Consider the following 72,089-nt stretch of genomic DNA (forward strand, 5'->3'; position numbering starts at 1 on the left):
TTAGGCATTTTTGTACCAAAATGAGCCTTCCCCTACCATGATAACTACGATATACAGGAAATATTCCTTTCAAAAGTGAACTCAATTCTCACAGGTAACAATGTGTCAGATGCTGCAGCTTCTAGCAGAAATGGATTTCTTTGGAGGGATACATGTGTTTCTTCCCCTCAGATAAAGAGGCCCATTTGAGGAAAATCACCCTTTCTCCACCTTGAAAATTAGGATTTCCAGTAAGTATTCCTTTCAAAACTAAGTCAATTCTCACACGGAAACAATGGTCTAGACACTTCTCTCTTTCTACACTGACCATTTTCTTTCGAGAGACAAATGTGTTCCCACTTTCAGGTCAATAGGCTTATTTGGAAGAAAGTGAACATCTCTCCACCTTGAAAGTTCTGATTTTCAGGAAATATTCCTTTCCAAAAGTAACTCATTTACAGAATGAAGCAATGTTGTTAATGTTTTGACTTCTGACACAGATGGCTTTCTGTGGAGAGATAAATGTGTTTCTTCACCTCAGCAAAATACGCATACTTGGGACAAAATGAGCCTTTCTTCTTCTTGAAAATGAGGATTTCCAGAAGTATTGCATTCAAAAATTCATTCAATTCTCACAGGCAAACAACAGGCGGGATTGTGAAGCATTTAACATAGATCTCTTTCTTTGGGAGATACATGCGTTTCTCAAACCACGCTGAATACGCCTCCCTGGAGTAAACAGAACCTATCTCCGCATTGAAACACTTAAGATGTAGGAAGTATGCTTTTAAAAATTAACTCAATTTTCACAGGGAAAGAATGTGCAGGAAACACCTGTTTCTATCACAGTTTTCCTTTCCACACAAACGGTTTTTGACATCTCATGTGATTTGGCCCATTTGGAACAAAATGATCCTTTCTCTGCCTTCTAAGTTCTCATTTCCATTAAATTTTCCTTTGAAATCTATGTCAATTCACACAGGGAAATAAAGTGGTAGATCTACCATAGATGGTTTTCTTTGGAAAGGTACATGTGTTTCTTCAACTCAGCTGTATAGACCTATTTGGAACAAAATGAGCCCTTCTTCATCTTGAAAAGGATGCTTTGCAGGAAATACTCCTTTCACGAGCTAAATCAATTCTCACAAGGAACAGTGTTCTAGATGATGCTGATTCTAACCTACATGATTTCATTGGAGAGATGCATGTGTTTCTTCAACATAGCTGAAATGGCCTATTTGGACAAAATGAGGCTTCCTACACTTTGAAAATCTGTTCTTCAGAAGTTATTCATTTCCATAACTAATTCAAATTTCACAGGGGATCAATGTGCTTGATGCTACAGTTTCTAACATAGATGGTTGTCATTAGAGTTAGTCATGTGTTTCTTCAACTCAGCTGTATAGGCCTATTTTCAGCAATCAGGGCATATCTCCACATTGAAATCTCTCAGTTGCAGGTACATTCCTTTCCAAGACTAAGTCTTCTCACAAGGAAGCAATAGGCTAGTTGTTCCTCTTTCTAAAACATATTGTGATGTTTCAAGAGGAACACGTGTTTAGACCATTCAGGTGAATAGGCCAATTTGAAACAAAGAAACATATGTCCCAATTCAAAGTGCTAATGTGGAGGACAAGTTCCTTTAAAAACTAACTCAGTTCTCACAGGGAAACAATGTGCTAGATGCACTTTCTTCTAACACAGATGGTTTTCTTTCAAGAAATATGTGTGTTTCTTCAACCTAGGCATGTTTGGAGCAAGCCAACTTCAATCCATGTTGGAAATTCTGATTTGCAGGAAATACTCCTTTCTAAAACAAACTAAATTGTCAGAGGGAAACAGTGTGATAGAAATTACAGCTTCCAACGTAGATGGTACTTTTTCAAGATACACATGTGCTTCTTCATCTCAGTTAAAAAGGCCTGTTTGAAGCAAACAGAGACTATCTCCACAGTGAAACTCAAAAGTTGCCAGTAGTAGTCCTTTCAAAAACTAAGTCAATTCTTGCAGGGAAACAATGTGGTAATTGCTGCAGGTTGAAGCATAGACGGTATTGTGAGGAGAGATACATGTCTGTCTTCAATTGAGCCGAATCGTCCTCTTTGGACAAAATGAGCCTTTCTCTAGCTTGAAAATTCTGATTTGCTAAACGTGTTGCTTTCAAAAACTAACTCAATACTCAGAAGGAAACAATGTGGTAGATTTGATGCTGCTAACGTAGACCATTTTCCTTGGAGAGATACATGAGTTTCTCAAACTCATCTGAATAGGCTTATTGGAGGAAATAGAGCCAATCTCCACCTTGAAACACCTAGGTTGCAGTCAGCGTTCTTTTCAAACACTAACTCACTTCTCATAGGAAACAATGTGCTAGATTCTCCTTCTTCTAACACAGATGATTTTCTTTTGAGAGAAAAATGTGCTTCTTCAACTCAGCTGAATAGGCTTAGTCCAACAAAAGGAGGCTTTTCCAGCCTGAAAATTCTCCTTTAAAGACGTATTCCACTCAAAAACTACCTCTAATCTCACAGGGAATCAAGGTTAAAGGCAGGTGAGATTGTAACACGGATTGTTTTCTTTCCAGAGAAACATGTGTTTCAACATCTCAGTGGAATAGGCCTATTTAGAATGAAATGAAGCTTGGTGCACCTTGGATGTTCTGATTTGCAGGAATATTCCTTTCCAAACTAACTGATTTCTCCCAGGGAAGCAATATGTACATGCTTCAGCTTCTACCAGAAATGGTTTTCTTTGGAAGTATCCATTCGTTACTTCCCCTCAGATCAATAGGCCTATTTTGAACAAAAGCAGCCTTTCTCCACCTTCAAATCTAGGATTTGCAGGAGGTATTCCTTTCAAACGTAACTCGGTTCTCACAGGGAATCAATGTTCTAGATGCTCAGGCTTCTTACACATATAGTTCTCTTGCGAGATATACATGTTGTTTCTTCCACTCAGCTAAATAGTCCTATTTGGAGTAAAGTGAGCTTTTGTACACCTCAAATCTATGATTGGCTGGAAGTACTCCTTTCAAATATTCACTCGATTCTCACAGGGAAACAATGTGCCGGATGATCCTGCTTCAAACACAGATGGTTTTCTCTCGCGAGATCCATGTGTTTTTTCAATGCAGCTCAATAGGGCTATTAGGAACAAAGTAGCCTTTTCCACCCTGAAATTCTGATTTGCAAAAGTTCTCCAATGAAAACTAACTCAAATCTCACAGGTAAATAATGTTCTATGCGATGGACTGTCTAACACAGAGAGTTTCTTGTGAGAGAAACATGTGTTTCAACATATCAGTTGAAAACGCCTATTTGGCACAGAATGAACCTTTGTTGACCTTGCAAGTTCTGAATTGCAGGAAGTACTCCTTTCAAAAGCTCTCTCAATTGTGACAGAGAAACCATGTGGTAGCTGCTGCACTTTGTAACATAGATGGTTTTCTTGGGAAAGATGCATGTGTCTTCAACTCAGCTGAAAAGACCTATTTCGAGCAAACAGAGCTTATCGCCCCTTTGAAACTCTAAGGTTTCCTGTAGTAGTCATTTCAAAACCACACTCAGTTCTCACAGGGAAACAATGTTCTAGATATTCCAGCCTCATACCGAGATGGTTTTTTTTGAGAGGTACATGTGTTTCTTCAACTTAGCTGAATAGGCCAATTTGGAACACAAAGAGGCTATCTCCAGGTTGATCCCCTAAGTTGCAGGTATATTCCTTTCAAAAAGTAACACTATTCTCACAGGAAACAATGTGATAGATGCTCTTGTTTCTAACACACATAGCTTTCTTTTGAGATTTACATTTGTTTCTTCAACTGTTCTAAACTGTCCTATGTGGAACAAAATGAAGCTTTCTACACCTCGAAAATGCTGATTTGCAGCAGTCTTCCTTTCAAAAACTCACTGAAATTCTCACAGTAAAACAATGTGCTTGATGCTCCTGCTTCTAACACTGCTGGTTTTCTTTTGAGAGGTACATGTGTTTTTTCAACTCAGGCGAATAGGCCTATTCAGAACAAAATGATCTTCATCCACCCCGACAATTCTGATTTGCAGGAGCATTCCATTCAAAAAGTAATTCAAGTATCACTGGTAAACAACGTTCTACATGCTTGAGCTTTGGACCCAGCTTGTTCTCTTTTGGACATACAGGCCTTTCTTCATCTTAGGTGAATAGGCCTTTGGGAAACAAAATGAACCTTTGTTCACGTTGGAATTTCTGATTTGCAGGAAGTATTCTTCCCAAAACGAACTCAATTCTCACAGGAAAACAATATGGTAGATGCTGCAGCTTCTACCATAAATGGGTTTCTTCGGAGGGATACTTGTGTTTCTTCCCCAATGATGAACGGCCCCATTTGGAACAAAATGAGCCTTTCTCCACTTTGAAACATCTTAAGTCGCAGGAAGTATTCCTTTCAATAACTAACTCAGTTCTCACAGGGAAACAATGCCCTAGATGCTCCTGGTTCTAAGAAAGATTTTTTTTGAGAGACACATGTTTCTATAGAACTTAGCTGAATGGGCCTACTTGGACACACTCAGCCTAATAATACCCTGAAAATTCAGATTGTGAGGAAGTCTTCCTTTCAAAAACTAAGCCAATTGTCACAGGGAAACAATGTGCTAGCAACTGTAGCTTCAAGCTTAGATGGTGTTATTTGGAGAAATAAATGTGTTTCTTCAAATCAGCTGATTAGGCATTTTTGTACCAAAATGAGCCTTCCCCTACCATGATAACTACGATATACAGGAAATATTCCTTTCAAAAGTGAACTCAATTCTCACAGGTAACAATGTGTCAGATGCTGCAGCTTCTAGCAGAAATGGATTTCTTTGGAGGGATACATGTGTTTCTTCCCCTCAGATAAAGAGGCCCATTTGAGGAAAATCACCCTTTCTCCACCTTGAAAATTAGGATTTGCAGTAAGTATTCCTTTCAAAACTAAGTCAATTCTCACACGGAAACAATGGTCTAGACACTTCTCTCTTTCTACACTGACCATTTTCTTTCGAGAGACAAATGTGTTCCCACTTTCAGGTCAATAGGCTTATTTGGAAGAAAGTGAACATCTCTCCACCTTGAAAGTTCTGATTTTCAGGAAATATTCCTTTCCAAAAGTAACTCATTTACAGAATGAAACAATGTTGTTAATGTTTTGACTTCTGACACAGATGGCTTTCTGTGGAGAGATAAATGTGTTTCTTCACCTCAGCAAAATACGCATACTTGGGACAAAATGAGCCTTTCTTCTTCTTGAAAATGAGGATTTCCAGAAGTATTGCATTCAAAAATTCATTCAATTCTCACAGGCAAACAACAGGCGGGATTGTGAAGCATTTAACATAGATCTCTTTCTTTGGGAGATACATGCGTTTCTCAAACCACGCTGAATACGCCTCCCTGGAGTAAACAGAACCTATCTCCGCATTGAAACACTTAAGATGTAGGAAGTATGCTTTTAAAAATTAACTCAATTTTCACAGGGAAAGAATGTGCAGGAAACACCTGTTTCTATCACAGTTTTCCTTTCCACACAAACGGTTTTTGACATCTCATGTGATTTGGCCCATTTGGAACAAAATGATCCTTTCTCTGCCTTCTAAGTTCTCATTTCCATTAAATGTTCCTTTGAAATCTATGTCAATTCACACAGGGAAATAAAGTGGTAGATCTACCATAGATGGTTTTCTTTGGAAAGGTACATGTGTTTCTTCAACTCAGCTGTATAGACCTATTTGGAACAAAATGAGCCTTTCTTCATCTTGAAAAGGATGCTTTGCAGGAAATACTCCTTTCACGAGCTAAATCAATTCTCACAAGGAACAGTGTTCTAGATGATGCTGATTCTAACCTACATGATTTCGTTGGAGAGATGCATGTGTTTCTTCAACATAGCTGAAATGGCCTATTTGGACAAAATGAGGCTTCCTACACTTTGAAAATCTGTTCTTCAGAAGTTATTCATTTCCATAACTAATTCAAATTTCACAGGGGATCAATGTGCTTGATGCTACAGTTTCTAACATAGATGGTTGTCATTAGAGTTAGTCATGTGTTTCTTCAACTCAGCTGTATAGGCCTATTTTCAGCAATCAGGGCATATCTCCACATTGAAATCTCTCAGTTGCAGGTACATTCCTTTCCAAGACTAAGTCTTCTCACAAGGAAGCAATAGGCTAGTTGTTCCTCTTTCTAAAACATATTGTGATGTTTCAAGAGGAACACGTGTTTAGACCATTCAGGTGAATAGGCCAATTTGAAACAAAGAAACATATGTCCCAATTCAAAGTGCTAATGTGGAGGACGAGTTCCTTTAAAAACTAACTCAGTTCTCACAGGGAAACAATGTGCTAGATGCACTTTCTTCTAACACAGATGGTTTTCTTTCAAGAAATATGTGTGTTTCTTCAACCTAGGCATGTTTGGAGCAAGCCAACTTCAATCCATGTTGGAAATTCTGATTTGCAGGGAATACTCCTTTCTAAAACAAACTAAATTGTCAGAGGGAAACAGTGTGATAGAAATTACAGCTTCCAACGTAGATGGTACTTTTTCAAGATACACATGTGCTTCTTCATCTCAGCTAAAAAGGCCTGTTTGAAGCAAACAGAGACTATCTCCACAGTGAAACTCAAAAGTTGCCAGTAGTAGTCCTTTCAAAAACTAAGTCAATTCTTGCAGGGAAACAATGTGGTAATTGCTGCAGGTTGAAGCATAGACGGTATTGTGAGGAGAGATACATGTCTGCCTTCAATTGAGCCGAATCGTCCTCTTTGGACAAAATGAGCCTTTCTCTAGCTTGAAAATTCTGATTTGCTAAACGTGTTGCTTTCAAAAACTAACTCAATACTCAGAAGGAAACAATGTGGTAGATTTGATGCTGCTAACGTAGACCATTTTCCTTGGAGAGATACATGAGTTTCTCAAACTCATCTGAATAGGCTTATTGGAGGAAATAGAGCCAATCTCCACCTTGAAACACCTAGGTGGCAGTCAGCGTTCTTTTCAAACACTAACTCACTTCTCATAGGAAACAATGTGCTAGATTCTCCTTCTTCTAACACAGATGATTTTCTTTTGAGAGAAAAATGTGCTTCTTCAACTCAGCTGAATAGGCTTAGTCCAACAAAAGGAGGCTTTTCCAGCCTGAAAATTCTCCTTTAAAGACGTATTCCACTCAAAAACTACCTCTAATCTCACAGGGAATCAAGGTTAAAGGCAGGTGAGATTGTAACACGGATTGTTTTCTTTCCAGAGAAACATGTGTTTCAACATCTCAGTGGAATAGGCCTATTTAGAATGAAATGAAGCTTGGTGCACCTTGGAAGTTCTGATTTCCAGGAATATTCTTTTCCAAACTAACTGATTTCTCCCAGGGAAGCAATATGTACATGCTTCAGCTTCTACCAGAAATGGTTTTCTTTGGAAGTATCCATTTGTTACTTCCCCTCAGATCAATAGGCCTATTTTGAACAAAAGCAGCCTTTCTCCACCTTCAAATCTAGCATTTGCAGGAGGTATTCCTTTCAAACGTAACTCGGTTCTCACAGGGAATCAATGTTCTAGATGCTCAGGCTTCTTACACATATAGTTCTCTTGCGAGATATACATGTTGTTTCTTCCACTCAGCTAAATAGTCCTATTTGGAGTAAAGTGAGCTGTTGTACACCTCAAATCTATGATTGTCTGGAAGTACTCCTTTCAAATATTCACTCGATTCTCACAGGGAAACAATGTGCTGGATTATCCTGCTTCTAACACAGGTGGTTTTCTCTAGCGAGATCCATGTGTTTTTTCAATGCAGCTCAATAGGGCTATTAGGAACAAAGTAGCCTTTTCCACCCTGAAATTCTGATTTGCAAAAGTTCTCCAATGAAAACTAACTTAAATCTCACAGGTAAATAATGTTCTATGCGATGGACCGTCTAACACAGAGAGTCTCTTGTGAGAGAAACATGTGTTTCAACATTTCAGGTGAAAACGCCTATTTGGCACAGAATGAACCTTTGTTGACCTTGAAAGTTCGGAATTGCAGGAAGTACTCCTTTCAAAAGCTCTCTCAATTGTGACAGAGAAAACATGTAGTAGCTGCTGCACTTTCTAACATAGATGGTTTTCTTGGGAAAGATGCATGTGTCTTCAACTCAGCTGAATAGACCTATTTCGAGCAAACAGAGACTATGGCCCCTTTGAAACTCGAAGGTTTTCTGTAGCTTTCTTTTGAGATTTACATTTCTTTCTTCAACTGTTCTAAACTGTCCTATTTGGAACAAAATGAAGCTTTCTACACCACAACAACGCTGATTTGCAGCAGTCTTCCTTTCAAAAACTCACTGAATTCTCACAGTAAAACAATGTGCTAGATGCTCCTGCTTCTAACACTGCTGGTTTTCTTTTCAGAGGTACATGTGTTTTTTCAACTCAGGCGAATAGGCCTATTCAGAACAAAATGATCTTCATCCACCCCGACAATTCTGATTTGCAGGAGCATTCCATTCAAAAAGTAATTCAAGTATCACTGGTAAACAACATTCTACGTGCTTGAGCTTCGGACCCAGCTTGTTCTCTTTTGGACATACATGCCTTTCTTCATCTTAGTTGAATAGGCCTTTGGGAAACAAAATAAACCTTTGTTCAGGTTGGAATTTCTGATTTGCAGGAAGTATTCTTCCCAAAACGAACTCAATTCTCACAGGAAATCAATATGGTAGATGCTGCAGCTTCTACCATAAATGGGTTTCTTCGGAGGGATACTTGTGTTTCTTCCCCAATGATGAACGGCCCCATTTGGAACAAAATGAGCCTTTCTCCACTTTGAAACATCTTAAGTCGCAGGAAGTATTCCTTTCAATAACTAACTCAGTTCTCACAGGGAAACAATGCTCTAAATGCTCCTGGTTCTAACAAAGATTTTTTTTTGAGAGATACATGTCTGTATACAACTTAGCTGAATGAGCCTACTTTGACACACTCAGCCTAAGAATACCCTGAAAATTCAGATTGTCAGGAAGTCTTCCTTTCAAAAACTAAGCCAATTGTCACAGGGAAACAATGTGCTAGCAACTGTAGTTTCAAGCTTAGATGGTGTTATTTGGAGAAATAAATGTGTTTCTTCAAATCAGCTGATTAGGCATTTTTGTACCAAAATGAGCCTTCCCCTACCATGAGAACCACGATATGCAGGAAATATTCCTTTCAAAAGTGAACTCAATTCTCACAGGTAACAATGTGTCAGATGCTGCAGCTTCTAGCAGAAATGGTTTTCTTTGGAGGGATACATGTGCTTCCTCCCCTCAGATAAAGACGCCCGTTTGAGGAAAATCACCCTTTCTCCACCTTGAAAATTAGGATTTGCAGTAAGTATTCCTTTCAAAACTAAGTCAATTCTCACACGGAAACAATGGTCTAGACACTTCTCTCTTTCTAACTCTGACCATTTTCTTTCGAGAGAGAAATGTGTTCCCACTTTCAGGTCAATACTCTTATTTGGAAGAAAATGAACATCTCTCCACCTTGAAAGTTCTGATTTTCAGGAAATATTCCTTTCCAAAAGTAAGTCATTTACGGAATGAAGCAATGTTGTTAATGTTTTGACTTCTGACACAGATGGCTTTCTGTGGAGAGATAAATGTGTTTCTTCACCTCAGCAAAATACGCATACTTGGGACAAAATGAGCCTTTCTTCTTCTTGAAAATGAGGATTTCCAGAAGTATTGCATTCAAAAACTCATTCAATTCTCACAGGCAAACAACAGGCGGGATTGTGAAGCATTTAACATAGATCTCTTTCTTTGGGAGATACATGCGTTTCTCAAACCACGCTGAATACGCCTCCCTGGAGTAAACAGAACCTATCTCCACATTGAAACACTTAAGATGTAGGAAGTATGCTTTTAAAAATTAACTCAATTTTCACATGGAAAGAATGTGCAGGAAACACCTGTTTCTATCACAGTTTTCCTTTAAACACAAACGGTTTTTGACATCTCATGTGATTTGACCCATTTGGAACAAAATGATCCTTTCTCTGCCTTCTAAGTTCTCATTTCCATTAAATGTTCCTTTGAAATCTATGTCAATTCACACAGGGAAATAAAGTGGTAGATCTACCATAGATGGTTTTCTTTGGAAAGGTACATGTGTTTCTTCAACTCAGCTGTATAGACCTATTTGGAACAAAATGAGCCTTTCTTCATCTTGAAAAGGATGCTTTGCAGGAAATACTCCTTTCACGAGCTAAATCAATTCTCACAAGGAACAGTGTTCTAGATGATGCTGATTCTAACCTACATGATTTCGTTGGAGAGATGCATGTGTTTCTTCAACATAGCTGAAATGGCCTATTTGGACAAAATGAGCTTTCCTACACTTTGAAAATCTGTTATTCAGAAGTTATTCATTTCCATAACTAATTCAAATTTCACAGGGGAACAATGTGCTTGATGCTACAGTTTCTAACATAGGTGGTTGTCATTAGAGTTAGACATGTGTTTCTTCAACTCAGCTGTATAGGCCTATTTGCAGCAATCAGGGCATATCTCCACATTGAAATCTCTCAGTTGCAGGTACATTCCTTTCCAAGACTAAGTCTTCTCACAAGGAAGCAATAGGCTAGTTGTTCCTCTTTCTTAAACATATTGTGATGTTTCAAGAGGAACACGTGTTTAGACAATTCAGGTGAATAGGCCAATTTGAAACAAAGAAACATATGTCCCCCTTCAAAGTGCTAATTTGCAGGACGAGTTCCTTTAAAAACTAACTCAGTTCTCACAGGGAAACAATGTGCTAGATGCACTTTCTTCTAACACAGATGGTTTTCTTTCAAGAAATATGTGTGTTTCTTCAACCTAGGCATGTTTGGAGCAAGCCAACTTCAATCCATGTTGGAAATTCTGATTTGCAGGAAATACTCCTTTCGAAAACAAACTAAATTGTCAGAGGGAAACAGTGTGATAGAAATTACAGCTTCCAACGTAGATGGTACTTTTTCAAGATACACATGTGCTTCTTCATCTCAGCTAAAAAGGCCTGTTTGAAGCAAACAGAGACTATCTCCACAGTGAAACTCAAAAGTTGCCAGTAGTAGTCCTTTCAAAAACTAAGTCAATACTTGCAGGGAAACAATGTGGTAATTGCTGCAGGTTGAAGCATAGATGGTATTGTGAGGAGAGATACATGTCTGTCTTCAATTGAGCCGAATCGTCCTCTTTGGACAAAATGAGCCGTTCTCTAGCTTGAAAATTCTGATTTGCTAAACGTGTTGCTTTCAAAACCTAACTCAATACTCAGAAGGAAACAATGTGGTAGATTTGATGCTGCTAACGTAGACCATTTTCCTTGGAGAGATACATGAGTTTCTCAAACTCATCTGAATAGGCTTATTGGAGGAAATAGAGCCAATCTCCACCTTGAAACACCTAGGTTGCAGTCAGCGTTCTTTTCAAACACTAACTCACTTCTCATAGGAAACAATGTGCTAGATTCTCCTTCTTCTAACACAGTTGATTTTCTTTAGAGAGAAAAATGTGCTTGTTCAACTCAGCTGAATAGGCTTAGTCCAACAAAAAGAGGCTTTTCCAGCCTGAAAATTCTCCTTTGCAGAAGTATTCCACTCAAAAACTACCTCTAATCTCACACGGAATCAAGGTTAAAGGCAGTGGAGATTGTAACATGGATTGTTTTCTTTCCAGAGAAACATGTGTTTCAACATCTCAGTGGAATAGGCCTATTTAGAATGAAATGAAGCTTGGTGCACCTTGGAAGTTCTGATTTGCAGGATTATTCTTTTCCAAACGAACTGAAATCTCCCAGGGAAGCAATATGTACATGCTTCAGCTTCTACCAGAAATGGTTTTCTTTGGAAGTATCCATTTGTTACTTCCCCTCAAATCAATAGGCCTATTTTGAACAAAAGCAGCCTTTCTCCACCTTCAAATCTAGCATTTGCAGGAATTATTCCTTTCAAACGTAACTCGGTTCTCACAGGGAATCAATGTTCTAGATGCTCAGGCTTCTTACACATATAGTTCTCTTGCGAGATATACATGTTGTTTCTTCCACTCAGCTAAATAGTCCTATTTGGAGTAAAGTGAGCTGTTGTACACCTCAAATCTATGATTGTCTGGAAGTACTCCTTTCAAATATTCACTCGATTCTCACAGGAAAACAATGTGCTGGATTATCCTGCTTCTAACACAGGTGGTTTTCTCTAGCGAGATCCATGTGTTTTTTCAATGCAGCTCAATAGGGCTATTAGGAACAAAGTAGCCTTTTCCACCCTGAAATTCTGATTTGCAAAAGTTCTCCAATGAAAACTAACTCAAATCTCACAGGTAAATAATGTTCTATGCGATGGACTGTCTAACACAGAGAGTTTCTTGTGAGAAAAACATGTGTTTCAACATTTCAGGTGAAAACGCCTATTTGGCACAGAATGAACCTTTGTTGACCTTGAAAGTTCTGAATTGCAGGAAGTACTCCTTTCAAAAGCTCTCTCAATTGTGACAGAGAAAACATGTGGTAGCTGCTGCACTTTCTAACATAGATGGTTTTCTTGGGAAAGATGCATGTGTCTTCAACTCAGCTGAAAAGACCTATTTCGAGCAAACAGAGCCTATGGCCCCTTTGAAACTCGAAGGTTTTCTGTAGCTTTCTTTTGAGATTTACATTTATTTCTTCAACTGTTCTAAACTGTCCTATTTGGAACAAAATGAAGCTTTCTACACCTCAACAACGCTGATTTGCAGCAGTCTTCCTTTCAAAAACTCACTGAATTCTCACAGTAAAACAATGTGCTAGATGCTCCTGCTTCTAACACTGCTGGTTTTCTTTTGAGAGGTACATGTGTTTTTTCAACTCAGGCGAATAGGCCTATTCAGAACAAAATGATCTTCATCCACCCGGACAATTCTGATTTGCAGGAGCATTCCATTCAAAAAGTAATTCAAGTATCACTGGTAAACAACGTTCGACGTGATTGAGCTTTGGACCCAGCTTGTTCTCTTTTGGACATACATGCCTTTCTTCATCTTAGGTGAATAGGCCTTTGGGAAACAAAATGAACCTTTGTTCACGTTGGAATTTCTGATTTGCAGGAAGTATTCTTCCCAAAACGATCTCAATTCTCACAGGAAATCAATATGGTAGATGCTGCAGCTTCTACCATAAATGGGTTTCTTCGGAGGGATACTTGTGTTTCTTCCCCAATGATGAACTGCCCCATTTGGAACAAAATGAGCCTTTCTCCACTTTGAAACATCTTAAGTCGCAGGAAGTATTCCTTTCAATAACTAACTCAGTTCTCACAGGGAAACAATGCTCTAGATGCTCCTGGTTCTAACAAAGATTTTTTTTTGAGAGATACATGTCTCTATACAACTTAGCTGAATGAGCCTACTTGGACACACTCAGCCTAAGAATACCCTGAAAATTCAGATTGTGAGGAAGTCTTCCTTTCAAAAACTAAGCCAATTGTCACAGGGAAACAATGTGCTAGCAACTGTAGTTTCAAGCTTAGATGGTGTTATTTGGAGAAATAAATGTGTTTCTTCAAATCAGCTGATTAGGCATTTTTGTACCAAAATGAGCCTTCCCCTACCATGATAACCACAATATGCAGGAAATATTCCTTTCAAAAGTGAACTCAATTCTCACAGGTAACAATGTGTCAGATGCTGCAGCTTCTAGCAGAAATGGTTTTCTTTGGAGGGATACATGTGCTTCCTCCCCTCAGATAAAGAGGCCCATTTGAGGAAAATCACCCTTTCTCCACCTTGAAAATTAGGATTTGCAGTAAGTATTCCTTTCAAAACTAAATCAATTCTCACACGGAAACAATGGTCTAGACACTTCGCTCTTTCTAACACTGACCATTTTCTTTCAAGAGACAAATGTGCTCCCACTTTCAAGTCAATAGGCTTATTTGGAAGAAAATGAACATCTCTCCACCTTGAAAGTTCTGATTTTCAGGAAATATTCCTTTCCGAAAGTAACTCATTTACAGAATGAAGCAATGTTGTTAATGTTTTGACTACTGATATAGATGGCTTTCTGTGGAGAGATAAATGTGTTTCTTCACCTCAGCAAAATATACATACTTGGGAGAAAATGAGCCTTTCTTCTTCTTGAAAATGAGGATTTCCAGAAGTATTGCATTCAAAAACTCATTCAATTCTCACAGGCAAACAACAGGCGGGATTGTGAAGGATTTAACATAGATCTCTTTCTTTGGGAGATACATGCGTTTCTCAAACAAAGCTGAATACGCCTCCCTGGAGTAAACAGAACCTACCTCGACATTGAAACACTTAAGATGTAGGAAGTATGCTTTTAAAAATTAACTCAATTTTCATAGGGAAAGAATGTGTAGGAAACACCTGTTTCTATCACAGTTTTCCTTTCCACACAAACAGTTTTTGACATCTCATGTGATTGACCCATTTGGAACAAAATGATCCTATCTCTGCCTTCTAAGTTCTCATTTCCATTAAATGTTCCTTTGAAATCTATGTCAATTCACACAGGGAAATGAAGTGGTAGATCTACCATAGATGGTTTTCTTTGGAAAGGTACATGTGTTTCTTCAACTCAGCTGTATAGACCTATTTGAAACAAAATGAGCCTATCTTCATCATGAAAAGGATGATTTGCAGGAAATAATCCTTTCACGAACTAAATCAATTCTCACAAGGAAACAGTGTTCTAGATGATGCTGATTCTAACCTACATGATTTCGTTGGAGAGATGCATGTGTTTCTTCAACATAGCTGAAATGGCCAATTTGGACAAAAGGAGGCTTCCTACGCTTTGAAAATCTGTTATTCAGAAGTTATTCATTTCTATAACTAATTCAAATTTCACAGGGGAACAATGAGCTTGACACTACAGTTTCTAACATAGATGGCTGTCATTAGAGTTAGTCATGTGTTTCTTCAACTCAGCTGTTTAGGCCTATTTTCAGCAATCAGGGCATATCTCCACATTGAAATCTCTCAGTTGCAGGTACATTCCTTTCCAAGACTAAGCCTTCTCACAAGGAAGCAATAGGCTAGTTGTTCCTCTTTCTAAAACATATTGTGATGTTTCAAGAGGAACACGTGTTTAGACAATTCAGGTGAATAGGCCAATTTGAAACAAAGAAACATATGGCCCACTTCAAAGTGCTAATTTGCAGGACGAGTTCCTTTAAAAACTAACTCAGTTCTCACAGGGAAACAATGTGCTAGATGCACTTTCTTCTAACACAGATGGTTTTCTTTCAAGAAATAGGTGTGTTTCTTCAACCTAGGCTTGTTTGGAGCAAGTGAACTTCAATCCATGTTGGAAATTCTGATTTGCAGGAAATACTCCTTTCGAAAACAAACTAAATTGTCAGAGGGAAACAGTGTGATAGAAATTACAGCTTCCAACGTAGATGGTACTTTTTCAAGATACACATGTGCTTCTTCATCTCAGCTAAAAAGGCCTGTTTGAAGCAAACAGAGACTATCTCCACAGTGAAACTCAAAAGTTGCCAGTAGTAGTCCTTTCAAAAACTAAGTCAATACTTGCAGGGAAACAATGTGGTAATAGCTGCAGGTTGAAGCATAGATGGTATTGTGAGGAGAGATACATGTCTGTCTTCAATTGAGCCGAATCGTCCTCTTTGGACAAAATGAGCCGTTCTCTAGCTTGAAAATTCTGATTTGCTAAACGTGTTGCTTTCAAAAACTAACTCAATACTCAGAAGGAAACAATGTGGTAGATTTGATGCTGCTAACGTAGACCATTTTCCTTGGAGAGATACATGAGTTTCTCAAACTCATCTGAATAGGCTTATTGGAGGAAATAGAGCCAATCTCCACCTTGAAACACCTAGGTTGCAGGCAGCGTTCTTTTCAAACACTAACTCACTTCTAATAGGAAACAATGTGCTAGATTCTCCTTCTTCTAACACAGATGATTTTCTTTTGAGAGAAAAATGTGCTTCTTCAACTCAGCTGAATAGGCTTAGTCCAACAAAAGGAGGCTTTTCCAGCCTGAAAATTCTCCTTTGCAGAAGTATTCCACTCAAAAACTACATCTAATCTCACAGAGAATCAAGGTTAAAGGCAGTGGAGATTGTAACATGGATTGTTTTCTTTCCAGAGGAACATGTGTTTCAACATCTCAGTGGAATAGGCCTATTTAGAATGAAATGAAGCTTGGTGCACCTTGGAAGTTCTGATTTGCAGGAATATTCTTTTCCAAACGAACTGAATTCTCCCAGGGAAGCAATATGTACATGCTTCAGCTTCTACCAGAAATGGTTTTCTTTGGAAGTATCCATTCGTTACTTCCCCTCAGATCAATAGGCCTATTTTGAACAAAAGCAGCCTTTCTCCACCTTCAAATCTAGCATTTGCAGGAGTTATTCCTTTCAAACGTAACTCGGTTCTCACAGGGAATCAATGTTCTAGATGCTTAGGCTTCTTACACATATAGTTCTCTTGCGAGATATACATGTTGTTTCTTCCACTCAGCTAAATAGTCCTATTTGGAGTAAAGTGAGCTGTTGTACACCTCAAATCTATGATTGTCTGGAAGTACTCCTTTCAAATATTCACTCGATTCTCACAGGGAAACAATGTGCTGGATTATCCTGCTTCTAACACAAGTGGTTTTCTCTAGCGAGATCCATGTGTTTTTTCAATGCAGCTCAATAGGGCTATTAGGAACAAAGTAGCCTTTTCCACCCTGAAATTCTGATTTGCAAAAGTTCTCCAATGAAAATTAACTCAAATCTCACAGGTAAATAATGTTCTATGCGATGGACCGTCTAACACAGAGAGTTTCTTGTGAGAGAAACATGTGTTTCAACATTTCAGGTGAAAACGCCTATTTGGCACAGAAGGAACCTTTGTTGACCTTGAACGTTCGGAATTGCAGGAAGTACTCCTTTCAAAAGCTCTCTCAATTGTGACAGAGAAAACATGTGGTAGCTGCTGCACTTTCTAACATAGATGGTTTTCTTGGGAAAGATGCATGTGTCTTCAACTCAGCTGAAAAGACCTATTTCGAGCAAACAGAGCCTATGGCCCCTTTGAAACTCGAAGGTTTTCTGTAGCTTTCTTTTGAGATTTACATTTCTTTCTTCAACTGTTCTAAACTGTCCTATTTGGAACAAAATGAAGCTATCTACACATCAACAACGCTGATTTGCAGCAGTCTTCCTGTCAAAAACTCACTGAATTCTCACAGTAAAACAATGTGCTAGATGCTCCTGCTTCTAACACTGCTGGTTTTCTTTTGAGAGGTACATGTGTTTTTTCAACTCAGGCGAATAGGCCTATTCAGAACAAAATGATCTTCATCCACCCCGACAATTCTGATTTGCAGGAGCATTCCATTCAAAAAGTAATTCAAGTATCACTGGTAAACAACGTTCTACGTGCTTGAGCTTCGGACCCAGCTTGTTCTCTTTGGACATACAGGCCTTTCTTCATCGTAGGTGAATAGGCCTTTGGGAAACAAAATGAACCTTTGTTCACGTTGGAATTTCTGATTTGCAGGAAGTATTCTTCCCAAAACGAACTCAATTCTCACAGGAAAACAATATGGTAGATGCTGCAGCTTCTACCATAAATGGGTTTCTTCGGAGGGATACTTGTGTTCCTTCCCCAATGATGAACGGCCCCATTTGGAACAAAATGAGCCTTTCTCCACTTTGAAACATCTTAAGTCACAGGAAGTATTCCTTTCAATAACCAACTCAGTTCTCACCGGGAAACAATGCCCTAGATGCTCCTGGTTCTAAAAAAGATTTTTTTTTGAGAGATACATGTTTCTATACAACTTAGCTGAATGGGCCTACTTGGACACACTCAGCCTAATAATACCCTGAAAATTCAGATTGTGAGGAAGTCTTCCTTTCAAAAACTAAGCCAATTGTCACAGGGAAACAATGTGCTAGCAACTGTAGCTTCAAGCTTAGATGATGTTATTTGGAGAAATAAATGTGTTTCTTCAAATCAGCTGATTAGGCATTTTTGTACCAAAATGAGCCTTCCCCTACCATGATAACTACGATATACAGGAAATATTCCTTTAAAAAGTGAACTCAATTCTCACAGGTAACAATGTGTCAGATGCTGCAGCTTCTAGCACAAATGGTTTTCTTTGGAGGGATACATGTGTTTCTTCCCCTCAGATAAAGAGGCCCATTTGAGGAAAATCACCCTTTCTCCACCTTGAAAATTAGGATTTGCAGTAAGTATTCCTTTCAAAACTAAGTCAATTCTCACACGGAAACAATGGTCTAGACACTTCTCTCTATCTACACTGACCATTTTCTTTCGAGAGACAAATGTGTTCCCACTTTCAGGTCAATAGGCTTATTTGGAAGAAAATGAACATCTCTCCACCTTGAAAGTTCTGATTTTCAGGAAATATTCCTTTCCAAAAGTAACTCATTTACAGAATGAAGCAATGTTGTTAATGTTTTGACTTCTGACACAGATGGCTTTCTGTGGAGAGATAAATGTGTTTCTTCACCTCAGCAAAATACGCATACTTGGGACAAAATGAGCCTTTCTTCTTCTTGAAAATGAGGATTTCCAGAAGTATTGCATTCAAAAATTCATTCAATTCTCACAGGCAAACAACAGGCGGGATTGTGAAGCATTTAACATAGATCTCTTTCTTTGGGAGATACATGCGTTTCTCAAACCAACCTGAATACGCCTTCCTGGAGTAAACAGAACCTACCTCCACATTGAAACACTTAAGATGTAGGAAGTATGCTTTTAAAAATTAACTCAATTTTCACAGGGAAAGAATGTGCAGGAAACTCCTGTTTCTATCACAGTTTTCCTTTAAACACAAACGGTTTTTGACATCTCATGTGATTTGGCCCATTTGGAACAAAATGATCCTTTCTCTGCCTACTAAGTTCTCATTTCCATTAAATGTTCCTTTGAAATCTATGTCAATTCACACAGGGAAATAAAGTGGTAGATCTACCATAGATGGTTTTCTTTGGAAAGGTACATGTGTTTCTTCAACTCAGCTGTATAGACCTATTTGGAACAAAATGAGCCTATCTTCATCATGAAAAGGATGATTTGCAGGAAATAATCCTTTCACGAACTAAATCAATTCTCACAAGGAAACAGTGTTCTAGATGATGCTGATTCTAACCTACATGATTTCGTTGGAGAGATGCATGTGTTTCTTCAACATAGCTGAAATGGCCAATTTGGACAAAAGGAGGCTTCCTACACTTTGAAAATCTGTTATTCAGAAGTTATTCATTTCCATAACTAATTCAAATTTCACAGGGGAACAATGAGCTTGACACTACAGTTTCTAACATAGATGGTTGTCACTAGAGTTAGTCATGTGTTTCTTCAACTCAGCTGTTTAGGCCTATTTTCAGCAATCAGGGCATATCTCCACATTGAAATCTCTCAGTTGCAGGTACATTCCTTTCCAAGACTAAGCCTTCTCACAAGGAAGCAATAGGCTAGTTGTTCCTCTTTCTAAAACATATTGTGATGTTTCAAGAGGAACACGTGTTTAGACAATTCAGGTGAATAGGCCAATTTGAAACAAAGAAACATATGGCCCACTTCAAAGTGCTAATTTGCAGGACGAGTTCCTTTAAAAACTAACTCAGTTCTCACAGGGAAACAATGTGCTAGATGCACTTTCTTCTAACACAGATGGTTTTCTTTCAAGAAATAGGTGTGTTTCTTCAACCTAGGCTTGTTTGGAGTAAGTGAACTTCAATCCATGTTGGAAATTCTGATTTGCAGGAAATACTCCTTTCGAAAACAAACTAAATTGTCAGAGGGAAACAGTGTGATAGAAATTACAGCTTCCAACGTAGATGGTACTTTTTCAAGATACACATGTGCTTCTTCATCTCAGCTAAAAAGGCCTGTTTGAAGCAAACAGAGACTATCTCCACAGTGAAACTCAAAAGTTGCCAGTAGTAGTCCTTTCAAAAACTAAGTCAATACTTGCAGGGAAACAATGTGGTAATTGCTGCAGGTTGAAGCATAGATGGTATTGTGAGGAGAGATACATGTCTGTCTTCAATTGAGCCGAATCGTCCTCTTTGGACAAAATGAGCCGTTCTCTAGCTTGAAAATTCTGATTTGCTAAACGTGTTGCTTTCAAAAACTAAGTCAATACTCAGAAGGAAACAATGTGGTAGATTTGATGCTGCTAACGTAGACCATTTTCCTTGGAGAGATACATGAGTTTCTCAAACTCATCTGAATACGCTTATTGGAGGAAATAGAGCCAATCTCCACCTTGAAACACCTAGGTTGCAGGCAGCGTTCTTTTCAAACACTAACTCACTTCTAATAGGAAACAATGTGCTAGATTCTCCTTCTTCTAACACAGATGATTTTCTTTTGAGAGAAAAATGTGCTTCTTCAACTCAGCTGAATAGGCTTAGTCCAACAAAAGGAGGCTTTTCCAGCCTGAAAATTCTCCTTTGCAGAAGTATTCCACTCAAAAACTACCTCTAATCTCACAGAGAATCAAGGTTAAAGGCAGTGGAGATTGTAACATGGATTGTTTTCTTTCCAGAGAAACAAGTGTTTCAACATCTCAGTGGAATAGGCCTATTTAGAATGAAATGAAGCTTGGTGCACCTTGGAAGTTCTGATTTGCAGGAATATTCTTTTCCAAACGAACTGAATTCTCCCAGGGAAGCAATATGTACATGCTTCAGCTTCTACCAGAAATGGTTTTCTTTGGAAGTATCCATTCGTTACTTCCCCTCAGATCAATAGGCCTATTTTGAACAAAAGCAGCCTTCATCCACCTTCAAATCTAGCATTTGCAGGAGTTATTCCTTTCAAACGTAACTCGGTTCTCACAGGGAATCAATGTTCTAGATGCTTAGGCTTCTTACACATATAGTTCTCTTGCGAGATATACATGTTGTTTCTTCCACTCAGCTAAATAGTCCTATTTGGAGTAAAGTGAGCTGTTGTACACCTCAAATCTATGATTGTCTGGAAGTACTCCTTTCAAATATTCACTCGATTCTCACAGGGAAACAATGTGCTGGATTATCCTGCTTCTAACACAAGTGGTTTTCTCTAGCGAGATCCATGTGTTTTTTCAATGCAGCTCAATAGGGCTATTAGGAACAAAGTAGCCTTTTCCACCCTGAAATTCTGATTTGCAAAAGTTCTCCAATGAAAACTAACTCAAATCTCACAGGTAAATAATGTTCTATGCGATGGACCGTCTAACACAGAGAGTTTCTTGTGAGAGAAACATGTGTTTCAACATTTCAGGTGAAAACGCCTATTTGGCACAGAATGAACCTTTGTTGACCTTGAAAGTTCGGAATTGCAGGAAGTACTCCTTTCAAAAGCTCTCTCAATTGTGACAGAGAAAACATGTGGTAGCTGCTGCACTTTCTAACATAGATGGTTTTCTTGGGAAAGATGAATGTGTCTTCAACTCAGCTGAAAAGACCTATTTCGAGCAAACAGAGCCTATGGCCCCTTTGAAACTCGAAGGTTTTCTGTAGCTTTCTTTTGAGATTTACATTTCTTTCTTCAACTGTTCTAAACTGTCCTATTTGGAACAAAATGAAGCTTTCTACACCTCAACAACGCTGATTTGCAGCAGTCTTCCTTTCAAAAACTCACTGAATTCTCACAGTAAAAAATGTGCTAGATGCTCCTGCGTCTAACACTGCTGGTTTTCTTTTGAGAGGTACATGTGTTTTTTCAACTCAGGCGAATAGGCCTATTCAGAACAAAATGATCTTCATCCACCCCGACAATTCTGATTTGCAGGAGAATTCCTTTCAAAAAGTAATTCAAGTATCACTGGTAAACAACGTTCTACGTGCTTGAGCTTCGGACCCAGCTTGTTCTCTTTTGGACATACATGCCTTTCTTCATCTTAGGTGAATAGGCCTTTGGGAAACAAAATGAACCTTTGTTCACGTTGGAATTTCTGATTTGCAGGAAGTATTCTTCCCAAAACGAACTCAATTCTCACAGGAAATCAATATGGTAGATGCTGCAGCTTCTACCATAAATGGGTTTCTTCGGAGGGATACTTGTGTTTCTTCCCCAATGATGAACGGCCCCATTTGGAACAAAATGAGCCTTTCTCCACTTTGAAACATCTTAAGTCGCAGGAAGTATTCCTTTCAATAACTAACTCAGTTCTCACAGGGAAACAATGCTCTAGATGCTCCAGGTTCTAACAAAGATTTTTTTTTGAGAGATACATGTCTCTATACAACTTAGCTGAATGAGTCTACTTGGACACACTCAGCCTAAGAATACCCTGAAAATTCAGATTGTCAGGAAGTCTTCCTTTCAAAAACTAAGCCAATTGTCACAGGGAAACAATGTGCTAGCAACTGTAGTTTCAAGCTTAGATGGTGTTATTTGGAGAAATAAATGTGTTTCTTCAAATCAGCTGATTAGGCATTTTTGTACCAAAATGAGCCTTCCCCTACCATGAGAACCACGATATGCAGGAAATATTCCTTTCAAAAGTGAACTCAATTCTCACAGGTAACAATGTGTCAGATGCTGCAGCTTCTAGCAGAAATGGTTTTCTTTGGAGGGATACATGTGCTTCCTCCCCTCAGATAAAGAGGCCCATTTGAGGAAAATCACCCTTTCTCCACCTTGAAAATTAGGATTTGCAGTAAGTATTCCTTTCAAAACTAAGTCAATTCTCACACGGAAAGAATGGTCTAGACACTTCTCTCTTTCTAACTCTGACCATTTTCTTTCGAGAGAGAAATGTGTTCCCAATTTCAGGTAAATAGGCTTATTTGGAAGAAAATGAACATCTCTCCACCTTGAAAGTTCTGATTTTCAGGAAATATTCCTTTCCAAAAGTAAGTCATTTACGGAATGAAGCAATGTTGTTAATGTTTTGACTTCTGACACAGATGGCTTTCTGTGGAGAGATAAATGTGTTTCTTCACCTCAGCAAAATACGCATACTTGGGACAAAATGAGCCTTTCTTCTTCTTGAAAATGAGGATTTCCAGAAGTATTGCATTCAAAAACTCATTCAATTCTCACAGGCAAACAACAGGCGGGATTGTGAAGCATTTAACATAGATCTCTTTCTTTGGGAGATACATGCGTTTCTCAAACCAACCTGAATACGCCTTCATGGAGTAAACAGAACCTATCTCCACATTGAAACACTTAAGATGTAGGAAGTATGCTTTTAAAAATTAACTCAATTTTCACATGGAAAGAATGTGCAGGAAACTCCTGTTTCTATCACAGTTTTCCTTTAAACACAAACGGTTTTTGACATCTCATGTGATTTGGCCCATTTGGAACAAAATGATCCTTTCTCTGCCTTCTAAGTTCTCATTTCCATTAAATGTTCCTTTGAAATCTATGTCAATTCACACAGGGAAATAAAGTGGTAGATCTACCATAGATGGTTTTCTTTGGAAAGGTACATGTGTTTCTTCAACTCAGCTGTATAGACCTATTTGAAACAAAATGAGCCTATCTTCATCATGAAAAGGAAGATTTGCAGGAAATACTCCTTTCACGAACTAAATTAATTCTCACAAGGAAACAGTGTTCTAGATGATGCTGATTCTAACCTACATGATTTCGTTGGAGAGATGCATGTGTTTCTTCAACATAGCTGAAATGGCCAATTTGGACAAAAGGAGGCTTCCTACACTTTGAAAATCTGTTATTCAGAAGTTATTCATTTCCATAACTAATTCAAATTTCACAGGGGAACAATGAGCTTGACACTACAGTTTCTAACATAGATGGTTGTCATTAGAGTTAGTCATGTGTTTCTTCAACTCAGCTGTTTAGTCCTATTTTCAGCAATCAGGGCATATCTCCACATTGAAATCTCTCAGTTGCAGGTACATTCCTTTCCAAGACTAAGCCTTCTCACAAGGAAGCAATAGGCTAGTTGTTCCTCTTTCTAAAACATATTGTGATGTTTCAAGAGGAACACGTGTTTAGACAATTCAGGTGAATAGGCCAATTTGAAACAAAGAAACATATGGCCCACTTCAAAGTGCTAATTTGCAGGACGAGTTCCTTTAAAAACTTACTCAGTTCTCACAGGGAAACAATGTGCTAGATGCACTTTCTTCTAACACAGATGGTTTTCTTTCAAGAAATATGTGTGTTTCTTCAACCTAGGCTTGTTTGGAGCAAGTGAACTTCAATCCATGTTGGAAATTCTGATTTGCAGGAAATACTCCTTTCTAAAACAAACTAAATTGTCAGAGGGAAACAGTGTGATAGAAATTACAGCTTCCAACGTAGATGGTACTTTTTCAAGATACACATGTGCTTCTTCATCTCAGCTAAAAAGGCCTGTTTGAAGCAAACAGAGACTATCTCCACAGTGAAACTCAAAAGTTGCCAGTAGTAGTCCTTTCAAAAACTAAGTCAATACTTGCAGGGAAACAATGTGGTAATTGCTGCAGGTTGAAGCATAGATGGTATTGTGAGGAGAGATACATGTCTGTCTTCAATTGAGCCGAATCATCCTCTTTGGACAAAATGAGCCGTTCTCTAGCTTGAAAATTCTGATTTGCTAAACGTGTTGCTTTCAAAAACTAACTCAATACACAGAAGGAAACAATGTGGTAGATTTGATGCTGCTAACGTAGACCATTTTCCTTGGAGAGATACATGAGTTTCTCAAACTCATCTGAATAGGCTTATTGGAGGAAATAGAGCCAATCTCCACCTTGAAACACCTAGGTTGCAGGCAGCGTTCTTTTCAAAAACTAACTCACTTCTCATAGGAAACAATGTGCTAGATTCTCCTTCTTCTAACACAGATGATTTTCTTTTGAGAGAAAAATGTGCTTCTTCAACTCAGCTGAATAGGCTTAGTCCAACAAAAGGAGGCTTTTCCAGCCTGAAAATTCTCCTTTGCAGAAGTATTCCACTCAAAAACTACCTCTAATCTCACAGAGAATCAAGGTTAAAGGCAGGGGAGATTATAACACGGATTGTTTTCTTTCCAGAGAAACATGTGTTTCAACATCTCAGTCAAATAGGCCTATTTAGAATGAAATGAAGCTTGGTGCACCTTGGAAGTTCTGATTTGCAGGAATATTCTTTTCCAAACGAACTGAATTCTCCCAGGGAAGCAATATGTACATGCTTCAGCTTCTACCAGAAATGGTTTTCTTTGGAAGTATCCATTCGTTACTTCCCCTCAGATCAATAGGCCTATTTTGAACAAAAGCAGCCTTTCTCCACCTTCAAATCTAGCATTTGCAGGAGGTATTCCTTTCAAACGTAACTCGGTTCTCACAGGGAATCAATGTTCTAGATGCTCAGGCTTCTTACACATATAGTTCTCTTGCGAGATATACATGTTGTTTCTTCCACTCAGCTAAATAGTCCTATTTGGAGTAAAGTGAGCTGTTGTACACCTCAAATCTATGATTGTCTGGAAGTACTCCTTTCAAATATTCACTCGATTCTCACAGGGAAACAATGTGCTGGATTATCCTGCTTCTAACACAGGTGGTTTTCTCTAGCGAGATCCATGTGTTTTTTCAATGCAGCTCAATAGGGCTATTAGGAACAAAGTAGCCTTTTCCACCCTGAAATTCTGATTTGCAAAAGTTCTCCAATGAAAACTAACTCAAATCTCACTGGTAAATAATGTTCTATGCGATGGACCGTCTAACACAGAGAGTTTCTTGTGAGAGAAACATGTGTTTCAACATTTCAGGTGAAAACGCCTATTTGGCACAGAAGGAACCTTTGTTGACCTTGAAAGTTCGGAATTGCAGGAAGTACTCCTTTCAAAAGCTCTCTCAATTGTGACAGAGAAACCATGTGGTAGCTGCTGCACTTTCTAACATAGATGGTTTTCTTGGGGAAGATGCATGTGTCTTCAACTCAGCTGAAAAGACCTATTTCGAGCAAACAGAGCTTATCGCCCCTTTGAAACTCTAAGGTTTCCTGTAGTAGTCATTTCAAAACCACACTCAGTTCTCACAGGGAAACAATGTTCTAGATATTCCAGCCTCATACCGAGATGGTTTTTTTTGAGAGGTACATGTGTTTCTTCAACTTAGCTGAATAGGCCAATTTGGAACAGAAAGAGGCTATCTCCACGTTGATCCCCTAAGTTGCAGGTATATTCCTTTCAAAAAGTAACACTATTCTCACAGCAAACAATGTGATAGATGCTCTTGTTTCTAACACACATACCTTTCTTTTGAGATTTACATTTGTTTCTTCAACTGTTCTAAACTGTCCTATGTGGAACAAAATGAAGCTTTCTACACCTCGAAAACGCTGATTTGCAGCAGTCTTCCTTTCAAAAACTCACTGAATGCTCACAGTAAAACAATGTGCTTGATGCTCCTGCTTCTAACACTGCTGGTTTTCTTTTGAGAGGTACATGTGTTTTTTCAACTCAGGCGAATAGGCCTATTCAGAACAAAAGGATCTTCATCCACCCCGACAATTCTGATTTGCAGGAGCATTCCATTCAAAAAGTAATTCAAGTATCACTGGTAAACAACGTTCTACATGCTTGAGCTTTGGACCCAGCTTGTTCTCTTTTGGACATACAGGCCTTTCTTCATCTTAGGTGAATAGGCCTTTGGGAAACAAAATGAACCTTTGTTCACGTTGGAATTTCTGATTTGCAGGAAGTATTCTTCCCAAAACGAACTCAATTCTCACAGGAAAACAATATGGTAGATGCTGCAGCTTCTACCATAAATGGGTTTCTTCGGAGGGATACTTGTGTTTCTTCCCGAATGATGAACGGCCCCATTTGGAACAAAATGAGCCTTTCTCCACTTTGAAACATCTTAAGTCGCAGGAAGTATTCCTTTCAATAACTAACTCAGTTCTCACAGGGAAACAATGCCCTAGATGCTCCTGGTTCTAAGAAAGATTTTTTTTTAAGAGACACATGTTTCTATAGAACTTAGCTGAATGGGCCTACTTGGACACACTCAGCCTAATAATACCCTGAAAATTCAGATTGTCAGGAAGTCTTCCTTTCAAAAACTAAGCCAATTGTCACAGGGAAACAATGTGCTAGCAACTGTAGCTTCAAGCTTAGATGGTGTTATTTGGAGAAATAAATGTGTTTCTTCAAATCAGCTGATTAGGCATTTTTGTACCAAAATGAGCCTTCCCCTACCATGATAACTACGATATACAGGAAATATTCCTTTCAAAAGTGAACTCAATTCTCACAGGTAACAATGTGTCAGATGCTGCAGCTTCTAGCACAAATGGTTTTCTTTGGAGGGATACATGTGTTTCTTCCCCTCAGATAAAGAGGCCCATTTGAGGAAAATCACCCTTTCTCCACCTTGAAAATTAGGATTTGCAGTAAGTATTCCTTTCAAAACTAAGTCAATTCTCACACGGAAACAATGGTCTAGACACTTCTCTCTTTCTACACTGACCATTTTCTTTCGAGAGACAAATGTGTTCCCACTTTCAGGTCAATAGGCTTATTTGGAAGAAAGTGAACATCTCTCCACCTTGAAAGTTCTGATTTTCAGGAAATATTCCTTTCCAAAAGTAACTCATTTACAGAATGAAGCAATGTTGTTAATGTTTTGACTTCTGACACAGATGGCTTTCTGTGGAGAGATAAATGTGTTTCTTCACCTCAGCAAAATACGCATACTTGGGACAAAATGAGCCTTTCTTCTTCTTGAAAATGAGGATTTCCAGAAGTATTGCATTCAAAAACTCATTCAATTCTCACAGGCAAAGAACAGGCGGGATTGTGAAGCATTTAACATAGATCTCTTTCTTTGGGAGATACATGCGTTTCTCAAACCAACCTGAATACGCCTCCCTGGAGTAAACAGAAACTATCTCCGCATTGAAACTCTTAAGATGTAGGAAGTATGCTTTTAAAAATTAACTCAATTTTCACAGGGAAAGAATGTGCAGGAAACACCTGTTTCTATCACAGTTTTCCTTTCCACACAAACGGTTTTTGACATCTGATGTAATTTGGCCCATTTGGAACAAAATGATCCTTTCTCTGCCTTCTAAGTTCTCATTTCCATTAAATTTTCCTTTGAAATCTATGTCAATTCACACAGGGAAATAAAGTGGTAGATCTACCATAGATGGTTTTCTTTGGAAAGGTACATGTGTTTCTTCAACTCAGCTGTATAGACCTATTTGGAACAAAATGAGCCTATCTTCATCATGAAAAGGATGATTTGCAGGAAATAATCCTTTCACGAACTAAATCAATTCTCACAAGGAAACAGTGTTCTAGATGATGCTGATTCTAACCTACATGATTTCGTTGGAGAGATGCATGTGTTTCTTCAACATAGCTGAAATGGCCAATTTGGACAAAAGGAGGCTTCCTACACTTTGAAAATCTGTTATTCAGAAGTTATTCATTTCCATAACTAATTCAAATTTCACAGGGGAACAATGAGCTTGACACTACAGTTTCTAACATAGATGGTTGTCACTAGAGTTAGTCATGTGTTTCTTCAACTCAGCTGTTTAGGCCTATTTTCAGCAATCAGGGCATATCTCCACATTGAAATCTCTCAGTTGCAGGTACATTCCTTTCCAAGACTAAGCCTTCTCACAAGGAAGCAATAGGCTAGTTGTTCCTCTTTCTAAAACATATTGTGATGTTTCAAGAGGAACACGTGTTTAGACAATTCAGGTGAATAGGCCAATTTGAAACAAAGAAACATATGGCCCACTTCAAAGTGCTAATTTGCAGGACGAGTTCCTTTAAAAACTAACTCAGTTCTCACAGGGAAACAATGTGCTAGATGCACTTTCTTCTAACACAGATGGTTTTCTTTCAAGAAATAGGTGTGTTTCTTCAACCTAGGCTTGTTTGGAGTAAGTGAACTTCAATCCATGTTGGAAATTCTGATTTGCAGGAAATACTCCTTTCGAAAACAAACTAAATTGTCAGAGGGAAACAGTGTGATAGAAATTACAGCTTCCAACGTAGATGGTACTTTTTCAAGATACACATGTGCTTCTTCATCTCAGCTAAAAAGGCCTGTTTGAAGCAAACAGAGACTATCTCCACAGTGAAACTCAAAAGTTGCCAGTAGTAGTCCTTTCAAAAACTAAGTCAATACTTGCAGGGAAACAATGTGGTAATTGCTGCAGGTTGAAGCATAGATGGTATTGTGAGGAGAGATACATGTCTGTCTTCAATTGAGCCGAATCGTCCTCTTTGGACAAAATGAGCCGTTCTCTAGCTTGAAAATTCTGATTTGCTAAACGTGTTGCTTTCAAAAACTAAGTCAATACTCAGAAGGAAACAATGTGGTAGATTTGATGCTGCTAACGTAGACCATTTTCCTTGGAGAGATACATGAGTTTCTCAAACTCATCTGAATACGCTTATTGGAGGAAATAGAGCCAATCTCCACCTTGAAACACCTAGGTTGCAGGCAGCGTTCTTTTCAAACACTAACTCACTTCTAATAGGAAACAATGTGCTAGATTCTCCTTCTTCTAACACAGATGATTTTCTTTTGAGAGAAAAATGTGCTTCTTCAACTCAGCTGAATAGGCTTAGTCCAACAAAAGGAGGCTTTTCCAGCCTGAAAATTCTCCTTTGCAGAAGTATTCCACTCAAAAACTACCTCTAATCTCAGAGAGAATCAAGGTTAAAGGCAGTGGAGATTGTAACATGGATTGTTTTCTTTCCAGAGAAACAAGTGTTTCAACATCTCAGTGGAATAGGCCTATTTAGAATGAAATGAAGCTTGGTGCACCTTGGAAGTTCTGATTTGCAGGAATATTCTTTTCCAAACGAACTGAATTCTCCCAGGGAAGCAATATGTACATGCTTCAGCTTCTACCAGAAATGGTTTTCTTTGGAAGTATCCATTCGTTACTTCCCCTCAGATCAATAGGCCTATTTTGAACAAAAGCAGCCTTCATCCACCTTCAAATCTAGCATTTGCAGGAGTTATTCCTTTCAAACGTAACTCGGTTCTCACAGGGAATCAATGTTCTAGATGCTTAGGCTTCTTACACATATAGTTCTCTTGCGAGATATACATGTTGTTTCTTCCACTCAGCTAAATAGTCCTATTTGGAGTAAAGTGAGCTGTTGTACACCTCAAATCTATGATTGTCTGGAAGTACTCCTTTCAAATATTCACTCGATTCTCACAGGGAAACAATGTGCTGGATTATCCTGCTTCTAACACAAGTGGTTTTCTCTAGCGAGATCCATGTGTTTTTTCAATGCAGCTCAATAGGGCTATTAGGAACAAAGTAGCCTTTTCCACCCTGAAATTCTGATTTGCAAAAGTTCTCCAATGAAAACTAACTCAAATCTCACAGGTAAATAATGTTCTATGCGATGGACCGTCTAACACAGAGAGTTTCTTGTGAGAGAAACATGTGTTTCAACATTTCAGGTGAAAACGCCTATTTGGCACAGAATGAACCTTTGTTGACCTTGAAAGTTCGGAATTGCAGGAAGTACTCCTTTCAAAAGCTCTCTCAATTGTGACAGAGAAAACATGTGGTAGCTGCTGCACTTTCTAACATAGATGGTTTTCTTGGGAAAGATGAATGTGTCTTCAACTCAGCTGAAAAGACCTATTTCGAGCAAACAGAGCCTATGGCCCCTTTGAAACTCGAAGGTTTTCTGTAGCTTTCTTTTGAGATTTACATTTCTTTCTTCAACTGTTCTAAACTGTCCTATTTGGAACAAAATGAAGCTTTCTACACCTCAACAACGCTGATTTGCAGCAGTCTTCCTTTCAAAAACTCACTGAATTCTCACAGTAAAAAATGTGCTAGATGCTCCTGCGTCTAACACTGCTGGTTTTCTTTTGAGAGGTACATGTGTTTTTTCAACTCAGGCGAATAGGCCTATTCAGAACAAAATGATCTTCATCCACCCCGACAATTCTGATTTGCAGGAGAATTCCTTTCAAAAAGTAATTCAAGTATCACTGGTAAACAACGTTCTACGTGCTTGAGCTTCGGACCCAGCTTGTTCTCTTTTGGACATACATGCCTTTCTTCATCTTAGGTGAATAGGCCTTTGGGAAACAAAATGAACCTTTGTTCACGTTGGAATTTCTGATTTGCAGGAAGTATTCTTCCCAAAACGAACTCAATTCTCACAGGAAATCAATATGGTAGATGCTGCAGCTTCTACCATAAATGGGTTTCTTCGGAGGGATACTTGTGTTTCTTCCCCAATGATGAACGGCCCCATTTGGAACAAAATGAGCCTTTCTCCACTTTGAAACATCTTAAGTCGCAGGAAGTATTCCTTTCAATAACTAACTCAGTTCTCACAGGGAAACAATGCTCTAGATGCTCCAGGTTCTAACAAAGATTTTTTTTTGAGAGATACATGTCTCTATACAACTTAGCTGAATGAGTCTACTTGGACACACTCAGCCTAAGAATACCCTGAAAATTCAGATTGTCAGGAAGTCTTCCTTTCAAAAACTAAGCCAATTGTCACAGGGAAACAATGTGCTAGCAACTGTAGTTTCAAGCTTAGATGGTGTTATTTGGAGAAATAAATGTGTTTCTTCAAATCAGCTGATTAGGCATTTTTGTACCAAAATGAGCCTTCCCCTACCATGATAACCACGATATGCAGGAAATATTCCTTTCAAAAGTGAACTCAATTCTCACAGGTAACAATGTGTCAGATGCTGCAGCTTCTAGCAGAAATGGTTTTCTTTGGAGGGATACATGTGCTTCCTCCCCTCAGATAAAGAGGCCCATTTGAGGAAAATCACCCTTTCTCCACCTTGAAAATTAGGATTTGCAGTAAGTATTCCTTTCAAAACTAAGTCAATTCTCACACGGAAAGAATGGTCTAGACACTTCTCTCTTTCTAACTCTGACCATTTTCTTTCGAGAGAGAAATGTGTTCCCAATTTCAGGTAAATAGGCTTATTTGGAAGAAAATGAACATCTCTCCACCTTGAAAGTTCTGATTTTCAGGAAATATTCCTTTCCAAAAGTAAGTCATTTACGGAATGAAGCAATGTTGTTAATGTTTTGACTTCTGACACAGATGGCTTTCTGTGGAGAGATAAATGTGTTTCTTCACCTCAGCAAAATACGCATACTTGGGACAAAATGAGCCTTTCTTCTTCTTGAAAATGAGGATTTCCAGAAGTATTGCATTCAAAAACTCATTCAATTCTCACAGGCAAACAACAGGCGGGATTGTGAAGCATTTAACATAGATCTCTTTCTTTGGGAGATACATGCGTTTCTCAAACCAACCTGAATACGCCTTCATGGAGTAAACAGAACCTATCTCCACATTGAAACACTTAAGATGTAGGAAGTATGCTTTTAAAAATTAACTCAATTTTCACATGGAAAGAATGTGCAGGAAACTCCTGTTTCTATCACAGTTTTCCTTTAAACACAAACGGTTTTTGACATCTCATGTGATTTGGCCCATTTGGAACAAAATGATCCTTTCTCTGCCTTCTAAGTTCTCATTTCCATTAAATGTTCCTTTGAAATCTATGTCAATTCACACAGGGAAATAAAGTGGTAGATCTACCATAGATGGTTTTCTTTGGAAAGGTACATGTGTTTCTTCAACTCAGCTGTATAGACCTATTTGAAACAAAATGAGCCTATCTTCATCATGAAAAGGAAGATTTGCAGGAAATACTCCTTTCACGAACTAAATTAATTCTCACAAGGAAACAGTGTTCTAGATGATGCTGATTCTAACCTACATGATTTCGTTGGAGAGATGCATGTGTTTCTTCAACATAGCTGAAATGGCCAATTTGGACAAAAGGAGGCTTCCTACACTTTGAAAATCTGTTATTCAGAAGTTATTCATTTCCATAACTAATTCAAATTTCACAGGGGAACAATGAGCTTGACACTACAGTTTCTAACATAGATGGTTGTCATTAGAGTTAGTCATGTGTTTCTTCAACTCAGCTGTTTAGTCCTATTTTCAGCAATCAGGGCATATCTCCACATTGAAATCTCTCAGTTGCAGGTACATTCCTTTCCAAGACTAAGCCTTCTCACAAGGAAGCAATAGGCTAGTTGTTCCTCTTTCTAAAACATATTGTGATGTTTCAAGAGGAACACGTGTTTAGACAATTCAGGTGAATAGGCCAATTTGAAACAAAGAAACATATGGCCCACTTCAAAGTGCTAATTTGCAGGACGAGTTCCTTTAAAAACTTACTCAGTTCTCACAGGGAAACAATGTGCTAGATGCACTTTCTTCTAACACAGATGGTTTTCTTTCAAGAAATATGTGTGTTTCTTCAACCTAGGCTTGTTTGGAGCAAGTGAACTTCAATCCATGTTGGAAATTCTGATTTGCAGGAAATACTCCTTTCTAAAACAAACTAAATTGTCAGAGGGAAACAGTGTGATAGAAATTACAGCTTCCAACGTAGATGGTACTTTTTCAAGATACACATGTGCTTCTTCATCTCAGCTAAAAAGGCCTGTTTGAAGCAAACAGAGACTATCTCCACAGTGAAACTCAAAAGTTGCCAGTAGTAGTCCTTTCAAAAACTAAGTCAATACTTGCAGGGAAACAATGTGGTAATTGCTGCAGGTTGAAGCATAGATGGTATTGTGAGGAGAGATACATGTCTGTCTTCAATTGAGCCGAATCATCCTCTTTGGACAAAATGAGCCGTTCTCTAGCTTGAAAATTCTGATTTGCTAAACGTGTTGCTTTCAAAAACTAACTCAATACACAGAAGGAAACAATGTGGTAGATTTGATGCTGCTAACGTAGACCATTTTCCTTGGAGAGATACATGAGTTTCTCAAACTCATCTGAATAGGCTTATTGGAGGAAATAGAGCCAATCTCCACCTTGAAACACCTAGGTTGCAGGCAGCGTTCTTTTCAAAAACTAACTCACTTCTCATAGGAAACAATGTGCTAGATTCTCCTTCTTCTAACACAGATGATTTTCTTTTGAGAGAAAAATGTGCTTCTTCAACTCAGCTGAATAGGCTTAGTCCAACAAAAGGAGGCTTTTCCAGCCTGAAAATTCTCCTTTGCAGAAGTATTCCACTCAAAAACTACCTCTAATCTCACAGAGAATCAAGGTTAAAGGCAGGGGAGATTATAACACGGATTGTTTTCTTTCCAGAGAAACATGTGTTTCAACATCTCAGTCAAATAGGCCTATTTAGAATGAAATGAAGCTTGGTGCACCTTGGAAGTTCTGATTTGCAGGAATATTCTTTTCCAAACGAACTGAATTCTCCCAGGGAAGCAATATGTACATGCTTCAGCTTCTACCAGAAATGGTTTTCTTTGGAAGTATCCATTCGTTACTTCCCCTCAGATCAATAGGCCTATTTTGAACAAAAGCAGCCTTTCTCCACCTTCAAATCTAGCATTTGCAGGAGGTATTCCTTTCAAACGTAACTCGGTTCTCACAGGGAATCAATGTTCTAGATGCTCAGGCTTCTTACACATATAGTTCTCTTGCGAGATATACATGTTGTTTCTTCCACTCAGCTAAATAGTCCTATTTGGAGTAAAGTGAGCTGTTGTACACCTCAAATCTATGATTGTCTGGAAGTACTCCTTTCAAATATTCACTCGATTCTCACAGGGAAACAATGTGCTGGATTATCCTGCTTCTAACACAGGTGGTTTTCTCTAGCGAGATCCATGTGTTTTTTCAATGCAGCTCAATAGGGCTATTAGGAACAAAGTAGCCTTTTCCACCCTGAAATTCTGATTTGCAAAAGTTCTCCAATGAAAACTAACTCAAATCTCACTGGTAAATAATGTTCTATGCGATGGACCGTCTAACACAGAGAGTTTCTTGTGAGAGAAACATGTGTTTCAACATTTCAGGTGAAAACGCCTATTTGGCACAGAAGGAACCTTTGTTGACCTTGAAAGTTCGGAATTGCAGGAAGTACTCCTTTCAAAAGCTCTCTCAATTGTGACAGAGAAACCATGTGGTAGCTGCTGCACTTTCTAACATAGATGGTTTTCTTGGGGAAGATGCATGTGTCTTCAACTCAGCTGAAAAGACCTATTTCGAGCAAACAGAGCTTATCGCCCCTTTGAAACTCTAAGGTTTCCTGTAGTAGTCATTTCAAAACCACACTCAGTTCTCACAGGGAAACAATGTTCTAGATATTCCAGCCTCATACCGAGATGGTTTTTTTTGAGAGGTACATGTGTTTCTTCAACTTAGCTGAATAGGCCAATTTGGAACAGAAAGAGGCTATCTCCACGTTGATCCCCTAAGTTGCAGGTATATTCCTTTCAAAAAGTAACACTATTCTCACAGCAAACAATGTGATAGATGCTCTTGTTTCTAACACACATACCTTTCTTTTGAGATTTACATTTGTTTCTTCAACTGTTCTAAACTGTCCTATGTGGAACAAAATGAAGCTTTCTACACCTCGAAAACGCTGATTTGCAGCAGTCTTCCTTTCAAAAACTCACTGAATGCTCACAGTAAAACAATGTGCTTGATGCTCCTGCTTCTAACACTGCTGGTTTTCTTTTGAGAGGTACATGTGTTTTTTCAACTCAGGCGAATAGGCCTATTCAGAACAAAAGGATCTTCATCCACCCCGACAATTCTGATTTGCAGGAGCATTCCATTCAAAAAGTAATTCAAGTATCACTGGTAAACAACGTTCTACATGCTTGAGCTTTGGACCCAGCTTGTTCTCTTTTGGACATACAGGCCTTTCTTCATCTTAGGTGAATAGGCCTTTGGGAAACAAAATGAACCTTTGTTCACGTTGGAATTTCTGATTTGCAGGAAGTATTCTTCCCAAAACGAACTCAATTCTCACAGGAAAACAATATGGTAGATGCTGCAGCTTCTACCATAAATGGGTTTCTTCGGAGGGATACTTGTGTTTCTTCCCGAATGATGAACGGCCCCATTTGGAACAAAATGAGCCTTTCTCCACTTTGAAACATCTTAAGTCGCAGGAAGTATTCCTTTCAATAACTAACTCAGTTCTCACAGGGAAACAATGCCCTAGATGCTCCTGGTTCTAAGAAAGATTTTTTTTTGAGAGACACATGTTTCTATAGAACTTAGCTGAATGGGCCTACTTGGACACACTCAGCCTAATAATACCCTGAAAATTCAGATTGTCAGGAAGTCTTCCTTTCAAAAACTAAGCCAATTGTCACAGGGAAACAATGTGCTAGCAACTGTAGCTTCAAGCTTAGATGGTGTTATTTGGAGAAATAAATGTGTTTCTTCAAATCAGCTGATTAGGCATTTTTGTACCAAAATGAGCCTTCCCCTACCATGATAACTACGATATACAGGAAATATTCCTTTCAAAAGTGAACTCAATTCTCACAGGTAACAATGTGTCAGATGCTGCAGCTTCTAGCACAAATGGTTTTCTTTGGAGGGATACATGTGTTTCTTCCCCTCAGATAAAGAGGCCCATTTGAGGAAAATCACCCTTTCTCCACCTTGAAAATTAGGATTTGCAGTAAGTATTCCTTTCAAAACTAAGTCAATTCTCACACGGAAACAATGGTCTAGACACTTCTCTCTTTCTACACTGACCATTTTCTTTCGAGAGACAAATGTGTTCCCACTTTCAGGTCAATAGGCTTATTTGGAAGAAAGTGAACATCTCTCCACCTTGAAAGTTCTGATTTTCAGGAAATATTCCTTTCCAAAAGTAACTCATTTACAGAATGAAGCAATGTTGTTAATGTTTTGACTTCTGACACAGATGGCTTTCTGTGGAGAGATAAATGTGTTTCTTCACCTCAGCAAAATACGCATACTTGGGACAAAATGAGCCTTTCTTCTTCTTGAAAATGAGGATTTCCAGAAGTATTGCATTCAAAAACTCATTCAATTCTCACAGGCAAACAACAGGCGGGATTGTGAAGCATTTAACATAGATCTCTTTCTTTGGGAGATACATGCGTTTCTCAAACCAACCTGAATACGCCTCCCTGGAGTAAACAGAAACTACCTCCGCATTGAAACTCTTAAGATGTAGGAAGTATGCTTTTAAAAATTAACTCAATTTTCACAGGGAAAGAATGTGCAGGAAACACCTGTTTCTATCACAGTTTTCCTTTCCACACAAACGGTTTTTGACATCTGATGTAATTTGGCCCATTTGGAACAAAATGATCCTTTCTCTGCCTTCTAAGTTCTCATTTCCATTAAATTTTCCTTTGAAATCTATGTCAATTCACACAGGGAAATAAAGTGGTAGATCTACCATAGATGGTTTTCTTTGGAAAGGTACATGTGTTTCTTCAACTCAGCTGTATAGACCTATTTGGAACAAAATGAGCCTTTCTTCATCTTGAAAAGGATGCTTTGCAGGAAATACTCCTTTCACGAGCTAAATCAATTCTCACAAGGAACAGTGTTCTAGATGATGCTGATTCTAACCTACATGATTTCGTTGGAGAGATGCATGTGTTTCTTCAACATAGCTGAAATGGCCTATTTGGACAAAATGAGGCTTCCTACACTTTGAAAATCTGTTCTTCAGAAGTTATTCATTTCCATAACTAATTCAAATTTCACAGGGGAACAATGTGCTTGATGCTACAGTTTCTAACATAGATGGTTGTCATTAGAGTTAGTCATGTGTTTCTTCAACTCAGCTGTATAGGCCTATTTGCAGCAATCAGGGCATATCTCCACATTGAAATCTCTCAGTTGCAGGTACATTCCTTTCCAAGACTAAGTCTTCTCACAAGGAAGCAATAGGCTAGTTGTTCCTCTTTCTAAAACATATTGTGATGTTTCAAGAGGAACACGTGTTTAGACCATTCAGGTGAATAGGCCAATTTGAAACAAAGAAACATATGTCCCAATTCAAAGTGCTAATGTGGAGGACGAGTTCCTTTAAAAACTAACTCAGTTCTCACAGGGAAACAATGTGCTAGATGCACTTTCTTCTAACACAGATGGTTTTCTTTCAAGAAATATGTGTGTTTCTTCAACCTAGGCTTGTTTGGAGGAAGTGAACTTCAGTCCATGTTGGAAATTCTGATTTGCAGGAAATACTCCTTTCTAAAACAAACTAAATTGTCAGAGGGAAACAGTGTGATAGAAATTACAGCTTCCAACGTAGATGGTACTTTTTCATGATACACATGTGCTTGTTCATCTCAGCTAAAAAGGCCTGTTTGAAGCAAACAGAGACTATCTCCACAGTGAAACTCAAAAGTTGCCAGTAGTAGTCCTTTCAAAAACTAAGTCAATTCTTGCAGGGAAACAATGTGGTAATTGCTGCAGTTTGAAGCATAGATGGTATTGTGAGGAGAGATACATGTCTGTCTTCAATTGAGCCGAATCCTCCTCTTTGGACAAAATGAGCCTTTCTCTAGCTTGAAAATTCTGATTTGCTAAACGTGTTGCTTTCAAAAACTAACTCAATACTCAGAAGGAAACAATGTGGTAGATTTGATGCTGCTAACGTATATCATTTTCCTTGGAGAGATACATGTGTTTCTCAAACTCATCTGAATAGGCTTATTGGAGGAAATAGAGCCAATCTCCACCTTGAAACACCTAGGTGGCAGTCAGCGTTCTTTTCAAACACTAACTCACTTCTCATAGGAAACAATGTGCTAGATTCTCCTTCTTCTAACACAGATGATTTTCTTTTGAGAGAAAAATGTGCTTCTTCAACTCAGCTGAATAGGCTAAGTCCAACAAAAGGAGGCTTTTCCAGCCTGAAAATTCTCCTTTGCAGACCTATTCCACTCAAAAACTACCTCTAATCTCACAGGGAATCAAGGTTAAAGGCAGGGGAGATTGTAACACGGATTGTTTTCTTTCCAGAGAAACATGTGTTTCAACATCTCAGTGGAATAGGCCTATTTAGAATGAAATGAAGCTTGGTGCACCTTGGAAGTTCTGATTTGCAGGAATATTCCTTTCCAAACTAACTGATTTCTCCCAGGGAAGCAATATGTACATGCTTCAGCTTCTACCAGAAATGGTTTTCTTTGGAAGTATCCATTCGTTACTTCCCCTCAGATCAATAGGCCTATTTTGAACAAAAGCAGCCTTTCTCCACCTTCAAATCTAGGATTTGCAGGAGGTATTCCTTTCAAACGTAACTCGGTTCTCACAGGGAATCAATGTTCTAGATGCTCAGGCTTCTTACACATATAGTTCTCTTGCGAGATATACATGTTGTTTCTTCCACTCAGCTAAATAGTCCTATATGGAGTAAAGTGAGCTTTTGTACACCTCAAATCTATGATTGGCTGGAAGTACTCCTTTCAAATATTCACTCGATTCTCACAGGGAAACAATGTGCCGGATGATCCTGCTTCTAACACAGATGGTTTTCTCTCGCGAGATCCATGTGTTTTTTCAATGCAGCTCAATAGGGCTATTAGGAACAAAGTAGCCTTTTCCACCCTCAAATTCTGATTTGCAAAAGTTCTCCAATGAAAACTAACTCAAATCTCACAGGTAAATAATGTTCTATGCAATGGACCGTCTAACACAGAGAGTTTCTTGTGAGAGAAACATGTGTTTCAACATGTCAGGTGAAAACGCCTATTTGGCACAGAATGAACCTTTGTTGACCTTGCAAGTTCTTAATTGCAGGAAGTACTCCTTTCAAAAGCTCTCTCAATTGTGACAGAGAAACCATGTGGTAGCTGCTGCACTTTCTAACATAGATGTTTTCTTGGGAAAGATGCATGTGTCTTCAACTCAGCTGAAAAGACCTATTTCGAGCAAACAGAGCTTATCGCCCCTTTGAAACTCTAAGGTTTCCTGTAGTAGTCATTTCAAAACCACACTCAGTTCTCACAGGGAAACAATGTTCTAGATATTCCAGCCTCATACCGAGATGGTTTTTTTTGAGAGGTACATGTGTTTCTTCAACTTAGCTGAATAGGCCAATTTGGAACAAAAAGAGGCTATCTCCACGTTGATCCCCTAAGTTGCAGGTATATTCCTTTCAAAAAGTAACACTATTCTCACAGCAAACAATGTGATAGATGCTCTTGTTTCTAACACACATAGTTTTCTTTTGAGATTTACATTTGTTTCTTCAACTGTTCTAAACTGTCCTATGTGGAACAAAATGAAGCTTTCTACACCTCGAAAACGCTGATTTGCAGCAGTCTTCCTTTCAAAAACTCACTGAATTCTCACAGTAAAACAATGTGCTTGATGCTCCTGCTTCTAACACTGCTGGTTTTCTTTTGAGATGTACATGTGTTTTTTCAACTCAGGCGAATAGGCCTATTCAGAACAAAATGATCTTCATCCACCCCGACAATTCTGATTTGCAGGAGCATTCCATTCAAAAAGTAATTCAAGTATCACTGGTAAACAAAGTTCTACGTGCTTGAGCTTTGGACCAAGCTTGTTTTCTTTTGGACATACAGGCCTTTCTTCATCTTAGGTGAATAGGCCTTTGGGAAACAAAATGAACCTTTGTTCACGTTGGAATTTCTGATTTGCAGGAAGTATTCTTCCCAAAACGAACTCAATTCTCACAGGAAAACAATATGGTAGATGCTGCAGCTTCTAGCATAAATGGGTTTCTTCGGAGGGATACTTGTGTTTCTTCCCCAATGATGAACGGCCCCATTTGGAACAAAATGAGCCTGTCTCCACTTTGAAACATCTTAAGTCGCAGGAAGTATTCCTTTCAATAACTAACTCAGTTCTCACAGGGAAACAATGCCCTAGATGCTCCTGGTTCTAAGAAAGATTTTTTTTTGAGAGACACATGTTTCTATAGAACTTAGCTGAATGGGCCTACTTGGATACACTCAGCCTAATAATACCCTGAAAACTCAGATTGTGAGGAAGTCTTCCTTTCAAAAACTAAGCCAATTGTCACAGGGAAACAATGTGCTAGCAACTGTAGCTTCAAGCTTAGATGGTGTTATTTGGAGAAATAAATGTGTTTCTTCAAATCAGCTGATTAGGCATTTTTGTACCAAAATGAGCCTTCCCCTACCATGATAACTACGATATACAGGAAATATTCCTTTCAAAAGTGAACTCAATTCTCACAGGTAACAATGTGTCAGATGCTGCAGCTTCTAGCACAAATGGTTTTCTTTGGAGGGATACATGTGTTTCTTCCCCTCAGATAAAGAGGCCCATTTGAGGAAAATCACCCTTTCTCCACCTTGAAAATTAGGATTTGCAGTAAGTATTCCTTTCAACACTAAGTCAATTCTCACACAGAAACAATGGTCTAGACACTTCTCTCTTTCTACACTGACCATTTTCTTTCGAGAGACAAATGTGTTCCCACTTTCAGGTCAATAGGCTTATTTGGAAGAAAGTGAACATCTCTCCACCTTGAAAGTTCTGATTTTCAGGAAATATTCCTTTCCAAAAGTAACTCATTTACAGAATGAAGCAATGTTGTTAATGTTTTGACTTCTGACACAGATGGCTTTCTGTGGAGAGATAAATGTGTTTCTTCACCTCAGCAAAATACGCATACTTGGGACAAAATGAGCCTTTCTTCTTCTTGAAAATGAGGATTTCCAGAAGTATTGCATTCAAAAACTCATTCAATTCTCACAGGCAAACAACAGGCGGGATTGTGAAGCATTTAACATAGATCTCTTTCTTTGGGAGATACATGCGTTTCTCAAACCAACCTGAATACGCCTCCCTGGAGTAAACAGAAACTATCTCCGCATTGAAACACTTAAGATGTAGGAAGTATGCTTTTAAAAATTAACTCAATTTTCACAGGGAAAGAATGTGCAGGAAACACCTGTTTCTATCACAGTTTTCCTTTCCACACAAACGGTTTTTGACATCTGATGTGATTTGGCCCATTTGGAACAAAATGATCCTTTCTCTGCCTTCTAAGTTCTCATTTCCATTAAATTTTCCTTTGAAATCTATGTCAATTCACACAGGGAAATGAAGTGGTAGATCTACCATAGATGGTTTTCTTTGGAAAGGTACATGTGTTTCTTCAACTCAGCTGTATAGACCTATTTGGAACAAAATGAGCCTTTCTTCATCTTGAAAAGGATGCTTTGCAGGAAATACTCCTTTCACGAGCTAAATCAATTCTCACAAGGAACAGTGTTCTAGATGATGCTGATTCTAACCTACATGATTTCGTTGGAGAGATGCATGTGTTTCTTCAACATAGCTGAAATGGCCTATTTGGACAAAATGAGGCTTCCTACACTTTGAAAATCTGTTCTTCAGAAGTTATTCATTTCCATAACTAATTCAAATTTCACAGGGGAACAATGTGCTTGATGCTACAGTTTCTAACATAGATGGTTGTCATTATAGTTAGTCATGTGTTTCTTCAACTCAGCTGTATAGGCCTATTTGCAGCAATCAGGGCATATCTCCACATTGAAATCTCTCAGTTGCAGGTACATTCCTTTCCAAGACTAAGTCTTCTCACAAGGAAGCAATAGGCTAGTTGTTCCTCTTTCTAAAACATATTGTGATGTTTCAAGAGGAACACGTGTTTAGACCATTCAGGTGAATAGGCCAATTTGAAACAAAGAAACATATGTCCCAATTCAAAGTGCTAATGTGGAGGACGAGTTCCTTTAAAAACTAACTCAGTTCTCACAGGGAAACAATGTGCTAGATGCACTTTCTTCTAACACAGATGGTTTTCTTTCAAGAAATATGTGTGTTTCTTCAACCTAGGCTTGTTTGGAGGAAGTGAACTTCAGTCCATGTTGGAAATTCTGATTTGCAGGAAATACTCCTTTCTAAAACAAACTAAATTGTCAGAGGGAAACAGTGTGATAGAAATTACAGCTTCCAACGTAGATGGTACTTTTTCATGATGCACATGTGCTTGTTCATCTCAGCTAAAAAGGCCTGTTTGAAGCAAACAGAGACTATCTCCACAGTGAAACTCAAAAGTTGCCAGTAGTAGTCCTTTCAAAAACTAAGTCAATTCTTGCAGGGAAACAATGTGGTAATTGCTGCAGTTTGAAGCATAGATGGTATTGTGAGGAGAGATACATGTCTGTCTTCAATTGAGCCGAATCGTCCTCTTTGGACAAAATGAGCCTTTCTCTAGCTTGAAAATTCTGATTTGCTAAACGTGTTGCTTTCAAAAACTAACTCAATACTCAGAAGGAAACAATGTGGTAGATTTGATGCTGCTAACGTATATCATTTTCCTTGGAGAGATACATGTGTTTCTCAAACTCATCTGAATAGGCTTATTGGAGGAAATAGAGCCAATCTCCACCTTGAAACACCTAGGTGGCAGTCAGCGTTCTTTTCAAACACTAACTCACTTCTCATAGGAAACAATGTGCTAGATTCTCCTTCTTCTAACACAGATGATTTTCTTTTGAGAGAAAAATGTGCTTCTTCAACTCAGCTGAATAGGCTAAGTCCAACAAAAGGAGGCTTTTCCAGCCTGAAAATTCTCCTTTGCAGACCTATTCCACTCAAAAACTACCTCTAATCTCACAGGGAATCAAGGTTAAAGGCAGGGGAGATTGTAACACGGATTGTTTTCTTTCCAGAGAAACATGTGTTTCAACATCTCAGTGGAATAGGCCTATTTAGAATGAAATGAAGCTTGGTGCACCTTGGAAGTTCTGATTTGCAGGAATATTCCTTTCCAAACTAACTGATTTCTCCCAGGGAAGCAATATGTACATGCTTCAGCTTCTACCAGAAATGGTTTTCTTTGGAAGTATCCATTCGTTACTTCCCCTCAGATCAATAGGCCTATTTTGAACAAAAGCAGCCTTTCTCCACCTTCAAATCTAGGATTTGCAGGAGGTATTCCTTTCAAACGTAACTCGGTTCTCACAGGGAATCAATGTTCTAGATGCTCAGGCTTCTTACACATATAGTTCTCTTGCGAGATATACATGTTGTTTCTTCCACTCAGCTAAATAGTCCTATATGGAGTAAAGTGAGCTTTTGTACACCTCAAATCTATGATTGGCTGGAAGTACTCCTTTCAAATATTCACTCGATTCTCACAGGGAAACAATGTGCCGGATGATCCTGCTTCTAACACAGATGGTTTTCTCTCGCGAGATCCATGTGTTTTTTCAATGCAGCTCAATAGGGCTATTAGGAACAAAGTAGCCTTTTCCACCCTGAAATTCTGATTTGCAAAAGTTCTCCAATGAAAACTAACTCAAATCTCACAGGTAAATAATGTTCTATGCGATGGACCGTCTAACACAGAGAGTTTCTTGTGAGAGAAACATGTGTTTCAACATGTCAGGTGAAAACGCCTATTTGGCACAGAATGAACCTTTGTTGACCTTGCAAGTTCTTAATTGCAGGAAGTACTCCTTTCAAAAGCTCTCTCAATTGTGACAGAGAAACCATGTGGTAGCTGCTGCACTTTCTAACATAGATGTTTTCTTGGGAAAGATGCATGTGTCTTCAACTCAGCTGAAAAGACCTATTTCGAGCAAACAGAGCTTATCGCCCCTTTGAAACTCTAAGGTTTCCTGTAGTAGTCATTTCAAAACCACACTCAGTTCTCACAGGGAAACAATGTTCTAGATATTCCAGCCTCATACCGAGATGGTTTTTTTTGAGAGGTACATGTGTTTCTTCAACTTAGCTGAATAGGCCAATTTGGAACAGAAAGAGGCTATCTCCACGTTGATCCCCTAAGTTGCAGGTATATTCCTTTCAAAAAGTAACACTATTCTCACAGCAAACAATGTGATAGATGCTCTTGTTTCTAACACACATAGTTTTCTTTTGAGATTTACATTTGTTTCTTCAACTGTTCTAAACTGTCCTATGTGGAACAAAATGAAGCTTTCTACACCTCGAAAACGCTGATTTGCAGCAGTCTTCCTTTCAAAAACTCACTGAATTCTCACAGTAAAACAATGTGCTTGATGCTCCTGCTTCTAACACTGCTGGTTTTCTTTTGAGAGGTACATGTGTTTTTTCAACTCAGGCGAATAGGCCTATTCAGAACAAAATGATCTTCATCCACCCCGACAATTCTGATTTGCAGGAGCATTCCATTCAAAAAGTAATTCAAGTATCACTGGTAAACAATGTTCTACGTGCTTGAGCTTTGGAACCAGCTTGTTCTCTTTTGGACATACAGGCCTTTCTTCATCTTAGGTGAATAGGCCTTTGGGAAACAAAATGAACCTTTGTTCACGTTGGAATTTCTGATTTGCAGGAAGTATTCTTCCCAAAACGAACTCAATTCTCACAGGAAAACAATATGGTAGATGCTGCAGCTTCTAGCATAAATGGGTTTCTTCGGAGGGATACTTGTGTTTCTTCCCCAATGATGAACGGCCCCATTTGGAACAAAATGAGCCTGTCTCCACTTTGAAACATCTTAAGTCGCAGGAAGTATTCCTTTCAATAACTAACTCAGTTCTCACAGGGAAACAATGCCCTAGATGCTCCTGGTTCTAAGAAAGATTTTTTTTTGAGAGACACATGTTTCTATAGAACTTAGCTGAATGGGCCTACTTGGACACACTCAGCCTAATAATACCCTGAAAACTCAGATTGTGAGGAAGTCTTCCTTTCAAAAACTAAGCCAATTGTCACAGGGAAACAATGTGCTAGCAACTGTAGCTTCAAGCTTAGATGGTGTTATTTGGAGAAATAAATGTGTTTCTTCAAATCAGCTGATTAGGCATTTTTGTACCAAAATGAGCCTTCCCCTACCATGATAACTACGATATACAGGAAATATTCCTTTCAAAAGTGAACTCAATTCTCACAGGTAACAATGTGTCAGATGCTGCAGCTTCTAGCAGAAATGGTTTTCTTTGGAGGGATACATGTGTTTCTTCCCCTCAGATAAAGAGGCCCATTTGAGGAAAATCACCCTTTCTCCACCTTGAAAATTAGGATTTGCAGTAAGTATTCCTTTCAACACTAAGTCAATTCTCACACGGAAACAATGGTCTAGACACTTCTCTCTTTCTACACTGACCATTTTCTTTCGAGAGACAAATGTGTTCCCACTTTCAGGTCAATAGGCTTATTTGGAAGAAAGTGAACATCTCTCCACCTTGAAAGTTCTGATTTTCAGGAAATATTCCTTTCCAAAAGTAACTCATTTACAGAATGAAGCAATGTTGTTAATGTTTTGACTTCTGACACAGATGGCTTTCTGTGGAGAGATAAATGTGTTTCTTCACCTCAGCAAAATACGCATACTTGGGACAAAATGAGCCTTTCTTCTTCTTGAAAATGAGGATTTCCAGAAGTATTGCATTCAAAAACTCATTCAATTCTCACAGGCAAACAACAGGCGGGATTGTGAAGCATTTAACATAGATCTCTTTCTTTGGGAGATACATGCGTTTCTCAAACCAACCTGAATACGCCTCCCTGGAGTAAACAGAAACTATCTCCGCATTGAAACACTTAAGATGTAGGAAGTATGCTTTTAAAAATTAACTCAATTTTCACAGGGAAAGAATGTGCAGGAAACACCTGTTTCTATCACAGTTTTCCTTTCCACACAAACGGTTTTTGACATCTGATGTGATTTGGCCCATTTGGAACAAAATGATCCTTTCTCTGCCTTCTAAGTTCTCATTTCCATTAAATTTTCCTTTGAAATCTATGTCAATTCACACAGGGAAATGAAGTGGTAGATCTACCATAGATGGTTTTCTTTGGAAAGGTACATGTGTTTCTTCAACTCAGCTGTATAGACCTATTTGGAACAAAATGAGCCTTTCTTCATCTTGAAAAGGATGCTTTGCAGGAAATACTCCTTTCACGAGCTAAATCAATTCTCACAAGGAACAGTGTTCTAGATGATGCTGATTCTAACCTACATGATTTCGTTGGAGAGATGCATGTGTTTCTTCAACATAGCTGAAATGGCCTATTTGGACAAAATGAGGCTTCCTACACTTTGAAAATCTGTTCTTCAGAAGTTATTCATTTCCATAACTAATTCAAATTTCACAGGGGAACAATGTGCTTGATGCTACAGTTTCTAACATAGATGGTTGTCATTATAGTTAGTCATGTGTTTCTTCAACTCAGCTGTATAGGCCTATTTGCAGCAATCAGGGCATATCTCCACATTGAAATCTCTCAGTTGCAGGTACATTCCTTTCCAAGACTAAGTCTTCTCACAAGGAAGCAATAGGCTAGTTGTTCCTCTTTCTAAAACATATTGTGATGTTTCAAGAGGAACACGTGTTTAGACCATTCAGGTGAATAGGCCAATTTGAAACAAAGAAACATATGTCCCAATTCAAAGTGCTAATGTGGAGGACGAGTTCCTTTAAAAACTAACTCAGTTCTCACAGGGAAACAATGTGCTAGATGCACTTTCTTCTAACACAGATGGTTTTCTTTCAAGAAATATGTGTGTTTCTTCAACCTAGGCTTGTTTGGAGGAAGTGAACTTCAGTCCATGTTGGAAATTCTGATTTGCAGGAAATACTCCTTTCTAAAACAAACTAAATTGTCAGAGGGAAACAGTGTGATAGAAATTACAGCTTCCAACGTAGATGGTACTTTTTCATGATACACATGTGCTTGTTCATCTCAGCTAAAAAGGCCTGTTTGAAGCAAACAGAGACTATCTCCACAGTGAAACTCAAAAGTTGCCAGTAGTAGTCCTTTCAAAAACTAAGTCAATTCTTGCAGGGAAACAATGTGGTAATTGCTGCAGTTTGAAGCATAGATGGTATTGTGAGGAGAGATACATGTCTGTCTTCAATTGAGCCGAATCGTCCTCTTTGGACAAAATGAGCCTTTCTCTAGCTTGAAAATTCTGATTTGCTAAACGTGTTGCTTTCAAAAACTAACTCAATACTCAGAAGGAAACAATGTGGTAGATTTGATGCTGCTAACGTATATCATTTTCCTTGGAGAGATACATGTGTTTCTCAAACTCATCTGAATAGGCTTATTGGAGGAAATAGAGCCAATCTCCACCTTGAAACACCTAGGTGGCAGTCAGCGTTCTTTTCAAACACTAACTCACTTCTCATAGGAAACAATGTGCTAGATTCTCCTTCTTCTAACACAGATGATTTTCTTTTGAGAGAAAAATGTGCTTCTTCAACTCAGCTGAATAGGCTAAGTCCAACAAAAGGAGGCTTTTCCAGCCTGAAAATTCTCCTTTGCAGACCTATTCCACTCAAAAACTACCTCTAATCTCACAGGGAATCAAGGTTAAAGGCAGGGGAGATTGTAACACGGATTGTTTTCTTTCCAGAGAAACATGTGTTTCAACATCTCAGTGGAATAGGCCTATTTAGAATGAAATGAAGCTTGGTGCACCTTGGAAGTTCTGATTTGCAGGAATATTCCTTTCCAAACTAACTGATTTCTCCCAGGGAAGCAATATGTACATGCTTCAGCTTCTACCAGAAATGGTTTTCTTTGGAAGTATCCATTCGTTACTTCCCCTCAGATCAATAGGCCTATTTTGAACAAAAGCAGCCTTTCTCCACCTTCAAATCTAGGATTTGCAGGAGGTATTCCTTTCAAACGTAACTCGGTTCTCACAGGGAATCAATGTTCTAGATGCTCAGGCTTCTTACACATATAGTTCTCTTGCGAGATATACATGTTGTTTCTTCCACTCAGCTAAATAGTCCTATATGGAGTAAAGTGAGCTTTTGTACACCTCAAATCTATGATTGGCTGGAAGTACTCCTTTCAAATATTCACTCGATTCTCACAGGGAAACAATGTGCCGGATGATCCTGCTTCTAACACAGATGGTTTTCTCTCGCGAGATCCATGTGTTTTTTCAATGCAGCTCAATAGGGCTATTAGGAACAAAGTAGCCTTTTCCACCCTGAAATTCTGATTTGCAAAAGTTCTCCAATGAAAACTAACTCAAATCTCACGGGTAAATAATGTTCTATGCGATGGACCGTCTAACACAGAGAGTTTCTTGTGAGAGAAACATGTGTTTCAACATGTCAGGTGAAAACGCCTATTTGGCACAGAATGAACCTTTGTTGACCTTGCAAGTTCTTAATTGCAGGAAGTACTCCTTTCAAAAGCTCTCTCAATTGTGACAGAGAAACCATGTGGTAGCTGCTGCACTTTCTAACATAGATGTTTTCTTGGGAAAGATGCATGTGTCTTCAACTCAGCTGAAAAGACCTATTTCGAGCAAACAGAGCTTATCGCCCCTTTGAAACTCTAAGGTTTCCTGTAGTAGTCATTTCAAAACCACACTCAGTTCTCACAGGGAAACAATGTTCTAGATATTCCAGCCTCATACCGAGATGGTTTTTTTTGAGAGGTACATGTGTTTCTTCAACTTAGCTGAATAGGCCAATTTGGAACAGAAAGAGGCTATCTCCACGTTGATCCCCTAAGTTGCAGGTATATTCCTTTCAAAAAGTAACACTATTCTCACAGCAAACAATGTGATAGATGCTCTTGTTTCTAACACACATAGTTTTCTTTTGAGATTTACATTTGTTTCTTCAACTGTTCTAAACTGTCCTATGTGGAACAAAATGAAGCTTTCTACACCTCGAAAACGCTGATTTGCAGCAGTCTTCCTTTCAAAAACTCACTGAATTCTCACAGTAAAACAATGTGCTTGATGCTCCTGCTTCTAACACTGCTGGTTTTCTTTTGAGAGGTACATGTGTTTTTTCAACTCAGGCGAATAGGCCTATTCAGAACAAAATGATCTTCATCCACCCCGACAATTCTGATTTGCAGGAGCATTCCATTCAAAAAGTAATTCAAGTATCACTGGTAAACAATGTTCTACGTGCTTGAGCTTTGGAACCAGCTTGTTCTCTTTTGGACATACAGGCCTTTCTTCATCTTAGGTGAATAGGCCTTTGGGAAACAAAATGAACCTTTGTTCACGTTGGAATTTCTGATTTGCAGGAAGTATTCTTCCCAAAACGAACTCAATTCTCACAGGAAAACAATATGGTAGATGCTGCAGCTTCTAGCATAAATGGGTTTCTTCGGAGGGATACTTGTGTTTCTTCCCCAATGATGAACGGCCCCATTTGGAACAAAATGAGCCTGTCTCCACTTTGAAACATCTTAAGTCGCAGGAAGTATTCCTTTCAATAACTAACTCAGTTCTCACAGGGAAACAATGCCCTAGATGCTCCTGGTTCTAAGAAAGATTTTTTTTTGAGAGACACATGTTTCTATAGAACTTAGCTGAATGGGCCTACTTGGACACACTCAGCCTAATAATACCCTGAAAACTCAGATTGTGAGGAAGTCTTCCTTTCAAAAACTAAGCCAATTGTCACAGGGAAACAATGTGCTAGCAACTGTAGCTTCAAGCTTAGATGGTGTTATTTGGAGAAATAAATGTGTTTCTTCAAATCAGCTGATTAGGCATTTTTGTACCAAAATGAGCCTTCCCCTACCATGATAACTACGATATACAGGAAATATTCCTTTCAAAAGTGAACTCAATTCTCACAGGTAACAATGTGTCAGATGCTGCAGCTTCTAGCAGAAATGGTTTTCTTTGGAGGGATACATGTGTTTCTTCCCCTCAGATAAAGAGGCCCATTTGAGGAAAATCACCCTTTCTCCACCTTGAAAATTAGGATTTGCAGTAAGTATTCCTTTCAAAACTAAGTCAATTCTCACACGGAAACAATGGTCTAGACACTTCTCTCTTTCTACACTGACCATTTTCTTTCGAGAGACAAATGTGTTCCCACTTTCAGGTCAATAGGCTTATTTGGAAGAAAGTGAACATCTCTCCACCTTGAAAGTTCTGATTTTCAGGAAATATTCCTTTCCAAAAGTAACTCATTTACAGAATGAAGCAATGTTGTTAATGTTTTGACTTCTGACACAGATGGCTTTCTGTGGAGAGATAAATGTGTTTCTTCACCTCAGCAAAATACGCATACTTGGGACAAAATGAGCCTTTCTTCTTCTTGAAAATGAGGATTTCCAGAAGTATTGCATTCAAAAACTCATTCAATTCTCACAGGCAAACAACAGGCGGGATTGTGAAGCATTTAACATAGATCTCTTTCTTTGGGAGATACATGCTTTTCTCAAACCAACCTGAATACGCCTCCCTGGAGTAAACAGAAACTATCTCCGCATTGAAACACTTAAGATGTAGGAAGTATGCTTTTAAAAATTAACTCAATTTTCACAGGGAAAGAATGTGCAGGAAACACCTGTTTCTATCACAGTTTTCCTTTCCACACAAACGGTTTTTGACATCTGATGTGATTTGGCCCATTTGGAACAAAATGATCCTTTCTCTGCCTTCTAAGTTCTCATTTCCATTAAATTTTCCTTTGAAATCTATGTCAATTCACACAGGGAAATAAAGTGGTAGATCTACCATAGATGGTTTTCTTTGGAAAGGTACATGTGTTTCTTCAACTCAGCTGTATAGACCTATTTGGAACAAAATGAACCTTTCTTCATCTTAAAAAGGATGCTTTGCAGGAAATACTCCTTTCACGAGCTAAATCAATTCTCACAAGGAACAGTGTTCTAGATGATGCTGATTCTAACCTACATGATTTCGTTGGAGAGATGCATGTGTTTCTTCAACATAGCTGAAATGGCCTATTTGGACAAAATGAGGCTTCCTACACTTTGAAAATCTGTTCTTCAGAAGTTATTCATTTCCATAACTAATTCAAATTTCACAGGGGAACAATGTGCTTGATGCTACAGTTTCTAACATAGATGGTTGTCATTAGAGTTAGTCATGTGTTTCTTCAACTCAGCTGTATAGGCCTATTTGCAGCAATCAGGGCATATCTCCACATTGAAATCTCTCAGTTGCAGGTACATTCCTTTCCAAGACTAAGTCTTCTCACAAGGAAGCAATAGGCTAGTTGTTCCTCTTTCTAAAACATATTGTGATGTTTCAAGAGGAACACGTGTTTAGACCATTCAGGTGAATAGGCCAATTTGAAACAAAGAAACATATGTCCCAATTCAAAGTGCTAATGTGGAGGACGAGTTCCTTTAAAAACTAACTCAGTTCTCACAGGGAAACAATGTGCTAGATGCACTTTCTTCTAACACAGATGGTTTTCTTTCAAGAAATATGTGTGTTTCTTCAACCTAGGCTTGTTTGGAGGAAGTGAACTTCAGTCCATGTTGGAAATTCTGATTTGCAGGAAATACTCCTTTCTAAAACAAACTAAATTGTCAGAGGGAAACAGTGTGATAGAAATTACAGCTTCCAACGTAGATGGTACTTTTTCATGATACACATGTGCTTGTTCATCTCAGCTAAAAAGGCCTGTTTGAAGCAAACAGAGACTATCTCCACAGTGAAACTCAAAAGTTGCCAGTAGTAGTCCTTTCAAAAACTAAGTCAATTCTTGCAGGGAAACAATATGGTAATTGCTGCAGTTTGAAGCATAGATGGTATTGTGAGGAGAGATACATGTCTGTCTTCAATTGAGCCGAATCGTCCTCTTTGGACAAAATGAGCCTTTCTCTAGCTTGAAAATTCTGATTTGCTAAACGTGTTGCTTTCAAAAACTAACTCAATACTCAGAAGGAAACAATGTGGTAGATTTGATGCTGCTAACGTATATCATTTTCCTTGGAGAGATACATGTGTTTCTCAAACTCATCTGAATAGGCTTATTGGAGGAAATAGAGCCAATCTCCACCTTGAAACACCTAGGTGGCAGTCAGCGTTCTTTTCAAACACTAACTCACTTCTCATAGGAAACAATGTGCTAGATTCTCCTTCTTCTAACACAGATGATTTTCTTTTGAGAGAAAAATGTGCTTCTTCAACTCAGCTGAATAGGCTAAGTCCAACAAAAGGAGGCTTTTCCAGCCTGAAAATTCTCCTTTGCAGACCTATTCCACTCAAAAACTACCTCTAATCTCACAGGGAATCAAGGTTAAAGGCAGGGGAGATTGTAACACGGATTGTTTTCTTTCCAGAGAAACATGTGTTTCAACATCTCAGTGGAATAGGCCTATTTAGAATGAAATGAAGCTTGGTGCACCTTGGAAGTTCTGATTTGCAGGAATATTCCTTTCCAAACTAACTGATTTCTCCCAGGGAAGCAATATGTACATGCTTCAGCTTCTACCAGAAATGGTTTTCTTTGGAAGTATCCATTCGTTACTTCCCCTCAGATCAATAGGCCTATTTTGAACAAAAGCAGCCTTTCTCCACCTTCAAATCTAGGATTTGCAGGAGGTATTCCTTTCAAACGTAACTCGGTTCTCACAGGGAATCAATGTTCTAGATGCTCAGGCTTCTTACACATATAGTTCTCTTGCGAGATATACATGTTGTTTCTTCCACTCAGCTAAATAGTCCTATATGGAGTAAAGTGAGCTTTTGTACACCTCAAATCTATGATTGGCTGAAAGTACTCCTTTCAAATATTCACTCGATTCTCACAGGGAAACAATGTGCCGGATGATCCTGCTTCTAACACAGATGGTTTTCTCTCGCGAGATCCATGTGTTTTTTCAATGCAGCTCAATAGGGCTATTAGGAACAAAGTAGCCTTTTCCACCCTGAAATTCTGATTTGCAAAAGTTCTCCAATGAAAACTAACTCAAATCTCACAGGTAAATAATGTTCTATGCGATGGACCGTCTAACACAGAGAGTTTCTTGTGAGAGAAACATGTGTTTCAACATGTCAGGTGAAAACGCCTATTTGGCACAGAATGAACCTTTGTTGACCTTGCAAGTTCTTAATTGCAGGAAGTACTCCTTTCAAAAGCTCTCTCAATTGTGACAGAGAAACCATGTGGTAGCTGCTGCACTTTCTAACATAGATGTTTTCTTGGGAAAGATGCATGTGTCTTCAACTCAGCTGAAAAGACCTATTTCGAGCAAACAGAGCTTATCGCCCCTTTGAAACTCTAAGGTTTCCTGTAGTAGTCATTTCAAAACCACACTCAGTTCTCACAGGGAAACAATGTTCTAGATATTCCAGCCTCATACCGAGATGGTTTTTTTTGAGAGGTACATGTGTTTCTTCAACTTAGCTGAATAGGCCAATTTGGAACAGAAAGAGGCTATCTCCACGTTGATCCCCTAAGTTGCAGGTATATTCCTTTCAAAAAGTAACACTATTCTCACAGCAAACAATGTGATAGATGCTCTTGTTTCTAACACACATAGTTTTCTTTTGAGATTTACATTTGTTTCTTCAACTGTTCTAAACTGTCCTATGTGGAACAAAATGAAGCTTTCTACACCTCGAAAACGCTGATTTGCAGCAGTCTTCCTTTCAAAAACTCACTGAATTCTCACAGTAAAACAATGTGCTTGATGCTCCTGCTTCTAACACTGCTGGTTTTCTTTTGAGAGGTACATGTGTTTTTTCAACTCAGGCGAATAGGCCTATTCAGAACAAAATGATCTTCATCCACCCCGACAATTCTGATTTGCAGGAGCATTCCATTCAAAAAGTAATTCAAGTATCACTGGTAAACAATGTTCTACGTGCTTGAGCTTTGGAACCAGCTTGTTCTCTTTTGGACATACAGGCCTTTCTTCATCTTAGGTGAATAGGCCTTTGGGAAACAAAATGAACCTTTGTTCACGTTGGAATTTCTGATTTGCAGGAAGTATTCTTCCCAAAACGAACTCAATTCTCACAGGAAAACAATATGGTAGATGCTGCAGCTTCTAGCATAAATGGGTTTCTTCGGAGGGATACTTGTGTTTCTTCCCCAATGATGAACGGCCCCATTTGGAACAAAATGAGCCTGTCTCCACTTTGAAACATCTTAAGTCGCAGGAAGTATTCCTTTCAATAACTAACTCAGTTCTCACAGGGAAACAATGCCCTAGATGCTCCTGGTTCTAAGAAAGATTTTTTTTTGAGAGACACATGTTTCTATAGAACTTAGCTGAATGGGCCTACTTGGACACACTCAGCCTAATAATACCCTGAAAACTCAGATTGTGAGGAAGTCTTCCTTTCAAAAACTAAGCCAATTGTCACAGGGAAACAATGTGCTAGCAACTGTAGCTTCAAGCTTAGATGGTGTTATTTGGAGAAATAAATGTGTTTCTTCAAATCAGCTGATTAGGCATTTTTGTACCAAAATGAGCCTTCCCCTACCATGATAACTACGATATACAGGAAATATTCCTTTCAAAAGTGAACTCAATTCTCACAGGTAACAATGTGTCAGATGCTGCAGCTTCTAGCAGAAATGGTTTTCTTTGGAGGGATACATGTGTTTCTTCCCCTCAGATAAAGAGGCCCATTTGAGGAAAATCACCCTTTCTCCACCTTGAAAATTAGGATTTGCAGTAAGTATTCCTTTCAAAACTAAGTCAATTCTCACACGGAAACAATGGTCTAGACACTTCTCTCTTTCTACACTGACCATTTTCTTTCGAGAGACAAATGTGTTCCCACTTTCAGGTCAATAGGCTTATTTGGAAGAAAGTGAACATCTCTCCACCTTGAAAGTTCTGATTTTCAGGAAATATTCCTTTCCAAAAGTAACTCATTTACAGAATGAAGCAATGTTGTTAATGTTTTGACTTCTGACACAGATGGCTTTCTGTGGAGAGATAAATGTGTTTCTTCACCTCAGCAAAATACGCATACTTGGGACAAAATGAGCCTTTCTTCTTCTTGAAAATGAGGATTTCCAGAAGTATTGCATTCAAAAACTCATTCAATTCTCACAGGCAAACAACAGGCGGGATTGTGAAGCATTTAACATAGATCTCTTTCTTTGGGAGATACATGCGTTTCTCAAACCAACCTGAATACGCCTCCCTGGAGTAAACAGAAACTATCTCCGCATTGAAACACTTAAGATGTAGGAAGTATGCTTTTAAAAATTAACTCAATTTTCACAGGGAAAGAATGTGCAGGAAACACCTGTTTCTATCACAGTTTTCCTTTCCACACAAACGGTTTTTGACATCTGATGTGATTTGGCCCATTTGGAACAAAATGATCCTTTCTCTGCCTTCTAAGTTCTCATTTCCATTAAATTTTCCTTTGAAATCTATGTCAATTCACACAGGGAAATAAAGTGGTAGATCTACCATAGATGGTTTTCTTTGGAAAGGTACATGTGTTTCTTCAACTCAGCTGTATAGACCTATTTGGAACAAAATGAACCTTTCTTCATCTTGAAAAGGATGCTTTGCAGGAAATACTCCTTTCACGAGCTAAATCAATTCTCACAAGGAACAGTGTTCTAGATGATGCTGATTCTAACCTACATGATTTCGTTGGAGAGATGCATGTGTTTCTTCAACATAGCTGAAATGGCCTATTTGGACAAAATGAGGCTTCCTACACTTTGAAAATCTGTTCTTCAGAAGTTATTCATTTCCATAACTAATTCAAATTTCACAGGGGAACAATGTGCTTGATGCTACAGTTTCTAACATAGATGGTTGTCATTAGAGTTAGTCATGTGTTTCTTCAACTCAGCTGTATAGGCCTATTTGCAGCAATCAGGGCATATCTCCACATTGAAATCTCTCAGTTGCAGGTACATTCCTTTCCAAGACTAAGTCTTCTCACAAGGAAGCAATAGGCTAGTTGTTCCTCTTTCTAAAACATATTGTGATGTTTCAAGAGGAACACGTGTTTAGACCATTCAGGTGTATAGGCCAATTTGAAACAAAGAAACATATGTCCCAATTCAAAGTGCTAATGTGGAGGACGAGTTCCTTTAAAAACTAACTCAGTTCTCACAGGGAAACAATGTACTAGATGCACTTTCTTCTAACACAGATGGTTTTCTTTCAAGAAATATGTGTGTTTCTTAAACCTAGCCTCGTTTGGAGGAAGTGAACTTCAGTCCATGTTGGAAATTCTGATTTGCAGGAAATACTCCTTTCTAAAACAAACTAAATTGTCAGAGGGAAACAGTGTGATAGAAATTACAGCTTCCAACGTAGATGGTACTTTTTCATGATACACATGTGCTTGTTCATCTCAGCTAAAAAGGCCTGTTTGAAGCAAACAGAGACTATCTCCACAGTGAAACTCAAAAGTTGCCAGTAGTAGTCCTTTCAAAAACTAAGTCAATTCTTGCAGGGAAACAATGTGGTAATTGCTGCAGTTTGAAGCATAGATGGTATTGTGAGGAGAGATACATGTCTGTCTTCAATTGAGCCGAATCGTCCTCTTTGGACAAAATGAGCCTTTCTCTAGCTTGAAAATTCTGATTTGCTAAACGTGTTGCTTTCAAAAACTAACTCAATACTCAGAAGGAAACAATGTGGTAGATTTGATGCTGCTAACGTATATCATTTTCCTTGGAGAGATACATGTGTTTCTCAAACTCATCTGAATAGGCTTATTGGAGGAAATAGAGCCAATCTCCACCTTGAAACACCTAGGTGGCAGTCAGCGTTCTTTTCAAACACTAACTCACTTCTCATAGGAAACAATGTGCTAGATTCTCCTTCTTCTAACACAGATGATTTTCTTTTGAGAGAAAAATGTGCTTCTTCAACTCAGCTGAATAGGCTTAGTCCAACAAAAGGAGGCTTTTCCAGCCTGAAAATTCTCCTTTGCAGACCTATTCCACTCAAAAACTACCTCTAATCTCACAGGGAATCAAGGTTAAAGGCAGGGGAGATTGTAACACGGATTGTTTTCTTTCCAGAGAAACATGTGTTTCAACATCTCAGTGGAATAGGCCTATTTAGAATGAAATGAAGCTTGGTGCACCTTGGAAGTTCTGATTTGCAGGAATATTCCTTTCCAAACTAACTGATTTCTCCCAGGGAAGCAATATGTACATGCTTCAGCTTCTACCAGAAATGGTTTTCTTTGGAAGTATCCATTCGTTACTTCCCCTCAGATCAATAGGCCTATTTTGAACAAAAGCAGCCTTTCTCCACCTTCAAATCTAGGATTTGCAGGAGGTATTCCTTTCAAACGTAACTCGGTTCTCACAGGGAATCAATGTTCTAGATGCTCAGGCTTCTTACACATATAGTTCTCTTGCGAGATATACATGTTGTTTCTTCCACTCAGCTAAATAGTCCTATATGGAGTAAAGTGAGCTTTTGTACACCTCAAATCTATGATTGGCTGAAAGTACTCCTTTCAAATATTCACTCGATTCTCACAGGGAAACAATGTGCCGGATGATCCTGCTTCTAACACAGATGGTTTTCTCTCGCGAGATCCATGTGTTTTTTCAATGCAGCTCAATAGGGCTATTAGGAACAAAGTAGCCTTTTCCACCCTGAAATTCTGATTTGCAAAAGTTCTCCAATGAAAACTAACTCAAATCTCACAGGTAAATAATGTTCTATGCGATGGACCGTCTAACACAGAGAGTTTCTTGTGAGAGAAACATGTGTTTCAACATGTCAGGTGAAAACGCCTATTTGGCACAGAATGAACCTTTGTTGACCTTGCAAGTTCTTAATTGCAGGAAGTACTCCTTTCAAAAGCTCTCTCAATTGTGACAGAGAAACCATGTGGTAGCTGCTGCACTTTCTAACATAGATGTTTTCTTGGGAAAGATGCATGTGTCTTCAACTCAGCTGAAAAGACCTATTTCGAGCAAACAGAGCTTATCGCCCCTTTGAAACTCTAAGGTTTCCTGTAGTAGTCATTTCAAAACCACACTCAGTTCTCACAGGGAAACAATGTTCTAGATATTCCAGCCTCATACCGAGATGGTTTTTTTTGAGAGGTACATGTGTTTCTTCAACTTAGCTGAATAGGCCAATTTGGAACAGAAAGAGGCTATCTCCACGTTGATCCCCTAAGTTGCAGGTATATTCCTTTCAAAAAGTAACACTATTCTCACAGCAAACAATGTGATAGATGCTCTTGTTTCTAACACACATAGTTTTCTTTTGAGATTTACATTTGTTTCTTCAACTGTTCTAAACTGTCCTATGTGGAACAAAATGAAGCTTTCTACACCTCGAAAACGCTGATTTGCAGCAGTCTTCCTTTCAAAAACTCACTGAATTCTCACAGTAAAACAATGTGCTTGATGCTCCTGCTTCTAACACTGCTGGTTTTCTTTTGAGAGGTACATGTGTTTTTTCAACTCAGGCGAATAGGCCTATTCAGAACAAAATGATCTTCATCCACCCCGACAATTCTGATTTGCAGGAGCATTCCATTCAAAAAGTAATTCAAGTATCACTGGTAAACAATGTTCTACGTGCTTGAGCTTTGGAACCAGCTTGTTCTCTTTTGGACATACAGGCCTTTCTTCATCTTAGGTGAATAGGCCTTTGGGAAACAAAATGAACCTTTGTTCACGTTGGAATTTCTGATTTGCAGGAAGTATTCTTCCCAAAACGAACTCAATTCTCACAGGAAAACAATATGGTAGATGCTGCAGCTTCTAGCATAAATGGGTTTCTTCGGAGGGATACTTGTGTTTCTTCCCCAATGATGAACGGCCCCATTTGGAACAAAATGAGCCTGTCTCCACTTTGAAACATCTTAAGTCGCAGGAAGTATTCCTTTCAATAACTAACTCAGTTCTCACAGGGAAACAATGCCCTAGATGCTCCTGGTTCTAAGAAAGATTTTTTTTTGAGAGACACATGTTTCTATAGAACTTAGCTGAATGGGCCTACTTGGACACACTCAGCCTAATAATACCCTGAAAACTCAGATTGTGAGGAAGTCTTCCTTTCAAAAACTAAGCCAATTGTCACAGGGAAACAATGTGCTAGCAACTGTAGCTTCAAGCTTAGATGGTGTTATTTGGAGAAATAAATGTGTTTCTTCAAATCAGCTGTTTAGGCATTTTTGTACCAAAATGAGCCTTCCCCTACCATGATAACTACGATATACAGGAAATATTCCTTTCAAAAGTGAACTCAATTCTCACAGGTAACAATGTGTCAGATGCTGCAGCTTCTAGCAGAAATGGTTTTCTTTGGAGGGATACATGTGTTTCTTCCCCTCAGATAAAGAGGCCCATTTGAGGAAAATCACCCTTTCTCCACCTTGAAAATTAGGATTTGCAGTAAGTATTCCTTTCAAAACTAAGTCAATTCTCACACGGAAACAATGGTCTAGACACTTCTCTCTTTCTACACTGACCATTTTCTTTCGAGAGACAAATGTGTTCCCACTTTCAGGTCAATAGGCTTATTTGGAAGAAAGTGAACATCTCTCCACCTTGAAAGTTCTGATTTTCAGGAAATATTCCTTTCCAAAAGTAACTCATTTACAGAATGAAGCAATGTTGTTAATGTTTTGACTTCTGACACAGATGGCTTTCTGTGGAGAGATAAATGTGTTTCTTCACCTCAGCAAAATACGCATACTTGGGACAAAATGAGCCTTTCTTCTTCTTGAAAATGAGGATTTCCAGAAGTATTGCATTCAAAAACTCATTCAATTCTCACAGGCAAACAACAGGCGGGATTGTGAAGCATTTAACATAGATCTCTTTCTTTGGGAGATACATGCGTTTCTCAAACCAACCTGAATACGCCTCCCTGGAGTAAACAGAAACTATCTCCGCATTGAAACACTTAAGATGTAGGAAGTATGCTTTTAAAAATTAACTCAATTTTCACAGGGAAAGAATGTGCAGGAAACACCTGTTTCTATCACAGTTTTCCTTTCCACACAAACGGTTTTTGACATCTGATGTGATTTGGCCCATTTGGAACAAAATGATCCTTTCTCTGCCTTCTAAGTTCTCATTTCCATTAAATTTTCCTTTGAAATCTATGTCAATTCACACAGGGAAATAAAGTGGTAGATCTACCATAGATGGTTTTCTTTGGAAAGGTACATGTGTTTCTTCAACTCAGCTGTATAGACCTATTTGGAACAAAATGAACCTTTCTTCATCTTGAAAAGGATGCTTTGCAGGAAATACTCCTTTCACGAGCTAAATCAATTCTCACAAGGAACAGTGTTCTAGATGATGCTGATTCTAACCTACATGATTTCGTTGGAGAGATGCATGTGTTTCTTCAACATAGCTGAAATGGCCTATTTGGACAAAATGAGGCTTCCTACACTTTGAAAATCTGTTCTTCAGAAGTTATTCATTTCCATAACTAATTCAAATTTCACAGGGGAACAATGTGCTTGATGCTACAGTTTCTAACATAGATGGTTGTCATTAGAGTTAGTCATGTGTTTCTTCAACTCAGCTGTATAGGCCTATTTGCAGCAATCAGGGCATATCTCCACATTGAAATCTCTCAGTTGCAGGTACATTCCTTTCCAAGACTAAGTCTTCTCACAAGGAAGCAATAGGCTAGTTGTTCCTCTTTCTAAAACATATTGTGATGTTTCAAGAGGAACACGTGTTTAGACCATTCAGGTGAATAGGCCAATTTGAAACAAAGAAACATATGTCCCAATTCAAAGTGCTAATGTGGAGGACGAGTTCCTTTAAAAACTAACTCAGTTCTCACAGGGAAACAATGTACTAGATGCACTTTCTTCTAACACAGATGGTTTTCTTTCAAGAAATATGTGTGTTTCTTCAACCTAGCCTCGTTTGGAGGAAGTGAACTTCAGTCCATGTTGGAAATTCTGATTTGCAGGAAATACTCCTTTCTAAAACAAACTAAATTGTCAGAGGGAAACAGTGTGATAGAAATTACAGCTTCCAACGTAGATGGTACTTTTTCATGATACACATGTGCTTGTTCATCTCAGCTAAAAAGGCCTGTTTGAAGCAAACAGAGACTATCTCCACAGTGAAACTCAAAAGTTGCCAGTAGTAGTCCTTTCAAAAACTAAGTCAATTCTTGCAGGGAAACAATGTGGTAATTGCTGCAGTTTGAAGCATAGATGGTATTGTGAGGAGAGATACATGTCTGTCTTCAATTGAGCCGAATCGTCCTCTTTGGACAAAATGAGCCTTTCTCTAGCTTGAAAATTCTGATTTGCTAAACGTGTTGCTTTCAAAAACTAACTCAATACTCAGAAGGAAACAATGTGGTAGATTTGATGCTGCTAACGTATATCATTTTCCTTGGAGAGATACATGTGTTTCTCAAACTCATCTGAATAGGCTTATTGGAGGAAATAGAGCCAATCTCCACCTTGAAACACCTAGGTGGCAGTCAGCGTTCTTTTCAAACACTAACTCACTTCTCATAGGAAACAATGTGCTAGATTCTCCTTCTTCTAACACAGATGATTTTCTTTTGAGAGAAAAATGTGCTTCTTCAACTCAGCTGAATAGGCTTAGTCCAACAAAAGGAGGCTTTTCCAGCCTGAAAATTCTCCTTTGCAGACCTATTCCACTCAAAAACTACCTCTAATCTCACAGGGAATCAAGGTTAAAGGCAGGGGAGATTGTAACACGGATTGTTTTCTTTCCAGAGAAACATGTGTTTCAACATCTCAGTGGAATAGGCCTATTTAGAATGAAATGAAGCTTGGTGCACCTTGGAAGTTCTGATTTGCAGGAATATTCCTTTCCAAACTAACTGATTTCTCCCAGGGAAGCAATATGTACATGCTTCAGCTTCTACCAGAAATGGTTTTCTTTGGAAGTATCCATTCGTTACTTCCCCTCAGATCAATAGGCCTATTTTGAACAAAAGCAGCCTTTCTCCACCTTCAAATCTAGGATTTGCAGGAGGTATTCCTTTCAAACGTAACTCGGTTCTCACAGGGAATCAATGTTCTAGATGCTCAGGCTTCTTACACATATAGTTCTCTTGCGAGATATACATGTTGTTTCTTCCACTCAGCTAAATAGTCCTATATGGAGTAAAGTGAGCTTTTGTACACCTCAAATCTATGATTGGCTGAAAGTACTCCTTTCAAATATTCACTCGATTCTCACAGGGAAACAATGTGCCGGATGATCCTGCTTCTAACACAGATGGTTTTCTCTCGCGAGATCCATGTGTTTTTTCAATGCAGCTCAATAGGGCTATTAGGAACAAAGTAGCCTTTTCCACCCTGAAATTCTGATTTGCAAAAGTTCTCCAATGAAAACTAACTCAAATCTCACAGGTAAATAATGTTCTATGCGATGGACCGTCTAACACAGAGAGTTTCTTGTGAGAGAAACATGTGTTTCAACATGTCAGGTGAAAACGCCTATTTGGCACAGAATGAACCTTTGTTGACCTTGCAAGTTCTTAATTGCAGGAAGTACTCCTTTCAAAAGCTCTCTCAATTGTGACAGAGAAACCATGTGGTAGCTGCTGCACTTTCTAACATAGATGTTTTCTTGGGAAAGATGCATGTGTCTTCAACTCAGCTGAAAAGACCTATTTCGAGCAAACAGAGCTTATCGCCCCTTTGAAACTCTAAGGTTTCCTGTAGTAGTCATTTCAAAACCACACTCAGTTCTCACAGGGAAACAATGTTCTAGATATTCCAGCCTCATACCGAGATGGTTTTTTTTGAGAGGTACATGTGTTTCTTCAACTTAGCTGAATAGGCCAATTTGGAACAGAAAGAGGCTATCTCCACGTTGATCCCCTAAGTTGCAGGTATATTCCTTTCAAAAAGTAACACTATTCTCACAGCAAACAATGTGATAGATGCTCTTGTTTCTAACACACATAGTTTTCTTTTGAGATTTACATTTGTTTCTTCAACTGTTCTAAACTGTCCTATGTGGAACAAAATGAAGCTTTCTACACCTCGAAAACGCTGATTTGCAGCAGTCTTCCTTTCAAAAACTCACTGAATTCTCACAGTAAAACAATGTGCTTGATGCTCCTGCTTCTAACACTGCTGGTTTTCTTTTGAGAGGTACATGTGTTTTTTCAACTCAGGCGAATAGGCCTATTCAGAACAAAATGATCTTCATCCACCCCGACAATTCTGATTTGCAGGAGCATTCCATTCAAAAAGTAATTCAAGTATCACTGGTAAACAATGTTCTACGTGCTTGAGCTTTGGAACCAGCTTGTTCTCTTTTGGACATACAGGCCTTTCTTCATCTTAGGTGAATAGGCCTTTGGGAAACAAAATGAACCTTTGTTCACGTTGGAATTTCTGATTTGCAGGAAGTATTCTTCCCAAAACGAACTCAATTCTCACAGGAAAACAATATGGTAGATGCTGCAGCTTCTAGCATAAATGGGTTTCTTCGGAGGGATACTTGTGTTTCTTCCCCAATGATGAACGGCCCCATTTGGAACAAAATGAGCCTGTCTCCACTTTGAAACATCTTAAGTCGCAGGAAGTATTCCTTTCAATAACTAACTCAGTTCTCACAGGGAAACAATGCCCTAGATGCTCCTGGTTCTAAGAAAGATTTTTTTTTGAGAGACACATGTTTCTATAGAACTTAGCTGAATGGGCCTACTTGGACACACTCAGCCTAATAATACCCTGAAAACTCAGATTGTGAGGAAGTCTTCCTTTCAAAAACTAAGCCAATTGTCACAGGGAAACAATGTGCTAGCAACTGTAGCTTCAAGCTTAGATGGTGTTATTTGGAGAAATAAATGTGTTTCTTCAAATCAGCTGTTTAGGCATTTTTGTACCAAAATGAGCCTTCCCCTACCATGATAACTACGATATACAGGAAATATTCCTTTCAAAAGTGAACTCAATTCTCACAGGTAACAATGTGTCAGATGCTGCAGCTTCTAGCAGAAATGGTTTTCTTTGGAGGGATACATGTGTTTCTTCCCCTCAGATAAAGAGGCCCATTTGAGGAAAATCACCCTTTCTCCACCTTGAAAATTAGGATTTGCAGTAAGTATTCCTTTCAAAACTAAGTCAATTCTCACACGGAAACAATGGTCTAGACACTTCTCTCTTTCTACACTGACCATTTTCTTTCGAGAGACAAATGTGTTCCCACTTTCAGGTCAATAGGCTTATTTGGAAGAAAGTGAACATCTCTCCACCTTGAAAGTTCTGATTTTCAGGAAATATTCCTTTCCAAAAGTAACTCATTTACAGAATGAAGCAATGTTGTTAATGTTTTGACTTCTGACACAGATGGCTTTCTGTGGAGAGATAAATGTGTTTCTTCACCTCAGCAAAATACGCATACTTGGGACAAAATGAGCCTTTCTTCTTCTTGAAAATGAGGATTTCCAGAAGTATTGCATTCAAAAACTCATTCAATTCTCACAGGCAAACAACAGGCGGGATTGTGAAGCATTTAACATAGATCTCTTTCTTTGGGAGATACATGCGTTTCTCAAACCAACCTGAATACGCCTCCCTGGAGTAAACAGAAACTATCTCCGCATTGAAACACTTAAGATGTAGGAAGTATGCTTTTAAAAATTAACTCAATTTTCACAGGGAAAGAATGTGCAGGAAACACCTGTTTCTATCACAGTTTTCCTTTCCACACAAACGGTTTTTGACATCTGATGTGATTTGGCCCATTTGGAACAAAATGATCCTTTCTCTGCCTTCTAAGTTCTCATTTCCATTAAATTTTCCTTTGAAATCTATGTCAATTCACACAGGGAAATAAAGTGGTAGATCTACCATAGATGGTTTTCTTTGGAAAGGTACATGTGTTTCTTCAACTCAGCTGTATAGACCTATTTGGAACAAAATGAACCTTTCTTCATCTTGAAAAGGATGCTTTGCAGGAAATACTCCTTTCACGAGCTAAATCAATTCTCACAAGGAACAGTGTTCTAGATGATGCTGATTCTAACCTACATGATTTCGTTGGAGAGATGCATGTGTTTCTTCAACATAGCTGAAATGGCCTATTTGGACAAAATGAGGCTTCCTACACTTTGAAAATCTGTTCTTCAGAAGTTATTCATTTCCATAACTAATTCAAATTTCACAGGGGAACAATGTGCTTGATGCTACAGTTTCTAACATAGATGGTTGTCATTAGAGTTAGTCATGTGTTTCTTCAACTCAGCTGTATAGGCCTATTTGCAGCAATCAGGGCATATCTCCACATTGAAATCTCTCAGTTGCAGGTACATTCCTTTCCAAGACTAAGTCTTCTCACAAGGAAGCAATAGGCTAGTTGTTCCTCTTTCTAAAACATATTGTGATGTTTCAAGAGGAACACGTGTTTAGACCATTCAGGTGAATAGGCCAATTTGAAACAAAGAAACATATGTCCCAATTCAAAGTGCTAATGTGGAGGACGAGTTCCTTTAAAAACTAACTCAGTTCTCACAGGGAAACAATGTACTAGATGCACTTTCTTCTAACACAGATGGTTTTCTTTCAAGAAATATGTGTGTTTCTTCAACCTAGCCTCGTTTGGAGGAAGTGAACTTCAGTCCATGTTGGAAATTCTGATTTGCAGGAAATACTCCTTTCTAAAACAAACTAAATTGTCAGAGGGAAACAGTGTGATAGAAATTACAGCTTCCAACGTAGATGGTACTTTTTCATGATACACATGTGCTTGTTCATCTCAGCTAAAAAGGCCTGTTTGAAGCAAACAGAGACTATCTCCACAGTGAAACTCAAAAGTTGCCAGTAGTAGTCCTTTCAAAAACTAAGTCAATTCTTGCAGGGAAACAATGTGGTAATTGCTGCAGTTTGAAGCATAGATGGTATTGTGAGGAGAGATACATGTCTGTCTTCAATTGAGCCGAATCGTCCTCTTTGGACAAAATGAGCCTTTCTCTAGCTTGAAAATTCTGATTTGCTAAACGTGTTGCTTTCAAAAACTAACTCAATACTCAGAAGGAAACAATGTGGTAGATTTGATGCTGCTAACGTATATCATTTTCCTTGGAGAGATACATGTGTTTCTCAAACTCATCTGAATAGGCTTATTGGAGGAAATAGAGCCAATCTCCACCTTGAAACACCTAGGTGGCAGTCAGCGTTCTTTTCAAACACTAACTCACTTCTCATAGGAAACAATGTGCTAGATTCTCCTTCTTCTAACACAGATGATTTTCTTTTGAGAGAAAAATGTGCTTCTTCAACTCAGCTGAATAGGCTTAGTCCAACAAAAGGAGGCTTTTCCAGCCTGAAAATTCTCCTTTGCAGACCTATTCCACTCAAAAACTACCTCTAATCTCACAGGGAATCAAGGTTAAAGGCAGGGGAGATTGTAACACGGATTGTTTTCTTTCCAGAGAAACATGTGTTTCAACATCTCAGTGGAATAGGCCTATTTAGAATGAAATGAAGCTTGGTGCACCTTGGAAGTTCTGATTTGCAGGAATATTCCTTTCCAAACTAACTGATTTCTCCCAGGGAAGCAATATGTACATGCTTCAGCTTCTACCAGAAATGGTTTTCTTTGGAAGTATCCATTCGTTACTTCCCCTCAGATCAATAGGCCTATTTTGAACAAAAGCAGCCTTTCTCCACCTTCAAATCTAGGATTTGCAGGAGGTATTCCTTTCAAACGTAACTCGGTTCTCACAGGGAATCAATGTTCTAGATGCTCAGGCTTCTTACACATATAGTTCTCTTGCGAGATATACATGTTGTTTCTTCCACTCAGCTAAATAGTCCTATATGGAGTAAAGTGAGCTTTTGTACACCTCAAATCTATGATTGGCTGAAAGTACTCCTTTCAAATATTCACTCGATTCTCACAGGGAAACAATGTGCCGGATGATCCTGCTTCTAACACAGATGGTTTTCTCTCGCGAGATCCATGTGTTTTTTCAATGCAGCTCAATAGGGCTATTAGGAACAAAGTAGCCTTTTCCACCCTGAAATTCTGATTTGCAAAAGTTCTCCAATGAAAACTAACTCAAATCTCACAGGTAAATAATGTTCTATGCGATGGACCGTCTAACACAGAGAGTTTCTTGTGAGAGAAACATGTGTTTCAACATGTCAGGTGAAAACGCCTATTTGGCACAGAATGAACCTTTGTTGACCTTGCAAGTTCTTAATTGCAGGAAGTACTCCTTTCAAAAGCTCTCTCAATTGTGACAGAGAAACCATGTGGTAGCTGCTGCACTTTCTAACATAGATGTTTTCTTGGGAAAGATGCATGTGTCTTCAACTCAGCTGAAAAGACCTATTTCGAGCAAACAGAGCTTATCGCCCCTTTGAAACTCTAAGGTTTCCTGTAGTAGTCATTTCAAAACCACACTCAGTTCTCACAGGGAAACAATGTTCTAGATATTCCAGCCTCATACCGAGATGGTTTTTTTTGAGAGGTACATGTGTTTCTTCAACTTAGCTGAATAGGCCAATTTGGAACAGAAAGAGGCTATCTCCACGTTGATCCCCTAAGTTGCAGGTATATTCCTTTCAAAAAGTAACACTATTCTCACAGCAAACAATGTGATAGATGCTCTTGTTTCTAACACACATAGTTTTCTTTTGAGATTTACATTTGTTTCTTCAACTGTTCTAAACTGTCCTATGTGGAACAAAATGAAGCTTTCTACACCTCGAAAACGCTGATTTGCAGCAGTCTTCCTTTCAAAAACTCACTGAATTCTCACAGTAAAACAATGTGCTTGATGCTCCTGCTTCTAACACTGCTGGTTTTCTTTTGAGAGGTACATGTGTTTTTTCAACTCAGGCGAATAGGCCTATTCAGAACAAAATGATCTTCATCCACCCCGACAATTCTGATTTGCAGGAGCATTCCATTCAAAAAGTAATTCAAGTATCACTGGTAAACAATGTTCTACGTGCTTGAGCTTTGGAACCAGCTTGTTCTCTTTTGGACATACAGGCCTTTCTTCATCTTAGGTGAATAGGCCTTTGGGAAACAAAATGAACCTTTGTTCACGTTGGAATTTCTGATTTGCAGGAAGTATTCTTCCCAAAACGAACTCAATTCTCACAGGAAAACAATATGGTAGATGCTGCAGCTTCTAGCATAAATGGGTTTCTTCGGAGGGATACTTGTGTTTCTTCCCCAATGATGAACGGCCCCATTTGGAACAAAATGAGCCTGTCTCCACTTTGAAACATCTTAAGTCGCAGGAAGTATTCCTTTCAATAACTAACTCAGTTCTCACAGGGAAACAATGCCCTAGATGCTCCTGGTTCTAAGAAAGATTTTTTTTTGAGAGACACATGTTTCTATAGAACTTAGCTGAATGGGCCTACTTGGACACACTCAGCCTAATAATACCCTGAAAACTCAGATTGTGAGGAAGTCTTCCTTTCAAAAACTAAGCCAATTGTCACAGGGAAACAATGTGCTAGCAACTGTAGCTTCAAGCTTAGATGGTGTTATTTGGAGAAATAAATGTGTTTCTTCAAATCAGCTGATTAGGCATTTTTGTACCAAAATGAGCCTTCCCCTACCATGATAACTACGATATACAGGAAATATTCCTTTCAAAAGTGAACTCAATTCTCACAGGTAACAATGTGTCAGATGCTGCAGCTTCTAGCAGAAATGGTTTTCTTTGGAGGGATACATGTGTTTCTTCCCCTCAGATAAAGAGGCCCATTTGAGGAAAATCACCCTTTCTCCACCTTGAAAATTAGGATTTGCAGTAAGTATTCCTTTCAAAACTAAGTCAATTCTCACACGGAAACAATGGTCTAGACACTTCTCTCTTTCTACACTGACCATTTTCTTTCGAGAGACAAATGTGTTCCCACTTTCAGGTCAATAGGCTTATTTGGAAGAAAGTGAACATCTCTCCACCTTGAAAGTTCTGATTTTCAGGAAATATTCCTTTCCAAAAGTAACTCATTTACAGAATGAAGCAATGTTGTTAATGTTTTGACTTCTGACACAGATGGCTTTCTGTGGAGAGATAAATGTGTTTCTTCACCTCAGCAAAATACGCATACTTGGGACAAAATGAGCCTTTCTTCTTCTTGAAAATGAGGATTTCCAGAAGTATTGCATTCAAAAACTCATTCAATTCTCACAGGCAAACAACAGGCGGGATTGTGAAGCATTTAACATAGATCTCTTTCTTTGGGAGATACATGCGTTTCTCAAACCAACCTGAATACGCCTCCCTGGAGTAAACAGAAACTATCTCCGCATTGAAACACTTAAGATGTAGGAAGTATGCTTTTAAAAATTAACTCAATTTTCACAGGGAAAGAATGTGCAGGAAACACCTGTTTCTATCACAGTTTTCCTTTCCACACAAACGGTTTTTGACATCTCATGTGATTTGGCCCATTTGGAACAAAATGATCCTTTCTCTGCCTTCTAAGTTCTCATTTCCATTAAATTTTCCTTTGAAATCTATGTCAATTCACACAGGGAAATAAAGTGGTAGATCTACCATAGATGGTTTTCTTTGGAAAGGTACATGTGTTTCTTCAACTCAGCTGTATAGACCTATTTGGAACAAAATGAACCTTTCTTCATCTTGAAAAGGATGCTTTGCAGGAAATACTCCTTTCACGAGCTAAATCAATTCTCACAAGGAACAGTGTTCTAGATGATGCTGATTCTAACCTACATGATTTCGTTGGAGAGATGCATGTGTTTCTTCAACATAGCTGAAATGGCCTATTTGGACAAAATGAGGCTTCCTACACTTTGAAAATCTGTTCTTCAGAAGTTATTCATTTCCATAACTAATTCAAATTTCACAGGGGAACAATGTGCTTGATGCTACAGTTTCTAACATAGATGGTTGTCATTAGAGTTAGTCATGTGTTTCTTCAACTCAGCTGTATAGGCCTATTTGCAGCAATCAGGGCATATCTCCACATTGAAATCTCTCAGTTGCAGGTACATTCCTTTCCAAGACTAAGTCTTCTCACAAGGAAGCAATAGGCTAGTTGTTCCTCTTTCTAAAACATATTGTGATGTTTCAAGAGGAACACGTGTTTAGACCATTCAGGTGAATAGGCCAATTTGAAACAAAGAAACATATGTCCCAATTCAAAGTGCTAATGTGGAGGACGAGTTCCTTTAAAAACTAACTCAGTTCTCACAGGGAAACAATGTGCTAGATGCACTTTCTTCTAACACAGATGGTTTTCTTTCAAGAAATATGTGTGTTTCTTCAACCTAGGCTTGTTTGGAGCAAGTGAACTTCAATCCATGTTGGAAATTCTGATTTGCAGGAAATACTCCTTTCGAAAACAAACTAAATTGTCAGAGGGAAACAGTGTGATAGAAATTACAGCTTCCAACGTAGATGGTACTTTTTCAAGATACACATGTGCTTCTTCATCTCAGCTAAAAAGGCCTGTTTGAAGCAAACAGAGACTATCTCCACAGTGAAACTCAAAAGTTGCCAGTAGTAGTCCTTTCAAAAACTAAGTCAATTCTTGCAGGGAAACAATGTGGTAATTGCTGCAGGTTGAAGCATAGATGGTATTGTGAGGAGAGATACATGTCTGTCTTCAATTGAGCCGAATCGTCCTCTTTGGACAAAATGAGCCTTTCTCTAGCTTGAAAATTCTGATTTGCTAAACGTGTTGCTTTCAAAAACTAACTCAATACTCAGAAGGAAACAATGTGGTAGATTTGATGCTGCTAACGTATATCATTTTCCTTGGAGAGATACATGAGTTTCTCAAACTCATCTGAATAGGCTTATTGGAGGAAATAGAGCCAATCTCCACCTTGAAACACCTAGGTTGCAGTCAGCGTTCTTTTCAAACACTAACTCACTTCTCATAGGAAACAATGTGCTAGATTCTCCTTCTTCTAACACAGATGATTTTCTTTTGAGAGAAAAATGTGCTTCTTCAACTCAGCTGAATAGGCTTAGTCCAACAAAAGGAGGCTTTTCCAGCCTGAAAATTCTCCTTTGCAGACCTATTCCACTCAAAAACTACCTCTAATCTCACAGGGAATCAAGGTTAAAGGCAGGGGAGATTGTAACACGGATTGTTTTCTTTCCAGAGAAACATGTGTTTCAACATCTCAGTGGAATAGGCCTATTTAGAATGAAATGAAGCTTGGTGCACCTTGGAAGTTCTGATTTGCAGGAATATTCCTTTCCAAACTAACTGATTTCTCCCAGGGAAGCAATATGTACATGCCTCAGCTTCTACCAGAAATGGTTTTCTTTGGAAGTATCCATTCGTTACTTCCCCTCAGATCAATAGGCCTATTTTGAACAAAAGCAGCCTTTCTACACCTTCAAATCTAGGATTTGCAGGAGGTATTCCTTTCAAACGTAACTCGGTTCTCACAGGGAATCAATGTTCTAGATGCTCAGGCTTCTTACACATATTGTTCTCTTGCGAGATATACATGTTGTTTCTTCCACTCAGCTAAATAGTCCTATTTGGAGTAAAGTGAGCTTTATGATTGGCTGGAAGTACTCCTTTCAAATATTCACTCAATTCTCACAGGGAAACAATGTGCCGGATGATCCTGCTTCTAACACAGATGGTTTTCTCTCGCGAGATCCATGTGTTTTTTCAATGCAGCTCAATAGGGCTATTAGGAACAAAG

This window comes from Castor canadensis, chromosome 8 (genome assembly GCF_047511655.1).
Source record: "Castor canadensis chromosome 8, mCasCan1.hap1v2, whole genome shotgun sequence".
In the NCBI taxonomy this organism is placed as follows: Eukaryota; Metazoa; Chordata; class Mammalia; order Rodentia; family Castoridae; genus Castor; species Castor canadensis.